The sequence below is a fragment of the Stegostoma tigrinum genome, chromosome 14 (assembly GCF_030684315.1).
Source record: "Stegostoma tigrinum isolate sSteTig4 chromosome 14, sSteTig4.hap1, whole genome shotgun sequence".
Classification (NCBI taxonomy): Eukaryota; Metazoa; Chordata; class Chondrichthyes; order Orectolobiformes; family Stegostomatidae; genus Stegostoma; species Stegostoma tigrinum.
The window spans coordinates 1934836-2006924 of record NC_081367.1 but is presented as its reverse complement, the minus strand read 5'-3'; positions in this window follow the sequence as shown (position 1 = coordinate 2006924).

The window sequence follows — 72089 nt, the reverse complement described above, 5'->3', positions numbered from 1 at the left end:
GTGTCATGGTAGGTGTTTTTTTTTAGAAAATATTGTTATTTTAGGCTTGTTGGTTATGGAAGCAACTGTTTAAAAGGTAACCTAACCAAGGAAGTTGGAGAATCATAATCACAAGAACTGGACATCCTAAAACAGATCAATGACCCATATGGGAAATACTGGTCAGTTAATCTCAATGTAGACATTCTACATTAAACGAGATATTGGGGCTGGTATTAGTGTATCACCTGACAAGTTAACATGGATTGAAATAGATCAAGTTTAATACTTCATCAAACTTCAAGGCCACGAATGGACAAATGTCAAATTCAAAGGGCAGACTGTGGCAAAATTAAAATATAAAGACACCAAAATATCAGAATCACTTAATATTTTAAGGGATCAAGAATGTTCACTTCTCAGCAAGAAAGTTACCTTGAGATTAATATTGATTGATAAGGTACAGGAAGAAAGCAATGCAAAATTTCAAGCAAGAATTTCCTAAAAGGGCTGTGTAAACTGGAAAAGACCGCCACATTGCATTGCAGCCAAGTGCAACACTAATTTGTTGCAAAAAGAAGCATACACACTCACTAATGGATATGGTGAAGGCAGACTGTGAAAGGATCTTGCAGAACAGAATAATTTCAGTGATCGCAGTACTCTTAAATGGTAGTCTGCATGGTCCCAGTTTGCAGACCAATGGGAATACTGAAATTAGTGTTGACGTGATTCAACATAACAAGGCTTTACAATGGTAAATCCATCAAAATGCCATCAGATGAGGAAAACGTAGCAGAAATGATGAAGGGTGCGCTGTTCATAAGTTAGATGCAAACAGTCAATTCTTGGGAAGTAAAGCATTATACCAGGAATCAAGGGTGCTTTCTATTTTTGTAACATCTTTTAGTCAATTCTACCAGATAGCATGGTAAGGATGGAATAATGTGGCGTAGTTTAGATTGTATTTGGATGGAAATAGACTGTCTGGTGTGAGTCCTGCTATAAGTCAAGCTCATTTGATTAAAGTGGCTGAGAATGAATTACTGTAAGAGATTTGGGAGGTGAATGTGTGCCAATGCATCTTTTTCTCTTGTTCTTCCAGATTGTGGATGTCACAGGTTTTGGGAGGTGTGCGGGAAATAAGAATTTTGCTCTTAGCTGCCAATCAAGACATCAAGGATGCTCTCTTCATGAGTTTCCATTGACTGTTTCTGCAGTTCCTAATCTGTACTTCCAGAAGGAAAAGCTCTGTCACAGTATTACACAGCTGAGCAGTTCGCGTCCATACTATTATATTGTAATGGCTTTTAATAAGATCCAGGATATGAGGACAAAGATTTCCAGACCTAAACTTCAGAACTGGACTGAAAGGCAATGTTCACCTTCCTGTCACTAAAAATTTACAGCCCTGTTTGGTATTTTTGGTAATATATCAAAATAAATGGATGAAAATTCATTTTAAGAAGTTCAAACGATGTAGAAGTGGTGCTGTGAAAATTTCTTGCTCTGCATCACCTTACAAACTTTGCACACCCTGCGGAGCTTGTCAACCATGCTAATGCCATCTAGTGGCAGATGTTCAGTTCAAATGTAAGATAACAAAGTGTGAAGCTGGATGAACACAGCAGGCCAAGCAGCATCTCAGGAGCACAAAAGCTGATGTTTTGGGCCTAGACCCTTCATCAGAGAGGGGGATGGGGTGAGGGTTCTGGAATAAATAGGGAGAGAGGGGGAGGCGGACCGAAGATGGAGAGAAAAGAAGATAGGTGGAGAGGAGAGTATAGGTGGGGAGGTAGGGAGCGGATAGGTCATCTCCACCTATCTTCTTTTCTCTCCATCTTCGGTCTGCCTCCCCCTCTCTCCCTATTAAGATAGGTGGAGAGGAGAGTATAGGTGGGGAGGTAGGGAATGGATAGGTCATCTCCACCTATCTGGGCTCCATTTTCTCCCCTTTGGTCCAGGAACTCTCTACCTATGTCTGTGATACCACCCACGCCCTCCACCTCCTCCAGGACTTCCAATTCCCTGGCCCCCAACACCTCATTTTCACCATGGACGTCCAGTCCCTATAAACCTGTATTCCACATGCAGATGACCTCAAGGCTGCCTGCTTCTTCCTGTCCCGCAGGCCCAACCAGTCCACCGACACCCTCATCCGCCTAGCCGAACTCGTCCTCACCCTCAACAACTTCTCTTTTTATTCCTCCCACTTCCTACAGACAAAGGGGGTAGCCATGGGTACCCGCATGGGCCCCAGCTATGCCTGCCTCTTTGTAGGTTACGTGGAACAGTCCCTCTTCCGCACCTACACAGGCCCCAAACCCCACCTCTTCCTCCGTTACATTGATGACTGTATCGGCGCCGCCTCTTGCTCCCCAGAGGAGCTCGCACAGTTCATCCACTTCACCAACACCTTCCACCCCAGCCTCAAGTTCACCTGGGCCATCTCCAACAAATCCCTCACCTTCCTGGACCTCTCAGTCTCCATCTCAGACAACCAGCTTGTAACTCATGTTCATATCCTGCCCACCGACTCCCACAGCTACCTAGAATACACCTCCTCCAATCCACCCTCCTGCAAAAATTCCATTCCCTATTCCCAATTCTTCTGCCTCCACCGCATCTGCTCCCACAATGAGGCATTCCACTCCCGCAATTCCCAGATATCCACGTTCTTCAAGGACCGCAACTATCCCCCCAAAGTGGTCGAGAACATCCTTGACCGTGTCTCCCGCATTTCCCGCAACACATCCCACACACCCCGCCCCCGCCACAACCGCCCAAAGAGGATCCCCCTCGTTCTCACACACCACCCCACCAACCTCCGGATACAACGCATCATCCTCCGACACTTCCGCCATCTACAATCCGACCCCACCACCCAAGACATTTTTCCATCACCACCCTTGTCTGCTTTCCGGAGAGACCACTTTCTCCGTGACTCCCTTGTTTGCTCCACACTGCCCTCCAACCCCACCACACCCAGCACCTTCCCCTGCAATCGCAGGAAGTGATACACTTGCCCCCACACCACCTCACTCACCCCCCAGGCCCCAAGAACACTTTCCATATTAAGCAGAGGTTCACCTGCACATCTGCCAATGTGGTATGCTGTATCCATTGTACCCGGTGTGGCTTCCTCTACATTGGGGAAACCAAGTGGAGGCTTGGGGACCGCTTTGCAGAACACCTCTGCTCGGTTCGCAATAAACAATTGCACCTCCCAGTCGCGAACTATTTCAACTCCCTCTCCCATTCTTTAGATGACATGTCCATCATGGGCCTCCTGCACTGCCACAATGATGCCACCCGAAGGTTGCAGGAACAGCAGCTCATATTCCGCTTGGGAACCCTGCAGCCCAATGGTATCAATGTGGACTTCACCAGCTTCAAAATCTCCCCTTCCCCCACCGCATCCCCAAACCACCCCAGTTCGTCCCCTCCCCCCACTGCATCACACAACCAGCCCATCTCAACCCCTCCACCCACTGCATCCCAAAACCAGCCCAGCCTGTCTCTGCCTCCCTAACCTATTTTTCCTCTCACCCATCCCTTCTTCCCACCTCAAGCCGCACCTCCATTTCCTACATACTAACCTCATCCCGCCTCCTTGACGTGTCCGTCTTCCCTGGACTGACCTATCCCTTCCCTACCTCCCCACTTATACTCTCCTCTCCACCTGTCTTCTTTTCTCTCCATCTTCGGTCCGCCTCCCCCTCTCTCCCTATTTGTTCCAGAGCCCTCTCCCCATCCCCCTCTCTGATGAAGGGTCTAGGCCTGAAACGTCAGCTTTTGTGCTCCTGAGATGCTGCTTGGCCTGCTGTGTTCATCCAGCTTCATACTTTATTATCTTGGATTCTCCAGCATCTGCAGTTCCCATTATCTCTGATTCAGTTCAAATGTCATTGTTAGGATTCAAGCTTGACATTTTCTACTCTTTATGCAATTGCGGAGTTAGAAGATCATAACCTTAACTTCCATTTCAGAGACTTGAGTATATTGGATTATTGAAGTTATTATATACTGTCAGGGTGATAGTGCAAAACTTCAGAAAGGAAGTAGGCATGGTGTTTGAATGGCACACAGAAAGCAGGTGAAGATTAATGCAGAGAAGTGTGAGGTGATATATCTTGGTGAGAGGGACATTTTAAACATTATGAAATAAAGGGTACAACTCTAAAAGGAGTGTGAGAGGTCAGGGAGCTGTGTACATATGTGCATGAATCATTGAAGGTAGCAGGACAGGCGGAGAGAGTAGTTCATAATGTACATAGTATCCCAGGCTTCAATGGTAGGGCCATAGAGAACAAAAGTGGGGAGGTTATGTTGAACTGTTACATGACACAAGTTTGACTTCAGCTGGATTATTGCATGCAGATCTGTGAGCTGCAAAAGCACTGGGGAAGAGTGCAGAAAAGATTGACGAGAACAGTTCCAATGATGAGGACCTTCAGTCATGAAGGTAAACTGGAGAAAATAGTGTTGCTTTCCTTGGAGAAGATAGAATTTGAGAGAAGATATGATTGAAGTATTAATAATTATGAGAGGTCAGACAGAATAAATAGGGAGAAGTGTGTCCACTAGTGAAAGGATAAAGAGCAAGAGGGTACAGATTTAATGTAATAGGCAACAGAGACATGACTAAAATACTTCTTCATGCATGGACTGGTTAGGGTCTGGAATGTACTGTCCAAGAGTGAGGGGGAGGCAGGATCACTCAAGTGGTTAGGGCCTAGAATGTAATGCCTGAGAATGTGGGGGAGGCAGGATCACTTGAGTCATTCAAATGGACATATTCTGCCTTTCTTTCTTGCATGCCTTCTTGTTTTTCAGAAACGGCTGTCACAGAAATGATGTCCAGCTGTTGAGTTTTAATAGTTTGGCGTCATTTGGAAATGTGCCACACCTAATTAGTATTCAAAAATTATTCACAGAATTTTGCCGACAGTGTAAAATGTAATTTTATGGATAATTGATTTTAAAGCTTCCCTTTGATATTATTTATCCAGAAACAGTATAAATCATTCTGATGACATAGAAACAGAAGCAATTTTTTTCAACTTGACAGCCAGCTAGCAAGATGGTGGGCTTTATCATCCAGCTGCCCCTTTGTTCAGATGCGCTGATCCTCATGGATTAATCAAGACATTGGGAGATTCTGAGATACAAAGCATATTAACATCATTCTTCTGCATATAAGGAGTGGTGGAAATCTAGAACTTGCTCATTCAAAATATTGTTGACATTCAGAGTGAAGTGAAGCAGTAAAATCCTATTTAATTGACATTTTCTGAACAAGTAAAGATGTCAAGAGATAAATAGGAAAGGTGGGAAATAAATCTGAGGCACAGATCAGCACTGACCTAATCAAATATGGATAAGAAAATGTGAGGCTGGATGAACACAGCAGGCCAAGCAGCATCTCAGGAGCACAAAAGCTGACGTTTCGGGCCTAGACCCTTCATCAGAAAGGGGGATGGGGTGAGGGTTCTGGAATAAATAGGGAAAGAGGGGGAGGCGGACCGAAGATGGAGAGAAAAGAAGATAGGTGGAGAGAGTATAGGTGGGGGCGTAGAGAGGGGATAGTCAGTCCAGGGAAGACGTACACGTCAAGGAGGTGGGATGAGGTTAGTACGTAGGAGATGGGGGTGCGGCTTGGGGTGGGAGGAAGGGATGGGTGGGAGGAAGAACAGGTTAGGGAGGCAGAGACAGGTTGGACTGGTTTTGGGATGGAGTGGGTGGAGGGGAAGAGCTGGGCTGTTTGTGTGGTGCAGTGGGGGGAGGGGACGAACTGGGGTGGTTTGGGGATGCGGTGGGGGAAGGGGAGATTTTGAAGCTGGTGAAGTCCACATTGATACCATTAGGCTGCAGGGTTCCCAAGCGGAATATGAGTTGCTGTTTCTGCAACCTTCGGGTGGCATCATTGTGGCACTGCAGGAGGCCCATGATGGACATGTCATCTAAAGAATGGGAGGGGGAGTGGAAATGGTTTGCGACTGGGAGGTGCAGTTGTTTATTGCGAACTGAGTGGAGGTGTTCTGCAAAGCGGTCCCCAAGCCTCCGCTTGGTTTCCCCAATGTAGAGGAAGCCACACCGGGTACAGTGGATGCAGTATACCACATTGGCAGATGTGCAGGTGAACCTCTGCTTAATGTGGAATGTCATCTTGGGGCCTGGGATAGGGGTGAGGGAGGAGGTGTGGGGGCAAGTGTAGCATTTCCTGTGGTTGCAGGGGAAGGTGCCGGGTGTGGTGGGGTTGGAGGGCAGTGTGGAGCGAACAAGGGAGTCACGGAGAGAGTGTTCTCTCCGGAAAGCAGACAGGGGTGGGGATGGAAAAATGTCTTGGGTGGTGGGGTCGGATTGTAAATGGCGAAAGTGTCGGAGGATGATGCGTTGTATCCGGAGGTTGGTGGGGTGGTGTGTGAGAACGAGGGGGATCCTTTTTGGGCGGTTGTGGCGGGGGCGGGGTGTGAGGAATGTGTTGCGGGAAATACGGGAGACGCGGTCAAGGGCGTTCTCGATCACTGTGGGGGGAAAGTTGCGGTCCTTGAAGAACTTGGACATCTGGAATGTGCGGGAGTGGAATGTCTTATCGTGGGAGCAGATGCGGCGGAGGCGGAGGAATTGGGAATAGGGAATGGAATTTTTGCAGGAGGGTAGGTGGGAGGAGGTGTATTCTAGGTAGCTGTGGGAGTCGGTGGGCTTGAAATGGACATCAATTACAAGCTGGTTGCCTGAGATGGAGACTGAGAGGTCCAGGAAGGTGAGGGATGTGCTGGAGATGGCCCAGGTGAACTGAAGGTTGGGGTGGAAGGTGTTGGTGAAGTGGATGAACTGTTCGAGCTCCTCTGGGGAGCGAGAGGCGGCGCCGATACAGTCATCAATGTACCGGAGGAAGAGGTGGGGTTTGGGGCCTGTGTAGGTGCTGAAGAGGGACTGTTCCACGTAACCTACAAAGAGGCAGGCATAGCTGGGGCCCAGGCGGGTGCCCATGGCCACCCACTTAGTCTGTAGAAAGTGGGAGGAGTCAAAAGAGAAGTTGTTGAGGGTGAGGCCGAGTTCAGTTAGGCGGATGAGAGTGTCGGTGGAGGGGGACTGGTCGGGCCTGTGGGACAGAAAGAAGCGGAGGGCCTTGAGGCCATCTGCATGCGGAATGTAGGTGTATAGGGACTGGACGTCCATGGTGAATATGAGGTGTTGGGGGCCAGGGAATTGGAAGTCCTGGAGGTGGAGCTGGAGGGCGTGGGTGGTGTCACAGACGTAGGTGGGGAGTTCCTGGACCAAAGGGGAGAAAATGGAGTCCAGATAGGTGGAGATGAGTTCGGTGGGGCAGGAGCAGGCTGAGACGATGGGTCGACCAGGGCAGGCAGGTTTGTGGATTTTGGGAAGGAGATAGAAACAGGCCGTGCGGGGTTGGGGAACAATGAGGTTGGAGTCTGTGGGTGGGAGGTCCCCTGAGGTGATGAGGTCATGAATGGTGTTGGAGATGATGGTTTGGTGCTCGGGTGTGGGGTCATGATCGAGGGGGCGGTAGGAGGTGGTGTCGGAGAGTTGGCGAGTGGCCTTGGCGATGTAGAGGTCAGTGCGCCATACTACCACTGCGCCACCCTTGTCTGCGGGTTTGATGGTGAGGTTGGGGTTGGAGCGGAGGGAGCGGAGGGCTGCCCGTTCTGCGGGGGAGAGGTTGGAGTGGGTGAGAGGGGTGGAGAGGTTGAGGCGGTTAATGTCTCGATGGCAGTTGGAGATGAAGAGGTCAAGGGAGGGTAGGAGGCCTGGGGGTGGTGTCCAGGAGGAGGACTTGTGTTGGAAGCGGGTGAAGGGGTCAGTGGAAGGAGGGTTAGGTTCCCGGTTGAAGAAGTAGGCATGGAGGCGAAGACGGCGGAAAAACTGCTCTATGTCCAACCGTGACTGGTATTCGTTGATGTGTGGTTGTAGGTTGTAGGTTGTAGTTTTTCCATCCCCACCCCTGTCTGCTTTCCGGAGAGACCACTCTCTCCGTGACTCCCTTGTTCGCTCCACACTGCCCTCCAACCCCACCACACCCGGCACCTTCCCCTGCAACCGCAGGAAATGCTACACTTGCCCCCACACCTCCTCCCTCACCCCTATCCCAGGCCCCAAGATGACATTCCACATTAAGCAGAGGTTCGCCTGCACATCTGCCAATGTGGTATACTGCATCCACTGTACCCGGTGTGGCCTCCTCTACATTGGGGAAACCAAGCAGAGGCTTGGGGACCGCTTTGCAGAACACCTCCGCTCGGTTTGCTACAAACAACTGCACCTCCCAGTCGCAAACCATTTCCACACCCCCTCCCATTCTTTAGATGACATGTCCATCATGGGCCTCCTGCAGTGCCACAATGATGCCACCCGAAGGTTGCAGGAACAGCAACTCATCTTCCGCCTGGGAACCCTGCAGCCTAATGGTATCAATGTGGACTTCACCAGTTTCAAAATCTCCCCTTCCCCTACTGCATCCCTAAACCACCCCAGTTCATCCCCTCCCCCCACTGCACCACACAACCAGCCCAGCTCTTCCCCCCCACCCACTGCATCCCAAAAGCAGTCCAACCTGTCTCTGCCTCCCTAATCTATTCTTCCTCTCACCCATCCCTTCCTCCCACCCCAAGCCGCACCCCCATCTACCTACTAACCTCATCCCACCTCCTTGACCTGTCCATCTTCCCTGGACTGACCTATCCCCTCCCTACCTCCCCACCTATACTCTCTCCACCTATCTTCTTTACTCTCCATCTTCGGTTCGCCTCCCCCTCTCTCCCTATTTATTCCAGTTCCCTCTCCCCATCCCCCTCTCTGATGAAGGGTCCAGGCCCGAAACGTCAGCTTTTGTGCTCCTGAGATGCTGCTTGGCCTGCTGTGTTCATCCAGCCTCACATTTTATTATCTTCCTCCGATCATCATCACTTTCCAGAGTCTTACTGCAGTGTAATCCCTTGTTTTGTTACTCTTCGGCTAACGAAATACACTGTTCTGGATTGAATTCTGTTTGTCATTGCTTTACCCAGCTGACCTGCCCATTGCTTCCTTCCTGCAGTTTACAACTACCGGCTTTACTGTTTAACACGGTACTCATTCTTATGTCATCCATTAATATCTTCATCATACTTGCTATATTTAAGTCCAAATTGTTAATGTACAACACAAACGACAAGGGCCTCGGCACCAAGACCTGCCAAACCTCACTGGAAATAGACCTCCAGACACAGAATTACCCCTTCACCATTACCCTCTCTCTCATGTACGTCAGCCAATTTTGGATTCAAAGTGCCACTTTTTCTTCGATCTTACGAACTCCAGCATTCTTGTTCAATCTGTCATGAGTGGCCTTACCAAACGTCCTGATAAAATCTATGTAGACCACATCAAACGCATTATCTTCATCAAAAAAAAACTCCTGGTTCCATCCTCCATCAATTTGATCAATTTTTTTTCAAATATTAAATTCCTTTAACACATCAATGCCGACTATCCCTGTTTAATCCATGTCTCTCCGAGTGCAGATATGTTGTGTCCACAGGATTCTTTCTAACAATGTCCCCGCCACCAAGGTTAGACTGACTGGCCTGTAATTTCCTGATCTATCCCTTCTTCCCCTTTTTAATAATAGAACAATGTCAGTAACCCTCAAGTCATCTGGCACCTCAGTTAATTAAATAGGACTCATATGCTTGATAATATTTGCTGCACAATCTCATACAAATCATACTACTATAAATGACTGTTAAGTTTGACCCATTTCCCTGCATTTGCATCATTTATTCATCTGTTGTGTTACAAATGTTCTTTTTAGATGTAGATAATGCATCTTGAAGTTTAATTTTTTTGCCATTTATGTTTCTGTTGCTTCCCATTGGACTGTGATTAACTTTCACCAAATCTTGACACTGTCCTAATGGACCTGACACTTCTCTTTAGGATGCTAAATTACTGACTGAGAATGTGATCCCTTCCCACTCACCTTCTTCATGCTTAAATCTGTATTATGGTGCAGTGGTAGTGTCACTGCCTCTGAGCTGGAAGACACAGATTCAGTTTTCACCTGCATTGGCAGCATGTCATAACATGTCTGAGCAGGCTGATTAAGGATGTCCACCTCCCACTTTCTCTATATTATATGATCAGGACATCCCTCCTAGCATCCTTTAAAGTGGAGAACATCCTAGTTGATGAGCTCTGTCTTTCACCAATACTGCTACCAATGATTCCATGAATCAATATCCTTGTACCATACCACTCACTGAGCAAAGCTTCTACTCTCTCATTTGTTTGACTCTAAGCCAATTTTCATTTTGTTCACGGTGTTATGATAATACAGTTTATTTATTCATGGGATATGGGCATCACTGGCTGGACCAGCTCTAATTGCTCTAGAGAAGGTAGGCGTGGCTCACCATCTTGAATTATTGCTGATTTAGGGGGATAGAGTCATCTACTAAATGATCTGATATAACAGTGACTTGCCCAGACGTTTCAGAAGGCAGTTAACAGTCAACCATATTGTAGGTCTGGAGTCACTGGTAGGCTGGGCACAAGGGGCCATAGCTTTAAATTGAGGGGTGAAAGATATAGGACAGATGTCAGAGGTAGTTTCTTTACTCAGAGAGTAGTAAGGGAATGGAACGCTTTGCCTGCAACGGTTGTAGATTCGCCAACTTTAAGTACATTTAAGTTGTCATTGGATAAGCATATGGACGTACATGGAATAGTGTAGGTTCAATGGGTTTCAGGTTGGTATGACAGGTCGGCACAACATCGAGGGCCGAAGGGCCTGTACTGTGCTGTAATGTCCTATGTTCTATGTTCTATGCATTTGCAGACACAAACCTTACCGAAGAGATCAAAAAAAGGTTATGGCTCTGCCAGTGTCACTTTTGGCTGAATGTAAACTCAAAAGTAAAGTACTTTGTGAGTTGAATGCCCATTAATTAAATACTGAGGGCTTGTTGAATTTTCTATTAGGTTTCATGCATAAAAGTTAAAATGTTTTAATGGACGCTTCCGAGGCACAGTCAGACTTTGATAGGTTTCAAGAATGGTCAATCTTGGAGGAATAAATCATGCACTTGAACTGAATTCAACAAAAGATTGACTTCTTCAATGTTCAACACTTAAATTTCCAAGCTGTGCGAAAGTCTTGCATATGGACAGGCACTAGATCTTAACTAATGTTGATTCTTGAAAAAATAATCCCATTTAGTGCAGGCGTGTGCAGCCTTTAAGAAATACTTTTAGGAAAGCAGTCATGTTCAATAGCTTGATAGCAAAATAATGGGATGTTTTCAGTGTCAGGCAGGATGGAGGGCACAACAATCCCAGCATATTGTTGTCATTCAGGTTACGGACAAAGTTGCCAGAACAAAGAAAGAGATACAGACAGGAAGAACTAAGACAAAAGCACTTATAGCTGACTTGGACATCACAGCAGATTACACAATTATAGCAACGCCAGTGGGTTGTTATATCTCATTGGGATAGTGTACTGAAAATCAAACTCACTTTCCCCAGAGACATTAAACATACGAAATTTTGGTAGAACCACCAAGTTGGCCAATTTTACTGAACTGCATCAATTCAAGTCAAAAGAATGTGTTATGACTTTGTTCTTCATTAACAAATAAAAAGCAATTTATTACAATCAAGATTATTTAACCAATGACAAGATAGAAACATGAGTTGCTAATTTATAACTTAAATTTTTCCCCATTTTAAAACTCCCATACACATGGAAGCAAGCACACAGATATGAAAAGACACAAGTATCATGAGATGGAAATAGAAAAAAAAATTCAGAAAAGCATAGTCCTGGCACCAGTCCAGATTGTAGATGTTGGTGAATTATTTTATTTCAGCTTTCTTCACATTCCATCTGATCCCTTGTTAATGATGCGTGGTTGAAGATACACTTATTCCCAGACTTTCTTTCACTGGTTGAGGATTAGCCCCTTCAGTGCCCCCGAGGGTGACTTTTCCTTGTAACAGCGGAATTTGCAGAGCTAGGAGAATGGTGTGTGAGAACAGTCACCTGGAAATTTTCCGTTTGTTTTTTGCACAGGAGGGATGGAGAGGGAGAAATTGAACTATTTTCCCTTTGCAGGCTAAAAGCTTCTCCTCCTCTATTGTTCACAAACAAAGCTGCAGCAACTTGCTCAGAGACCAGTCAAATGGCTGGTACCACTCTGAGCCCTCCAGACCCCACAACAACCAGCCCTGATTGAGAAACCAATATTCCTAACATCGTCTCTGATGAAGGGTCCAGGCCCGAAACATCAGCTTTTGTGCTCCTGAGATGCTGCTTGGCCTGCTGTGTTCATCCAGCCTCACATTTTATTATCTTGGAATTCTCCAGCATCTGCAGTTCCCATTATCTCTTCCTAACATCATCTGTTATTTTTATCAGGTTTTCAGCACCCAGAGTATTTTGTAACGGTATACTTTGTACAAGCTTCAGGAATAGCCCGAGAAGACATCCTGAGGCCATCCTTCATGCTGTCATTTCAAATGAAACCATGGCATGGACTGGGTAACTTTGGATCTCTCCTTGATGACTCTCCATAAAAGTTGAAGTTGAATCACCCACCATGGGTAATGTTTTCACCATATTCTTCAAAAAACTGTAAGCTTCTTCGTGAAATTCACATGAGGCACATTACTGAGAATTTTACAGAAATCCATATGGGTCAGTCATTTAGATCCTTCAAATAATTTGACATAAAGCCACACTTGTCCAACTCACTTTTCAAAGCTGCAAAATCTAACAAATGTGCATGTCCAAATAGAGTCTTACCCTAAGTGTTATGGCAGAATAATAATCATTTTATTGCTGATTACATTTTCAGTACAAGCTTGGCTGAATTACAATTGTCAGGCATAAAACTTAAGCCTTGTCAGCAAATCACAGAATTGTTACAGCATAGAAGGAGGCCAATCAACCACAACATCTGCACCCGCTCACCAAATGAGCACTTCACCACATATCATTCTCTCATCTTGTCCCTGTCACCTAGTACATTGTTCCTTTCCAAATTACCATCTAATTCCCATTTGAAAACCTTGATTGAAACTCTATCTACCACAGCCTCAGGTAGCACATTTCAGGCAGAGCCACCTGCTGTGTGAAGAAGTATTTCCTCATTTTACTTTTGTTATTTTCATTCATTACTTTAAATCTGTGCCTGTTCATTCTCGATACTTTCATGAGTTGGAAGGTTTTATCCATGATCATTTTATTCAGACTCTGCATGATCTTAAATATTTCAATCAGTTCTTCTCTCATTCTTCTCCTCTTCAAGAACAGTCTCAGTTTCTTAAATCTGTCTTGATAATTGAAATTCCTCATTGCTAGAACGATTATTTTTCACTCTTTCCATCTTTCCATTCTTCCTAAAGTGTTCCACCCAGAACTATGATAACAAAGTGTGAAGCTGGATGAACACAGCAGGCCAAGCAGCATCTCAGGAGCACAAAGGCTGACATTTCGGGCCTCGATCCTTCAGAGCTTGGCCTGCTGTGTTCATCCAGCTTCACACTTTGTTATCTTGGATTCTCCAGCATCTGCAGTTCCCATTATCTCTGACCACCCAGAACTATATTCATTCTCCAGCTGAGGCTAAACTAGCTTCTTCTATAAATTCAACATCACCTCGATGACATGGGCAGGAAGAGTGACGAGGTCCTGCAAAGATAGTTCAGAGAACTAGGCCATAAATTGAAAAGTACCATCTCCAGGGTTCTAATCTGGGGATTACTCCCCATGCCACATGGTAATGTAGCAAGGACGAGGAAGATAGTACAGTATAACAGGTGGCTACAGAGCTGGTGCATGGGGAAGGTTTCAGATTTTTGGATCATTCGGATTTCTTCCAAGGCAGGTGGAACTTGTACAAAATACGATGGTTGCACTTAAACTGGAGGGGCACCAACATCCTGTCAAGAAGGTTTGCTAGTACTAATCAGGTGGATTTAAGCCAATAAGGCAGTGGGTGGAAACAAAAGCAGCAGGTCAGAAAGTGAGCTGAGCACAGAGGTTAGTAGGATAAACAGGTACTGCCAGTCTAATGGCAATGGTGAGGGAAGGAATTATAAATGATGAAATTGTGAGCTGAAAATTAGAGTAAATAATAGCGCTGAGGCTCAGTGTTACCAAGGATTGATTAATATGGACAGAGATTGTGGAGGCATACTGCACAAGAAAATATTAAAAAGAGACAGAAAAATTAGTAGATAACAAAGTGTGGAGCTGGATGAACACAGCAGGCCAAGCAGCATCTCAGGAGCACAAAAGCTGACGTTCCGGGCCTAGACCCTTCATCAGAGAGGGGGATGGGGAGAGGGTTCTGGAATAAATAGGGAGAGAGGGGGAGGCGGACTGAAGATGGATAGAGGAGAAGGTAGGTGGAGAGGAGAGCATGGGTGGGGATGTAGGGAGGGGATAGGTCAGTCTGGGGAGGACGGACAGGCCAAGGGGGCGGGATGAGATTAGTAGGTAGGAAATGGAGATGCGGCTTGAGGTGGGAGGAGGGGATAGGTGAGAGGAAGAACAGGTTAGGGAGGCAGAGACAGGCTGGGCTGGTTTTGGGATGCAGTGGCGGGAGGCAGGGACGAGCTGGGCTGGTTTTGGGATGCAGTGGGGGAAGGGGAGATTTTGAAGCTGGTGAAATCCACATTGATACCATCGAGCTGCAGGGTTCCCAAGCGAAATATGAGTTGCTGTTCCTGCAACCTACGGGTGGCATCATTGTGGCACTGCAGGAGGCCCAGGATGTACGTGTTGTCTAAGGAATGGGAAGGAGAGTTGAAATGGTTCGCGACTGAGAGGTGCAGTTGTTTACTGCGAACCAAGCGTAGGTGTTCTGCAAAGCGGTCCCCAAGCCCCCGCTTAGTTTGACTAATGTAGAGGAAGCCGCACCGTGTACAGAGGATGCAGTATACCACATTGGCAGATGTGCAGGTGAACATCTGCCTGATGTGGAAAGTCATCTTGGGGCCTGGGATGGGGGTGAGGGAGGAGGTGTGGGGGCAGGTGTAGCACTTCCTGCGGTTGCAGGAGAAAGTGTGGTTATGCTGCATCTGCTGTACATGTTGTGGCTTCCTCTACATTGGGGAAACCAATCAGAGGCTTGGGGACCGCTTTGCAGAACACCTACCCTCAGTTTGCAGCAAACAACAGCACCTCCCAGTCGTGAACCATTTCATCTCCCCCTCCCATTCCTTAGACGACATGTCCATCCTGGGCCTCCTGCAGTGTCATAATGATGCCACCTGAAGGTTGCAGGAATGGCAACTCATATTCCGCTTGGGAACCCTGCATTCAATGGTATCAATGTGGGTTTCACCAGCTTCAAAATCTCCCCTCCCCCCACTGCTTCCCAGCACAGCTTGTCCCAGCCTACCTAACCTGTTCTTCCTTTCACCTATCCCCTCCTCCCACCCCAAGCCGCACCTCCATTTCCTACATATTAACCTCATCCCACCCCCTTGACCTGTCCGTCCTCCCTGGACTGACCTATCCCCTCCCTACCTCCCCACCCATGCTCTCCTCTCCACCTATCTTCTCCTCTATCCATCTTCAGTCCGCCTCCCCCCTCTCCCTATTTATTTCAGAATCCTCTCCCCATCCCTCCTTTTTGATGAAACGTCAACGTTTGTGCTCCTGAGATGCTGCTTGGCCTGCTGTGTTCATCCAGCTTCACACTTTGTTATCTTGGATTCTGCAGCATCTGCATTTCCCATTATCTCAGAGAAATTAGTAGAATTTATTTAAAAACCTTGCACCTAAATGCATACAGTATTTGGAATAAAGTTGAGGAGCTGGCAGCACAAATAGAGACAAATGGGTACGACCTGGTGTGTATTATTGAAGCGTGGCCACAGGAAGATCTGGACTGGGGAGTTAAATGTCCACGGGTACTCAATATTCCGAAAGGATAGAAAAGAATGTGCAGAGATGAACTTGCTTCATTAATTAAGGGTAACGTTAAGACTGTGTCACGAAATGATATTGGCTCTAGGGGCGAAAATGGTGAATCTGTCTGTGGAGAAATAAAAATTGAGAGAAGATATTTTGAGAGAGCTTGACTATATGATGAATTGAATTTCAAAAAAACCTGTTGCAACCTAGACTTAGCCAAAAACACGTGACATTCAGCCCTATGTTATTGACGTACTTTAGGACAACCTGAGATTGTGACCTCTGCTCATTTCAGTGCAAATTATTTAAATTTGCCAATGATTCCAAGCATTCCAAACACTGAGTGAGGGTGATACCAATCATTTCCTAAAGGATATGGGTAGACATGTGACAGATAAAACTTAATAAACTTAATAAAGAGAACTGTGAATGATTAATTTTAGCAGAAGGAATCAGGAGAGGCAATTGGACCTTGACAGCCCAGATCTAAGGAATGTGCAGGTTTGGAGGGATCTGTGGAGGGATGCGAAGAGAGCCTTGACAATGGTGGGACACATTAACAAAGCACATGGGATTTTGAGAATTGAGTACAAAGGCAGGGGTGTACATTTGTAAATCTCTGGTGAGGCCCCAGTTGTGTTTTGTTTCACAGTCATTATGTTCATATACATTTCGGAGACATGCTCATGGTTTCTTCATGGTATCATAGCATATAATCTGAAGGTATAAAAAAGTTTCATACTCACTTTAGATAAAGCATGATATAGGAAAAGATGAGACAGCAACACCTCTTGAGACATTAGACTCCGGATCCCCGATATGACAACTGAATGACACTTGGCAATCATTCTTTCAAGACAGCTTTATCAAAATATTCCAAAATTTATCAAACACATCAATCTTCGCTGACATTCAACTTTTCAGAAAAACCCTGAGCACAAATTCAAAACAGTGCTGCAAACCCTTAAAGATTGCAGATGAATCAAAAGCCTTAAACAGATTGGAGGAATTCATCAAAACAGGTAAACTCAGATAAACATCACCAATTTCTAATTGAATGATGGAACCAGCATTAAGAACTGAATAGCCAGCACCTAACCCTTTTCCCTTTTCTGAAATTAGTCACAGAGAATCTGCAATTCAAAGATTTTGTTAGCACATGCATATTTCTTCTGCAGATATAAAACTCATGTGGCTAGATTTTCCAAGGACTAGCAATCTTATGCAGCCCTTCATTTTTAAAAAAGAAAGAAGCTCATCATTTCTGACAGCAGATTCTGTTCAAGGCTCTCTCAGAAATGCAGAACAACACTTCCATTCTGACAGTTCTCTCATAGCATAGAACTGTCAGGGGAAGGTAAACATATTCCTCTTTCACAGCAGTCAATGGCTGGATTCTGAAAAGTAACTAGCCAGAATCACAGGTGGCCTGTTTGACAGCTGCTGTCAAACCATCAGTGACCAAGGTCAGAGTCCTGTTGTGGTGCTTGGAAGGTTGGGGGAGAGACCACCAGGTAAAGAGGGTGCTAGCTGAGGAGGGGGTCACATTCCAGCTAAATGGTTACTAGGATGTTATGTAAGGAGGGTACCAACTGGGCGTCAGATGGGGAGAAGGTAGGGTGCCAGGGATCGGCTAACAGGGTGCAACATAAGTAGGGTGCTATCTGAGTGGGGTGTCAACCATGGGATCAGAAGCTTCAATCAAGGCTAGAATGGGAAAAGGGGGGAGGGAGAGAGAAGGAGAGAGAGAGATGTATATCCTGGCTTCTTGTGCCAATCTGTGTGAGTGCTGATTTTAAATTTCACAGCAATTGCAAACATTGGCCAATGCAATTGGCATCACGTTCTGGGCGCATAATGGGTTTACCATCTGCAGCACCAGATTACACAGCAAGGTCTGATCCTCGACTGTTTTCCTTGTCAGACAGACTGGCATTGGATCTGGTTCACTGACTTTAAAATACGCACAGCGCTGCTTAATGTGAACTCCTGCTGGCAGCTTGTACCCAACACAGCCTTTCACAAACTTGCACAGAAACTGCAATAAAGATGTTAATACCTGACAAGTATTTGCTGTGTAAATGCAGGACTCACTCCAGCTGATGCTGTCAGTGAATGGCTTTTGCTCAGCTGTATTGACCAGTGCGTCAATACTCACTGTGCAGTTTACTCAATGCATCGTTTCCTTTTCTCCTGAGAAAACTGAGCTCACCTCAACTCCTATTTGTGAAAATATAGCAAAAGGAGAACAGTAAAGTGTTTTTCTCATCAGGGCAGAAAGAAAGAGAGACAGAAAGTTGTGGTTATAAAGTACCTTTCATATCTTTATAATGTTCCATGACCTCTATAGCCAATTAATTACTTTGAATTACTGTCATTTGATCATTCATGTTATGTTATCAAGAACTGCAAGCCAATTTGTGCACAATAAGAGTCCAAAAAGAACAGGGAAGTTAATGACTGGGTAATTTACTGTTTGAGAAATAAATATTGACCAGACCTCCAGGGGGAATTCTCTTCTTTTCCTTTCAATGGAACTGTCCAGTTCAATTACATCAGCTGTATTAAATGCCAGGCGATGATCTTCTCCCAATGAGAGAGAATCAAATCATCTCTCGTCAACCTTTATCACTGAATCCACCACTATCGGCGCCCTGGGACTTACCATTGACCAGAAACTCAACAAGACCATCGACAGAAAGTCAGAGTCCACAAGAGCAGGTCAAAGGTTAAGAATTTTTCTTTGTTCTTTCACTGGAGGTGGATATTGCTGGCAAAACTAGCATTGCTGTCCATTCCTGATGACCCTTATATTCAGTGCCATGCTCAGCCATTTTAGAGTTAACCACATTTACTGAGATTCTGGAGTCATATGTAGGCCAGGCCACTAAGGGCAACTGATTTCCTTCCCAAAAGGACCTTACCCAACCAGATGGAATTTTAGAACAACACGCTCAACAGTATTAAGTCTAGATTTCAATTCCAGATTTTATTAATGGAATCAAAATTCCACCAGCTGCCATGTTGAATCATGAACCCCTGTCCTCAAAGCCTGGGGCACTGGATTTCTAGTCAGGTGCCATTACCATGATGCTACTGTCTCATAGCCAAACAGTGAGTAATTCACCTTCTGGCTCATCAAAACCTGTCCACTATCTACAACGCGCTAGTCAGGAATATGGCAGAATACTCCCTACTTGCAAATCAAGCGCAGCTCTCACAACACAAAAGTCCCAGGGTGCTGATAGTGGTGGATTCAGTGATAAAGGTTGACACAACAACGCAGCTCTAACAGGACAAAGCAGTCCACTTGATCAGCATGCCATCTAGCACTTTCAATAGTCATTCCTTCTACCACAGACACACTGCTTCCATAGCAGTGTGTACTCTCTAAAAGATACAGTACAGCAGCTGACAAGGCTTTTCAAGAGGACCTCCCAAGCCTTCAGCCTCTACCTTCTCAGAGCACAAGGGCAGAACATGCATGGGAACACCAGCACAAGCACCAGCACCAGCACGATACCTTCAGTGTCGCTGGATCAAAATCCTGGAATTCCCTCCCTGACAGAATTGTAGGTGCCCTTAAGCCACATGAACAATAATGGCTCAATAAAGCAAATCATCACCACATTTCCAGGGCAATTAAGGATGGACTATAAATGTTGGCCCAGCCTGTAATATCCATATTGTATGAAAGGATAAAAATAGTCTGAGTTTAAAGTCTAATTGGAATGATAAAACCTCTGATGGGGCAGCATTCACACAGAGCTAAAATAAAACAGAAAATGCTGGAGAAACTCAGAAGATCTGGCAGCATTTGTGGAGAGAGAAGCAGTGTTAAAATTTCCTATCCAGTGTGACTCTTGTTTGGACCATTCCCTCTGTGGCATCCCAGTGCGCTCCTCCAACCCCACCAACAACCTCCTCACACCAAGGCATTTCACATGTGATCATAGAAGGTGTGACACCTGCTCATCCACCCTTTACCTCCTCTTTGTCCAAGGCTCCAAACAAACCTTTCAGGTGAAGCAGTACTTTTTTCAATCTATAGAGCTGGATGAACACAGCAGGCCAAGCAGCATCAGAGGAACAGGAAAGCTGACGATTCGGTTCGAGACCCTTCTTCAGAAATAATCTTCTGAAGGAATAAATTTCTTCAGAAATTTCTGAAGAAGGGTCTCGACCCGAAATACCATCTTTCCTGCTCCTCTGATGCTGCTTGGCCTGCTGTGTTCATCCAGCTCTACATTTTGTTATCTCAGATTCTCCAGCATCGGCAGTTCCTACTGTCTCTGTAACAACTTTGTTCAATCTAGTCTATTTGCTGCGCACAGCATGGCCTCCTCTACACTGGGGAGATGAAAAGCAGACTGGGGGACTGCTTTGTGTAACACTTCTGCTTTAAACATAAAAATAACATCTATTCACTTGCCATTTCAATGTACTTACTTGGTCTAGAGCCAACATTTCTGCCCTGGGTCAGCTATAGTGTTCTAGTGAAGCCCAGTGGAAGCCAGAAAAAAAATCATTAATTTTGCTGAGGCTCTGGGAATCACCATTAAAATCAACAATTTCAGAGTATGAATGCTAACTTCCATGACTGATCTGTTAATTCTGAACTCTACTTTTCTCCAAAAACTTTGATTCCCTTTATGGGAGCAGCATGGTGGCTCAGTGGTTAGCAATACTGCCTCAGATACCATGGACCCAGGTTTGATTCCAGTGATTGTTTGTGTGGAGTTTGCTCATTTTCCCTGCGTCTGCATGTGTCTCTTCCGGGTGCACCAGTTTCCTCCCACAGTCCAAAGATGTGCAAGTTAGGTGGTTTGGCTAGCTAAACTGTCAAGCTATGTAGATTAGCTATCACAAGTACGGGTTTCCAGTGAAATGCCCTTTAGAGTGTCAGTGCAGACTCAATGGGCCAAATGGTGTCTATCTACACTGCCGGGATTCTATGATTAAAACTGGTACTTTCATGGAGAGATTGAGAGAGGAGTGATGGATCGCTAAGAGGCCAAATAAGATCACCTACCCTGCTTATGTAGAAGCCCTCAGTACCATTAACACTCATTTGTCTTTTATTCTGGACACCCCTGGTATCTGTTCGACTTGCTGCTTCCCCTCCTTTGTAAATCATTATTTTCCAGCTCTATTTGGTTCTAAATAAATATCTTTCTGAAGTTGAAACATTAACTGTTTCTTTATCCACAGACGTTATTTCTCAAGCTCTTCCTGTTTTTATTTCAGATCTACAGTGGAGTTTAAACCCAAAATCTTCTGACTCAGAGATCTGAGTACTATTGTGAAATATTAGCTGGTCAGAAGAAAGTGGAATGCTAACTGATGGATAGTTCATAAACGAAAGGATTAAGCACACTTCAGATACTGACCTGTTGACTTGTTTCCAGGTCACTGACCTGCTGAGTGAAATTTTCCAGATTCAATAACATACAACGAGAAACACTCTAATTTTTCACTGTTCTAATAAATGTCTATATTGAAGTTGCTAAGTATAATGAAAGCGGTTAAATTGTGGTGCAACATTTTTGTTGTGTTATCCATGTCTAGTTTTCAATACAAAGGTTTCTTATTGCAGCAAAATTGGAATGTGTATAGCAGACACTTTCCGGGAGGTCGTGAGGGAAACATATGGAATATAATTTACTAACAGTTGCAAGAATATCCAAGAGTGATTCTTTAAGGATTCTGAAGGGAACTGCATAAATCCCTATGATTCTTCAACTGGGTGGCTGAATGTCTGAACAGCAGTTTTTCATCACGGTAATAACAGTTCCAAATGGCGCTAAACCTCCCACTTTGATCCACACGATGACATCAAGCACTGGGTTAGCAGGGATGAGGAGAAGGTACTGAGTGGATGCGGAGAGGGGCACCCACGCAATGGTAGCAGCTAAACCACAATCAGTGTTCCTTTATTTTGAACATGCTTATGATCATATCTGTTCAGATTTGACAAAGGATTCCGTTAATGGTTTTTAATGCCAGTGTCTACTAGACTGCATTGGCCACAAACGAAGTCTTTGCTCAGGGGCCTTTCAAGGGAAATCCTGCCTCTAGACCACGGGGTTTGCAAACTCAGCATATGGTTTTGCACAGATGATTAAAGTAAGGAAACAGCAAGTGACTGTGCGGAATTGTACATGTAGCACACATGTGACTTATGTAGCAGTCACATCTCTCATGCACCCTCAGAGTTTGCCTTTTCAATACATAGAGATTACTTCGATATTATATTCACATATGAGTTCAAATGTGAAAACTTGTCAAGACAAAGACTGGACAAAGAAATCTCAACAAAACATTGAGGAAAAAGAAGACAAGAGAGAGGAGGTGGTTAATCCTTTCAAGAAACACAAGTACAAGTATTGCATCAATCCATGATTCTGTGAGAATCAAAAAACTTTGCTTCAATGCCTGCAGTTTATCCAGTAGAAATAGTTTCTCTATCACAGTGACTTTGTAGACTGTGTTTTTCTATTGTTTTCTGCCTTTAAGGAGAGATGGCTTTGTTTTGTATATAGATGATTAGAGCGAAATTTCCCAAATGGGTAAAAACATTTGCCAATTGAAAGGCCTCATTACCACAAGTGGAGAATCCCTAAAGAAGTCTGAATCTATACGTCTTCAGAAAAAGAGAGCTCACTCAGCATAACTGATCCACGAAGAGGCCTCAGTAGAAAAATACTTCAGTAGACCACCACTTGGATATTCAGTTACAAAGACTGTTTCTTTTTACTGGGAAAGGAAATAGAATCAACGCTCCTACCCCATAAGTGGGCATAATGTAGCATTTCAGATAGTGGGTTGATTTTAGTTACTGGAGAGGCTGCAGAAACTGGGATTATCCTGCATAGAATAGAAACTGTCTGGGTAAGATATAATAGACATGAGGGGAGGTTTTGACAAAGTACATAAAGAAGAGCTGTTTCTACAGTTGAGAAGGTTGGTAACCAAGTTTGAAACAATTGACAAAAGAACTCGAGACATTATCTAATGCAGTGAGGGTTTATGATCTTGCATATACTGCCTAAAACAGCAGAGGTAGTAGTTTCAGCTGGGACATTCAAGTTGGAATTGGCTAAGTACTTGAAAAGAGATCATTTGCAGAGCTGTGGGGTGAGAGTAGGGGAGAATAATTAATTGGAATGACTTTTCAAGACTTGATGGGCTGATGGATCTCCTTCTGTGATTCCAGACTTATTCTATAAGGTTGGTATCTGGACAACTCGTGTCATTATTACATATTATGAAAGTGGAGCACAGTATTTTGAATCTGACTGCAATTTCAGTCCAATAACTGTGGGTTTTCCAGCGTTCCATTTTTCTCCAACTCAAATGCAGACATCTTCTGTGATGAAAGTCAGTTTTGGGTTTACAGGCCTTCCTGAAATAAAAAATCAGATAAAGCGGAGTGTATTGCGATTCATTCTAAGATGCAGTAAGGCTCTTTGCAAAACGAGAAGGGAAATTAACTCAAAACACCTGGAAGACCTCAATGTTGAAATTGGAAGATCATGTTCCTTCGTTGAACTGCTTAAATTTTTATTTCTGTTGAACAGCACCACCATTAGGTGGAATGTGAAAGAATTATGAAGTCTCATAAAAGACCTGATTTAAAAGAAAAAGAAAGGCTTGCATTTCTACAAAACTTTCAGGATGTACACAAACATTTTACAGCCAAGAAAGTATTATAGAACATAGAACATAGAAAAGTACAGCACAGTACAGGCCCTTCGGCCCACAATGTTGTGCCGTGGAATAATCCTAATCCAAAAATAAAATAACCTAACCTACATTCCCCTCAATTCACTGCAGTCCATGTGCATGTCCAGCAGTCGCTTAAATGTCACTAATGACTCCGCTTCCACGGCTACCACTGGCAAACTATTCCACGCGCTCACAACTCTCTGGGTGAAGAACCTCCCTCTGATGTCCCCTCTATACCTTCCTCCTAACACCTTAAAACTATGACCCTTCATGGCAGTCAATCCTACCCTGGGGAAAGGTCTCTGGCTATAGACTCTATCCATGCCTCTCACTACCTTGTACACCTCGATCAGGTCATCTTTTTTCCTCCTTCTCTCCAGAGAGAAAAGTCCGAGCTCAGTCAACCTCTCCTCGTAAGGCAAACCTTCCAGTCCAGGCAGCATCCTGGTAAACCTCTTTTGCACCCTCTCCAAAGCCTCCACATCTTTCCTATAATAGGGCAACCAGAACTGGACACAATATTCCAAGTGTGATCTCACCAGGGTTTTGTAGAGCTGGAGTATAACTTCGCAGCTCTTAAACTCTATCCCCCTGTTAAAGAAAGCCAAAACACCATATGCTTTCTTAACAGCCTTATCTACCTGGGTGGCAACTTTGAGGGAGCTATGCACTTGAACACCAAGATCCCGCTGTTCTTCCACACTGCCGAGAACCCTGCCTTTAATCCTATATTCAGCATTTAAGATCGACCTTCCAAAATGCGTCACTTCGCATTTATCCAGGTTGAACTCCATCTGCCATTTCTCAGCCCAGCTCTGCATTCTGTCAATGTCTCGCTGAAGCCTGCAATTGCCCTCGATACTATCAACGGCACCTCCAACCTTTATGTCATCAGCAAATATACTAATCTACCCTTCAACATCCTCATCCAAGTCATTTATAAAAACTACAAAGAGCAGAGGCCCAAGAACAGAGCCCTATGGGACACCACTCAGCACTGACCTCCAGGCAGAATACCTACCATCTACAACCACTCTCTGCCTCCTGTCAGCCAACCAATTCTGAATCCATACAGCCAAATCACCCTGTATCCCATACCACCTGACTTTATGAATGAACCTGCCATGGGGAACCTTATCAAACGCCTTGCTGAAGTCCATGTACACCACATCCACTGCTCGACCCTCGTCAACCTGGCTCGTGACTTCCTCAAAGAGCTCAATAAGATTCGTAAGGCATGACCTGCCCCTCACAAAGCCATGCTGGCTCCCTTTAATCACGCTATGCTTTTCCAAATAGTCATAAATCCTATCCCTCAGAATTCTTTCCAAAACCTTGCTGACTACAGATGTAAGACTGACTGGTCTGTAATTTCCAGGGATTTCCCTATTCCCTTTCTTGAAAACAGGAACAACATTTGCCTCCCTCCAATCTTCCGGTACAACTCCCGTGGAGAGTGAAGTATATTAGGTGAAGTATACTCACTATTGTAATGTAAGAAACACAGGAGCAAATTTGTGTACAGTAAGCTTTTGCAAAATGTAATGTGATAATAACCAGATAACTGTTGTTCAGGATGTAGCTTGTCCAAATCACACTGAGGCATCACTGCATCCTTCTCCCAACTCACCTTCCCACCCAGCTTTGGGTCATCTGCAATGTGGAAATATTATATTCAGTTCCCCAATCTAAATGATTCATATATATTGTGAGCAGCTGGAGTCTAAACACTGATTAATTTATTTTTACTTTCCTGTCTGCCAAACAGCTCTCTACCCATTTCAAAACACTAACTCCAATCGCGTACACATCAGTTTGACATGCTTAACTTTTAGGTGGCACCCTTCTTTGAAGGCCTTCAGAAACTCCAAGTAAACCATATCCACTGCTTCCCCATTATCAACTCTCCTAGTTACATCCACAAAAGGTCCCAGCGGATTTTTCAAGTGTGATTTCCCTTTCAGAAATCCACGCTGATTCTGCCCAATCCCGCCACTACTTCCCAAATACTCTGCTATTAAATCTTTTACAATGAACTCAAGTTTTTCTCCACTAACAATGTCAGGAAAACTGATGTATAATTCCCTGTTTTCTCTCCATTCCCCCTTGTTTGAATAGTGGGGTCACATTAGCTATATTCCAATCCATAGGAACTGTTCCAAAGTCTTTAGAATCTTGAAAGATGACCACCAGTGCATTCATTATTTCTAATGTTACTTCTTACAAACTCTGGGATATAGACTATCAGGCCCTGCAGACATTTGTCAATCTTTAATCTTATTAATTTCCCCAGTTCCATTTCCCTACTAATCTTGCTTTCAGATCCTCCTGCTCACTAGACCAACATTTTTAGGTTATTATTTGTGTACTGCTTTGCAAAGACACAACCAAAGTGTGCATTTAATTGGCCTGCCATCTCTTTCTTCCCTAATTTAATTTTTCCACGTTTAGGTTCAGGACCTTAGACTCAGAATCAACCATGTTATTCTCCATCTTAATGAAGAATTGTATCAAATATGATCACTCTTCCCCAAGGCATCACACACTGCTAGATTGCCATTGTTTCCTTTCTCATTACACAATACCCAGTTTGGGGTGGCCTGTTTTAACAAGCATTAACACAGTAAAGCAGTACAGCACACTGCCAAACCCGACATAACAACTGCTGTTCTAAACTCAGTGCTAGATAAATAACCCTATCTCTATGCATTGCAAAGGGCATCTAAACATTGCAGGGCTGCACAGGGAAACAGTTACAACCTTGTTCCAGGAGGAATGATCAATTTGCAGAAAAAATCATTGTTTGCAGTGCATTCATTTAACAGATAAGCTGAAGAAGTATGATGTCTATTGGGCTGTAATCATCACATTTTGTCTACAAAGAGTGGAACACCCACTCCATGCACACCTGCCCAATATGAGCAAACATTCATTTAAAACACAGACCAGCCTGGAATTATTTGAAAAGGACGAGGGGGAGCAGGAATTTCTTTTGAACTCCACACAAAGATAACCGGCAACACAATGGGTGTGTAGCACTCCACGCACCCCTCACTTCCAGTTAATCTGCTGTGATTTTTAATAGTGATTCCTATGTAACATGATCTGACGCTTGCAGTCACCAGCAAACACACTGACAATGGAGCCTGGCATCATGGGAGCTGCTCCCTTGATGCCAGGGACAAAGAATACTTTCAGAGATAATGGGAACTGCAGATGCTGGAGAATCCAAGATAATAAAGTGTGAAGCTGGATGAACACAGCAGGCCAAGCAGCATCTCAGGAGCACAAAAGCTGACGTTTCGGGCCTAGACCCTTCATCAGAGAGGGGGATGGGGTGACGGTTCTGGAATAAATACGGAGAGAGGGGGAGGCGGACCGAAGATGGAGAGAAAAGAAGATAGGTGGAGAGGAGAGTATAGGTGGGGAGGTAGGGAGGCGATAGGTCAGTCCAGGGAAGACGGACAGGTCAAGGAGGTGGGATGAGGTTAGTAGGTAGGAAATGGAGGTGCGGCTTGAGGTGGGAGGAAGGGATGGGTGAGAGGAAGAACAGGTTAGGGAGGCAGAGACAGGCTGGGCTCGTTTTGGGATGCAGTGGGTGGAGGGGAAGAGCTGGGCTGGTTGTGTGATGCAGTGGGGGGAGGGGACAAACCGGGCTGGTTTTGGGATGCGATTTCTCCCCTCCCCCACCGCATCCCAAAACCAGCCCAGCCTGCCTCTGCCTCCCTAACCTGTTCTTCCTCTCACCCATCCCTTCCTCCCACCTCAAGCCGCACCTCCATTTCCTACCTACTAACCTCATCCCACCTCCTTGACCTGTCCGTCTTCGCTGGACTGACCTATCCCCTCCCTACCTCCCAACCTATACTCTCCTCTCCAACTATCTTCTTTTCTCTCCATCTTCAATCCGCCTCCCCCTCTCTCTCTATTTATTCCAGAATCCTCACCCCAACCCCCTCTCTGATGAAGGGTCTAGGCCCGAAACGTCAGCTTTTGTGCTCCTGAGATGCTGCTTGGCCTGCTGTGTTCATCCAGCTTCACACTTTATTAACAAAGAATAGTTTACCTGCCAGCTCACCAGAGGTTGAGGTGGCAGACATATACTGCTGCAGAGAACTTAATCAAGAACCTGCTTAGGGTGACCGATAAAAGAACGCTGATTGGTAGACCACCAAAATTTTGGGTGCATGACTAGTTTGCCAGGTAATCCCTTGTCATGGTCCAGCAGCATGGAGGTATCTGACTTTCATTTGACACAGGACATAACATGATGCTTGCCCTCTCATCTACCTCCCTACGATACAGTAGAATCACAGGCATTGTCGCTGCTGCCCTCAGACTATTCACCATCTGTGCACAGGTCTCCTGCTCCTCTGCCCTCACAGCAAGAAAAAACAGTAAAACTTGGAAATGATGCAGACTGGTCTAATCTGTCTTGTCTACCTCAGACATTGCTCCAGTATGACCAGTACATCCATTTTCAATTATTGCCATTTATCTCATGACTTTATACTCTTGTTTGGAAATGCTGCTTTTCCAGGGATTGCGTTGAAATCTGGAATCGAATGAAACATCTTCCAGTGGAGCTATGTGAGATGAAGATAGCATCAATTCAATCTGTTCTGGTACAGTTCCCTATATCATAGGGAACATTGTATGGACTGTGCAGATCAGGGACCATGACACACCCCATACCCCCACCTCTCTTCCCCCACCACTACCAAGCCCAGGTAGATGCCATCGCACCATTAGAAGAAGTGCTGAATGGTTTCACACCCATTGTTAGATCTCAGCTGGCATGTTGTGAATAATTCTGGGTATCACTGTTCAAGAAAGGTATAATGATCTTTGCAAGAGTCCAGAGGAGGTTTACCAGGAGTTCTGTCAATTAAGAAGTGAGTTTGGTAAAGTTGTCCCTGGAATACAAATGCCAGTATAGAGGTTGTCAAGATAGTGTTAGATTTGATTAATTAAATTGAGGAAAATAATTGCTTGGAGGAATGAATCAATGAACTAGGGCCATTCATTCAAAATGATCAAATAATAAAATTACTGTGGTGCAGAAGAAGGCCATTCAGCCCATCGTGCCTACACAGGCCTATTATCATGTGTCAAACTCTTGCCTTTTCCCCATATAGCCGTATTTTTAAAAAATAATGTTTGAGGAACGTTGCTCAGAAGCTTCAGGATGAAAAATTTACAGGGTTATATAAAGTGGAGAGATCTGGAAGTAAACTCTCTTTTAAGGAACGAGCACAGGCATAGGAGTTCAAATAGCCTCTTTATATGCCCTGAGTCTCCATAATTTTATAAATAATGTCCATCTTGTACTGAAGCCAGGAATGTGGACCTCATTCTGAGATCATCAAAGACACGTGGTAGCCTCATGGTAATGTCACTGGACTAGTGATCCAGAGACGTGGACTAATTCTCTGGGGACATCTGTTCAAATCCATCATGGTAGCTGATGGAATTTAAACACAATTAGAGTACAAAAATTGCCAGTTTCAGTCATGGTGAAACTATCATAAAATATTGTTTAAAAGCCCATTTGGATCGTTAATGCCCTCTCGGGAAAGAAAGCTGCCATCTTTACCTGGTCTCGCCAATGTGTGACTTTTGATCCACAGCAATGTGGTGGACTCTGAAATCACTGAGCATACCAGGGCACTTAATGACCTATGAATACTGACCATGCCAGCGATGCCCACATCTGAGGAAAGAATTAAGGAAAAGTAAACTGGTTGTCATGTTTCCTATGTTACAGATGACTCCTCTTCAAAGATTCCAATGCATTACCATTCTCTTTTCTCAAGCACCATCATGTTGCTTATCATTTGATTTCTACTGTCTTGAACCCATCACTGTCCTTCTTCCTTGTGCTGCCCTAACCTTCTTTTCTGCTCTCTCTTTTTAACTGTTTAATTGTTTCCATCTCTGATGTCAAGCAAGCCTGATGGTAGGCATCAGGTCTGGATCAGACCTTTGGTCTGTTTCTGTCTCCAGAGATGTGGTCAGACCAGATTAAATATTTCCTGCATTTTCTCATTTTACCTCAATAGCATTTAACTGGTTTCTTATTTTAGGATATCCTGAAAGATAGACTTCCTTTTGAGCGACATACTTTTGACATGCACTGGGAACTCTCTTGGAGTGTTTGTTTTGTCTTCAGTGTGCCTTTTATGCAATATTGGAGGGAGCCTAAATCTAAAACAACCCGAAAGGACAGCATATGCTGGAAATCAGAGACAAAAACAGAAATTGCTGAAATATCTAACCAGGTTCTGGCAAAATATGTTGAGAGAAAATGAGAGCGAATGTTTTGGCTCCAGTCAGCCTTCTACAGAACTGATGGAAAACTCGTTGCAAAGTCTGACCACTTTTTCTGCTCCATTTATGACATATAATTGAGAGATATTGCCCTCAAAAAAAGCTGCTAAATGAGCTCAGGTTTCAATTCCTCACAGTACTTCTCCAGTGTTTCCCCTTGGTTAATGTTCACATAAATGAGGGTTGCGATTGATTTTGATTGTGCAAAATGAGCTAAAAATTGCTATCAACCTTAGAATCATTGAATCACAGAATCCCTACAGTGCAGAAATAGGCTATTTGGCCCACCAAGTACACATTGACTCTCCAAAGAGCGGCCCACCCAGACTCATCTTACCCGAGCTATTACTTTCAAATTATAGTCATTCCTCCATTTTTGCAAGGGTTCAGCTGCAGAGAGCCCCTGGAAATGACGAAATTCATGAGTGCGGAACTCATTTAAGAGTTAAAAATAGGTTAAAAATCATAGACGCGCAAGTTTTGCCCATGGATGCTGCATTTTGTAGATACTTATTATTTGACATGGATGGACGAATTCACGATTCAGGATTTGCAGATACCCAGCATTTACTGTACTTATAACAGGATTTCACACAATGGTAGCCTCACCAAGTTGTTGTTAGTATCTGCACCTCCTTTCTACTATCCCCAAATATGCTTCTCTTTCACCGTCTGATTTAATTCAGTTGGTCTGGATGTGTGTTCTATTTGACTGAGTTTATTAGTTTTTCTCTATCTTCCTGGAGATTGTAATTTTTTTTTGTAACCCACTGTCCCACTCAAAAATCAGTTAGCTTAAGCTTCCTTGAGACATTAAATTGATTTAGGCCTGGTGGTTTACACTTAATAAATCACTTGAGTTATAAATACTATAATTTATAAGCAGCATGACAATGATAGGGTCGGTAGTAGATAGTGGTGTGTTCAGCAGCGACAACTGGCTCCCAGCACGTGGATTTCAAATACTTAGTCAGTGATGCATAGGATTTAGATTTCTGAATATTTGAGCCTGAATACTAAGGCTGAAATTTACTATAGGGCTTGATACATACCAACCCTGAGAATGATTTATGCTAAATCAACTGGTAAGTAAGAATGTAAGCCTCCCACTCGACAAGGTGCATTTATGTCGCCCTTTTAATATAGCAAAACACCTCTAGGGTGGGAACGGTGCATACAGAAGTAAATAGGGGCTCAACAGGAGTTAGCTGCAGATGTGCTGTTTCTTACTAAGGACAGTTGGGTACAAAAGAGGAGTTCAGTGACCAAAAATGTTGTTGCTCAGCCATTTTCAAGTCAATAATTACAAATGTCAATCACATTTATCTAATTGGGTTTTAGAGACAGACAAAGGGCTGAATCCTATATTATTTAGATCCAAATACATTTATTTATTATCACATGTATTACAAGTACAGTGAAGTTTTTTTTAGTGTTGCCACTGTCCATAGCCATCTTGAACCACAGAAAATAAAGGAACATGCAGAATATACAGCCAGAAAGCAAAACAATAGAGTTCACCTTCACATTTCTTTCTTGTTACAGCTCACAACAATCATTGCCTCCACCACCTCTAGTGATTAAGAGCCCATTTTGAAGGGTTTCCTGGAAGAATTTACTCCACAAGGCCAAGCATGTTTACTTCCAATAATATACCAAACTCACCTCATTAACAAATGACCCTGCCCCTTACCTTGGAATGGGCTGGCATTACAGATGCTCACACCCCGCCTTTAAAACACTGTTGCACACCTGATCAAGAGTTGCCCTGCACTGTTTATCCCCATTTCCCCAACATAGCAGACAAGGGAAAATTGCTGACCCACTTTGTGAACGGGAACCTGAAAGGACAGAGAAAATAGGAACTGCAGATGCTGGAGAATCTGAGATAACAAGGTGTGGAGCTGGATGAACACAGCAGGCCAGGCAGCATCTTTGGAGCAGAAAAGCTGATGTTTTGGGCCTAGATCCAGGCCAGAAACATCAGCTTTCCTGCTCCTAAGATGCTGATTGATCTGTTGCATTCATCCAGCTCCACACCTTGTTAGCTCTGTTAACCTGAAAGGACATACAGGAGCACAGGAGGTGGGTCCCCTTCCCTCAGAGAAGCAAGAAAATGCCATGCCATCAGACCCTGCCAGCCTGGCCAGAATTCACCATCAGCATCTGTGTGGGCTCCACAGTCCAGAGGAATACTAAACATCATTCAAAAATTATCATTGGCTTTCTCTGCACTGCCAGGGTAAGTTCCACACTATTCATGCTGGCATCCCACACTCAATCTATCTTTGCTTGTGCACACATCTCCCAACAGGGCTCATACTCCACCACTTCCATCAGGCTCAATTACAGCCTTTCTCTCATTCCAGGAGAACACAGCCAATAATAGGCAGAAAAGGCCTGTATGGGTGAAGAGGTGCCCAACTTTGGGCTCCTCATCTCTACCAGTGCCAAATCTTGCCTCTTGCAGGAGAAGACTGGGAGGATTCCTGCGGAGAGCCATAACATTCCTGTCTATCAATTGAGTAAACACCACGCTTTATTCATTGCAATACACACAATAAATGAGGGTGCCCCACTGTCACAGTCACTGGTTGCACACCCCTTTTTAACCATGGGCTACATTGCCTTCTATCTCTTGTGTCTTGCAGATTTCAGTGGGATATCTATTATCTTGGAGGTCAGGCAGGCTGTAAGAATGGGCCTCCAGCATGCCTGAGGTCGAGAATTCAGAGGCTACGGAGGAAACCATCAGATATAGGAGCAGAATTAAGCCATTCAACCCATCAAGTTTTCTCCACATTTAATCATGGTTATTATGTTTCTCAAGCCCATTCTTCTGCCTTCTGCTCCTAAGCAATCAAAAACCTACCCACCTTTGTCTTAATTACACTCAATAATTTGGCTACCGCAGCCCTCTGTGTCAATGAGTTCCACAGATTCCCCACCCTCTGGCTGAAGAAATTTCCAAAATCATCTCAGTTCTAAAGGGTCATTCCTTTACTCAAAGGTTTTGCCTTCGGGCCCTAGTTTGCCTGTTAGTGGAAATATTTTCTCTGTGTCTACTCAATCCAGCCTCTCAGTAATCTGCAAGTTTTAATCAGATCACCCTTCATCTTAAACTCCATCAAGTACAGACCCAGAATCCTTACCCCATCCTTATATGACAAGCTTTTTATTCTGAGATCATCCTTGTGAATCTCCTCTGGATTCCTTTCATTACCAACACATCTTTCCTTAGATACAGGACCCAAAACTGCTTCCAACATTGCAAATCCAGTCCGAGCAGAACCTTACACAGCCATCCCTGATCTTGTATTCTAGAACACTAGTAATGAATGCTAACATTGCAGTTGCCTTCCTAACTGCCAAGTGAAACTGTATGTTAACCTTGTGAGAATTCTGAACTAGGACTCAAGTTCCTTTATCCTTCCGATTTTGGAAGTCCTTTCCCACGTAGAACATGGTCTACACCTTATCTTCCGACTAGAGTGTACAACCTCACACTTCCCCACATTGTGTTCCATCTGTCACTTCTTTACCCATTCCACTAGCCTGCCCAAGTCCTACCGCAGCCTTCCACTTCCTCAATACTACCTGTCCCTCCACGAATCTTTGTGTCTTCCACTAATTTAGCAACAAAGCTCAGTTACTTCATCCTGATGCTTAATGAATCATATGAATCGGGGACCTAGCACAGATCCTCGCTGAACTCCTCTCGTCACCACCTGGCATCATGTAAATGGTCTCTTTAATCCCCACTCTCTGACTTCACCAGGGTTGGAATGTAAAAGCAGCAATGTGCTTCTGAGGCTTTATAAAGCTCTAGTTAGGCCCCATTTAGAATACTGTGTCCAATTTTGGGCCCCACACCTCAGGAAGGACATACCCTGGAGCGTGTCCAGCGGAGATTCACACGGATGATCCCTGGAATGGTAGGTTTAACGTATGATGAATGGCCTTAGCCTGATCCTGGGATTGTACTCATTAGAGTTTAGAAGGTTGGGGGGAGATCTAATAGAAACTTACAAGATAATGTATGGCTCAGAAGGGGTGAACGCTAGGAAGTTGTTTCTGTTAGGCAGGGAGACTAGGACCCGTGGGCACAGCATTAAAATTAGAGGGGGATAAATTTAAAGCTGAAATGAAACAATATTTCTTCAGCTAGAGAGTGGTGGACTTGTGAAATTCATTGCCACAGAGTGCAGTGGAGGCTGGGGCGTTGGATGTCTTGTAGGCAGAGATCGACAAATTCTTGATCTCACAAGGAATTAAGGGCTATGGGGAGAGTGCAGGGAAGTGGAGTTGAAATGCCCATCAGCCATGATTTAAATGGCGGAGTGGACTTGATGGGCCGAATGGCCATACTTCCACTCCTATGTCTTATGGTCTTATGGTCAGCCAATCCTCTATCCATGCCATAATACCATGGGCTCTTATCTTATTTAGCAGCCCCCTGAACAGCACCTGGTGAAAAGCAGTCTGGAAATCCAAACAGTCACATGCAATGGCTCTCCTTTGTATAGCTTGCTTGTTACCTCCTCAAAAAAGTTCTGGAAATCCAAATATATCACAACTACTAGCTCTTCTTTGTCAAACGTACTCATTACCTCCTCAAAATATTCTAACAGATTTATCAGGAACAACCTCCCCTCGATGAAGCCATATTGACTCAGCCCTATTTTACCATGTACTTCCAAGTACTCTGCAATTTCATCCTTAATAATGGACTCCATAACATTACCAATGACTGAGACCAGACTAACCCGCCTATAATTATCCGTCTGCTGCCTCCCTCCCCTCTTAAACAGGGGTGTTACACTAATCAATTTCTTGCCCTTTGGAGCCCTCCCTGACCCTACTGATTCCTGAAAGACATCCACCATGCTTCTACAATCTCGTCAGCGATCTCTTTCAGAACTCTGGGGTGTAGCCCATCTGGTCCAGCTGATTTACTCACCTTCAGAAACATTGGCATGGTTGCCTCCTATACACCTCATCCACCCCCCAACTCAGTTGCTGACATCTTGATGGGTATTTCATTTGGTTAAATATGGGAATGCCAGCTAACGAACAAATTACAATCAGAAACCCTCTCATCCCCAGGCAGGCAAAGACTGTGTGGTGTCAGCTATCAGGTACATTGTCCACATGCAAATGGAGGTACAGGAGCAGCTGACAGGTGTACAGGACAGAATGGCTCTCACTGCCCAAAGGCTGCAGGAGTGCAGCTATGTAATTTGATCCCATTTGCTGAAACCCTCCAAACCCATGACCACAGCTCCCTCCAGGTCAGCTGTGCAGCCTGAGACTGCACTGAGACATAGTTGGGGGAAAATAAAATCTCTCGAGGGTACGTTCATGACATGGGGGGCAGTTCACTGCAAATAAAGTTTGAACCATTGTAAAACAAGTTCAGAATGCCAATAACTCTGTGTGTATGTGCCTTTGTGTAGCAAGGGACTGTGTGGTCCGAGTCTTCCTGGGAGATCAGGCATCAGGCTGCATGTTAGTTGTTCCATGAGCCAACCGACTTGAGAAGCTGCTGCATTCTGTGGCCAGAGTGAATATTGAATATAGAAAGATTTCCAGCAACTAGGCACCATTGCTCCAGGTGCACAGATATTGATCCGGCATGACTAGTCTCAGTGACCAAAGATATCAATTTTACATGGTCAAAAATGTCTGGGTAGGGCAGCTGTAGAGCACGCAGTGGAGCCATGTATAAGGGTCACCAGGGATCGTGTCCGCTTTACCAATGGGTCATTGTGTAGAGCTGAAGAGCCTCGCTACACTAGGTTTTGCAACCCTTTTCCTCAATGTTCTATACCGCCCATTCTGACTGTGGTTGGACACATTTTCTTTCCCATTGACTGGTCATAATTTCCTGGAGAATGGAAGGTTACAGTGAGTGCCCCCAAGACAGTAATTTCCAGGCTCCACCTACTCATGTTGTTGAGACTCTGAATCCCCTTCCTGATAGCCCTTACACTGAATCCCACAAGTTTCACACCTCCCCAGTTTGCCATCAGCCTATGAACATGAGCCCGCACTTACCCTCCTCTGCCCACTAGTTACTGGCATTTAAAATTATAATGTCAGCTTTAATCATTTGCTTTTTCACCTGCCCCAAGAAGTCAGGGTGATTCTTACACTTTGATGGACTTCCCATTTATAACGCCCCACCACTCTGGCCCTATTCATGCTTTACCATATCCCCCCTTTATATACACAGTTCATTCCCTTGACAATTGTCATTCCCTGCCTCCCACTTGTTGTTGTTCCTGTTGAGAAAGTCTTCACCTAACTTCTCATTGGATTCTCCCACATTTATCATTATAGCCCTCACCATTCAAGTGCCTATAAGATTCCCAAGAGCAGTTTAAACAATAGAAGTCGGCCATTCAGCTTTAATTGTCTAGCATTTAGCCTTGCCATGATCAGATAGTTCCAATCATGTTACACACACTGTTCCATGTCAGCAGTGTGTACCATCTACAAGATGTGACAGCGTTGGGATTAGAAATTCACCAAACATCCTTAGACAGCACTTTCCAAGCCCTTGACCATGACCATTGAGGAGGGCAAAGACAGCAGATACATGGGAATACCACCAAATGCAAATTTCCCTCCAAGCCACTCATCACCCTGAATTGGAAACATATTGCTGCTCTTTCAGTGCTTTGGGGGAAAAATCCTGAAATTTTTTCCTTAATGCCATGGGTGGCATGGTGGCCCAGTGGTTAGCACTACAGCCTCACAGCACCAGGAACTCGGGTTCGATTCCAGCCTCGGGCGACTGTATGTGTGGAGTTTGCATGTTCTCCCTGTGTCTGTGTGGGTTTCCTTCCACAGTCCAAAGATGTGCAGGCTAGGTGGATTGGCCATGCTAAATTGCCCATAGTGTCCAGGGGTGTGTGGGTTATAGGGGATGAGCCTGGGTGGGATGCTCCAAGGGGCATAGTGGACTTGTTGGGCTGAAGAGCCTGTTTTCACACTGCAGGGAATCTGATCTAAAAAATTGTGGGTCACCCTATAGCACACAGACTGCAGTGGATCAAGGAGGCAACTCACCACAAAGTTCTCAAGGGCAGTTAGGGATGGCCAATAAATACTGGCTCAGTGAACAACGCCCATAATATCTGAAACTAAGAAAAAATGAAAAGGAAACTCCCAATCCTCTTTCCTCTTCCTGTCCATCCAATACATTTGTGAAAGTTAACACTAACCACTCATTTCTAGTTAATCATGTTCTGGGCCCTCATTTTTAACCCCTCAGCTAGTGGTATTACCCATCTACCCCCATCCTTTGCTTTCCTAATTGTAAGAGCTGTGGATAGAAAGTTACAAATGGACAGTGCAATTTTCATGGGGCTGTGGGTGATGTAATGAAGATACGACGGGATACAGTTGAACCAGCGTGATTGGGAGTTCTGCAGTATGGATCTGGTGCTGGACCATGAAGGAAACCAGGTTAAAGACAGTGCTGAAAAGATGGTGGTCAGATTTATTCAACTCATTGTGATGTCAGTGCTGCAGCACAATACCACTGTGTGACTCAGGAGAGAGTACTGCAAGGAATTCATTCTTGACAGAACTTATAGCAGAAATCTAAAGGAGAAAAGGGCCTGGGAAGTGGGGGCTAAATGCCTGAAAGCTCCCAAACTGATTATGATTAGCCTGGAATCTGATCCTCTACAGAATGTTTAGAGCAAAGTTAGCATCTCACTGGATTCTGTGGAGAATGTAAACTGTCAGTGTAACAGTTTACATAACCAATTTAACTGCTGTTCGGGTAAGGTTCATTGTAGCTTGTTTTTAATAAGCATGAAGTTTGTATCTGTAATCTAGTGCCTGCTGCTAATTGCTTTCATACAGCCAGGACGGCGAGATCCTTATGGAAGGAGATAAAATTGAAAGGTCTAGTTAAACACAGGTTTTTATATGCATCATTAGGAATGAGATTCATGTGCATTCTACGTAGCATCCTGGGTGGGGTAAAAGTCTACTTATGTACAGTTAATTGTACAGATTTACAAAATCTCTTGCAGGACAGTAGGGAAGTTTGTGAAAGATCTTTCTTTCTTCACAATGTGAAGAAAGGTGTGCATCTTTGGATTTCAAGGAATGTGTTAGGATGGCCCAGTAAATATAGCAGTGAAACGAGTTCTCTCACTTGTGTTGAATCAGCTCAGTGGTTTCCCGAAACTGAAAGCAGCAAGTTATGAAGAGGAGCCATACTGGACCTGAAAAATGAATTGTTACCCTCTCCACAGATGTTGCCAGATCTGATGAGTTTCTCCATCTCTTTCTGTTTTTACTTCTGATTTCCAGCATCTGCAATGTTTTATTTTGACTTGCTGTTATTATTAACAGGAATGGAAGATTCTTAATGGTATGTTCTTCCAGGGGCAAGGAAAAGTCAAGATTGCTTTAATTCTCAGTGAAATATCAAATTAAATGCTTTGTCGGGTGTGGGGATAAAAAGCCAAAAAAAAAGCTTCTACATATTTTTGTCTGTAATTATAAGTGATTTAAGTCAGTGCAGCACAGTATTACATACTTAAATTACTAACTAAAATCTATCCAGCTGGGCATGTGGGAGCACACTACACAAAGGATATAATATGGTGTACAAAAAGCACCTTCCACATCCCTTGCAGTAACCCTGGCAACAATTGTCAGCCGGAAATAACCATCTGAAGAGGGTCAAAATCTCAAGCACTGCAACATCGTTATTGAAGGCAGTTCTAAAGCTTATCAACTATTGGCTGATAATAAAATGTGAGGCTGGATGAACACAGCAGGCCAAGCAGCATCTCAGGAGCACAAAAGCTGACGTTTCGGGCCTAGACCCTTCTGATGAAGGGTCTAGGCCCGAAACGTCAGCTTTTGTGCTCCTGAGATGCTGCTTGGCCTGCTGTGTTCATCCAGCCTCACATTTTATTATCTTGGAATCTCCAGCATCTGCAGTTCCCATTATCTCTGAAACTATTGGCTGATTGTCGGCTCCCAACTAATTTCTATTCTCAGCATGTGGCTCATTGAGCTTTGTGATTGTTGCTACTTTGAGCAGTAATGCTCCCTCACTCTCACAACCAAAGTGTGGCCTGCACTGAACATGCTGCATGCAGAGTAGACTGTCTCAACAGTAGGGAAGTTGTACACTACAGAAATGAACTCTCAGTCCAGCTGTTCAAAAATAGCGCTGAATGTTTGTAGGTTGATGACTAGTCCTAGAGAGTGGCCTCAGAGTCTGTCCAAAGCTGCCATGCTCCTCAGAGAATAAATTAAACACGTAGATGAGATCAAAGAAAGGCATACATTTTCAGTGCACTTTTTACAACCTCAGGGCATTCTAAAGTGTTTTACAAGTCAATGGAATATTGGTGAGCTGCAGCCATTATGACAATGTAAAAGCACAGCAGCCCATTTGCACTCAGCAAGACATGCAGTGATGATACAAATGACCAGATGCTCTGTTTTTTCTGTGATATTGGTTCAGGATTGACAAGTGGCCTGAAACACACTAGCTTTTTCTAAAAAAAAATTGTGTCACCTGTTATACCCACGCGGTTTCACATCTCTTCTGAAAAATGACATCTCCCTCAGTGCTGCAGACTCAATCTTGAATTTGTGCTCAGACCACCAGAACAGGAATCAAATCTTCAGATATTGAAGAAAATTTGTCACCCACTGAGCTGCACTGTGTCAAAACTCTCTGAACCCAGGGCATGACTCTTGAGCCAAATCAGGGAGTGGAGCACACATCATTATACCCTCTGGATCTCCTCGAGATATCCCATAGCTTTTGGCAAAAGCAATCATGCTACTCAACCTTACTTCCACAGTGTATCCATTCAGCACAATATCCAGCTGTACAACAGTCATTTGAAGATGTGCATTCTGGCCTTGAATGGATATTGAGAATAAATCCTGTTGTAGGAAATTATTCATAGACTCAGAGTGTTGTACATCACTGAAACTGACCCTTCAGTCCAACTCATCCGTGCCGACCAGATATCTTAAATTAATCTAGTCCCATTTGTCAGCATTTAGCGCATATCCCTCTAAACCCTTTCCATTCATATACCCACCCAGATACCTTATAAATATTGCAATTGTACCAGCCCCCACCACTTTTTCTACAGCTCATTCCTTACACAGACTACCCTCTGCATAAAAAAGCTGTGCCTTAGGGCCCTGTTGTATCTTTCTCTTTCCACATTAGACGTATGCCCTCTAGTTCAAGTCTATTATTAAGGAAAGGGCAACTGTAAAATCTTTCTACAGAGCAGAGTGAGCTAGTAGTGATTTGTAGGTCATCCTGATGAAACTAATTGAATTTTTTGATGAGGTGACTGATGCAGTGGTGGGAGAATTTCTATCTGTGTTAGTTATATGGGCTTCCAGAAGGCAGTTGATGGTGTCTCGTAAGAGACTGTTAGCTGGCACTGGAATTCAGGAAACTGAAAGTAAATGACCGTCAAATGGTTAGTAATGCTGCTTCACAGTGCCGGGGACCCAGTTCCAATTCCAGCCTTGGGTGACTGTCTGAATGCAGCTTGTACATTCTTCCCCTGTCTGCATGGGTTTCCTTAGGTTTCTCTTACAGTCCAGAGATGTGCAGGTTAGATGAACTGGCCCTGCTAAATTGCCCATAGTGTCCACTAACATACAGATTACATGGGTCAATCATGGTAAAAGCCCCATGCAGAGTAATGGGGATGGGATGGGGTAGGATGGTAAGTGCAGAGTTGATGGGCAGAATAGTCTCTTTCTAAAATATAGGGACTCTAGGATTTGATTTATTATTGTCACAGACTAAAATACAGTGAAAGGCATTTTTTCTTGCTATCCAGACAAATCATACCTTACATAAGTACTTCAGGGTAATAGAAAAAACTACAGAATATAACATTACAGCTACTCAGAAGGTGCAGAGAAAGATCAACTTTAATATATGGCAGGTCTGTCTGTAAGTCTAATAACAATGGGAAGACGCTGTTCTTAAATCTGTTGGTACATGCTTTCAAACTTCTGTATCTTCTGCCTGGTGGAATAGGGTGGAAGAGCATATAACCGGACTGGGAGGGGTCTTTGATTATGTTGGCTGCTTTCCAGAGATAATGGGAAGTATAGACGGACTCAATGGAAAGAAGGTTGAGCTCGGCTATGTTCACAACTCTCAGTAATTTTTTGTAGGCTTGGACAGAGCAGTTGCTGCACAATTCTTTTGATACACTTAGATAGGATACTTTCTATGGTGTATCTATTAAAATTGGTAAAAGTCATTGTGAACATGCCAAATTTCCTTAGTGTTCTGAGGTAGTATGGTTGACCTGGTAAGGAAATGGCTCAGTCAGCAGGGGCAATGGACAGTAATTTAATTGGTAGGACCTGACAAGTGGTGTCTCCTGTGACAAGGTCACAACAATTCAGAATATTTACTTAAGAATTACGGTAGGAGCATAGAAAATATTATATTGGGTCTCAAAATAGATGAGGGGACAAGGTGAATTCACCACAAAATATCACCAAACACCCAAGAAAATATAATCATGGGAGTTGGGGGGAGGGCAACCAATGGGAGGAGGTTGCTCTTGTTAATAGAATGGACAGACTCTCGTAGGTAAATGGCATATAATCACAGCCTGCGTTGGAGGAACAATGGGCAATTATAAATACAAATGGTTCCAGTGAGGGAGTCACCAGAGGAACTGGAGGATGGGCCTTTTGCTGGGGATTACGGCCAGGGATCAAAGTCCAGAGGCTAGAAAGTGGCGATGTGCTATCTGCTGGGTTCCAAGTTGGGAAAGATGTCTGCCCTGGGATGGATAGGAAGGGGTGACAACAAGATAAATGGGCAGCAAGAGGGGTGAAGGAGACTCCAGAAGGACCAAATGGAGAGGAAGGCTGCAGAGGCGTGGAAGGAAGGCAAGTAGCAAGCAGGTGCTGTGAGGAGGAGAAAGAGTTTGCAAAAGCAAAGAGGAGGAGGAGTCTGCAATGTGACTGGAAGTTAGGACATCCCTGTAAGAACTTTGGGGGGAGAGGGAGGGAGGCTGTAACGTGGAAGAGGGAATCTGCCAAAGAGAGAAACAAGTTTTAAAACTGTCGTTAAAGGAATACTTGGAAAATTAGAAACCAGAAGAACTTGAAATCACTGAGTAGTTTGTTGATTTGCTAACTGACATGGAATTTGTCATTTAAGGCTTCATAAATTCAAGAGTTACTATGTAAGGATTATATCACCATTATATCAACACATCTCATTATACATGCTGTTAAAATAAACAATACTGCGTGTGAATTGTTACATTTGAATCTTGGGTTGAGATCAAAGATGCATTGATAAAGGTTGTAACTGCCTGGTAAATATGTTCCAGCTTTGTGTAAATGACATCATGAGTGTGCTCAAAGCATGTTTAGGGTGATGCCTTTCTATGGACATACGTGCGTGTTGGTTACATGGTTAAAAAAAAACTTGTCAATGAAGTAAGTGCACAGAGGCTGGTATCACATCACCTAGTTACTCTTTATTTACTTGTGGCCCAGCCAGCTTGGAGTCGGTCCTCAACTGAGGAGATTCTAATCTCCCGGTTATATCGGTCGGCCAAGGCTTTCCTGATTGGCCCAGGTTAACAGCCCCAAACACTGCCCTCGTAGTCAATGAGGTCAACGTAGTTCCAATCATTACAGTTAGCCTTTGACTATTATCTGCGCAAATTTAAATACTTGGGTACATAGGGCGATAATGTTTTCCTTGTGGACCATGGCTTTAACTTTAATGAAGGCTTGGCAATTGCTGAGGATGCTGACAATTTCTTCTAACCCTGTTTCATGTGAGCTCAAACCCCAATGCATTAGTACAAGTGCAGACGTTATTGGTACTATGTGACCGCATTGCTGAATAAATAGTAACAATGACAAAGGAACCCTTCAATGTCAAAAAGTAACACACAAAAATAAAATATAGCCTTGGGAAGTTCTGAAGAGTCCACTGGAAGCTAAAATACTCTGTGTCCTGTCTCATATCCAAGTGTGTTGATGACATAAAGCTAGTCAGCATTGTAAGCACGGTCAATGGAACCATAACCATAGCCTTGTAATAAGATACTGATCAGGTAAGTAAATAGACAAAACTAAAGTAAATGTAGCACTTTGTGAGCATATACAAAGTCACCCACTATGGGCTTAAGAGGATGGAATAAGGTACTTTATAAATGGTGACAAGCAAGAAACAATGGCGGTCCAAGGAAACTTGTTGGTTCTAATAGATCATTGAAGTGTGATGAACATGTACTTGAAATAATTAAAAATGATTAATGGAACACTGTACTTTATATCTAGAGTACAAAATGCAAGGGATTCAGGCTTCAGCTACACAAAACCTTGGTGTGTGCAACTCTAGGCACCACATTTTAAGAAGGCTATACTGGCTTTGGAGGGAGCAAACTGTAACATGTACGAGATTGAGAGTCCAAGGGTTAAACTAAACTGAAAGGTCACAGAAACTAAAATTGTATTCTATGGAATTTAGAAACTTAAGGTGAGATGAAGAGGCAATGGAAAGAGAGAAACTATTTCTGATGGTTGGTGAATCCAGGACAAGGAGGAATAGTTATTATTATTGCAACAAATGGATCAAATCTAAGCTCTGCAGTCTGCCACATCCAGTTGTGAATGGTGGTGGACAATTAAACAATTCACTGGAGGAGGAGTCTCCACAAATATCTCCATCCTCAATATGGAAGAACCTGGCACATCAGTGCAAAAGATAAGGCTGAAGCATTCGCAGCAATCTTCAGCCAAAAGTGCCAAGTGGATGATCCATCTCGGCCTCCTCCAGAGGTCCACACTATTACAGATACAATTTCAGCCAATTTGATTCACTCCACATGATATCAAGAGATAGGTGGAGACACTGGATACTGCCAAGCTACGGGCCCTGACAACACTCCAGCAATAGTTGGATTGGGTGGCATGGTGGCTCAGTGATTAGCACTGCTGCCTCACTGCACCAGGGACCCAGGTTTGATTCCAGCCTCCGGCAAATGTCTGTGTGGAGTGTGCACATGCTCCCTGTGTCTGCTTGGGCTTCTTCTGGGGGCTCCAGTTTCCTCCCACAGTCCAACGGTGTGCAGATTAGGTGGATTGGCCATGCTAAATTGCCTGTAATGTTTGGGGAGTGTAGATTAGGTGTGTCTTAGGGAGGTGGATCTGAGTGGGATGCTCAGAGGTTTGGTGTGGACTTGTTGGGCCGAGGGGCCTGTTTCCACACTGTAGGGATTCTACGAGTACTGAAGACTTGGGCTCCAGAACTTGCCACACCCCTAGACAACCTGTTCCAGTACAGTTATAACATGGAAAATTTGGAATATCGAAAATTGCCGAGGTATGTCCTATACACAAAAAGCAGGACAAATCCAACACAGTCAATTACCGTCCCATCAGTATACTCTTGATCATCAGTAAAGCGATGGAAGGTGTCACCAACAGTGCTTTCAAGCAGCTCCTGCCCAGTGATGCCCAGTTTGGCATCGTCAAGGCCACTCAGCTCCTGATGTCATCACAGCCTTGGTTCAAACATAGACAAAAGAACTAACTTCAAGAGATGAGGTGAGAGTGACAGCCTTTGATATCTAGGCTGCATTTGACTGAGTGTGGCATCAAGGAGCCCTAGAAAACTGGAAACAATGGGTATCAGGGGGCAAACCTCCAGTGGTTGGAGTCATACCTGACACATCGGAAGGTGGTTGTGGTTGTTGGAGGTCAGTCATCTCAGCTCCAGGATATTTCTGCAGGAGTTCCTCAGGGTAGTATCCTAAGACCCACCACCTTCAGCTGCTTTATCAATGACGTTCCCTCTATCATAAAGTCAGAAATGGGGATGTTTGCCGATGATTGCACAACGTTCAGCACTATTCGTGACTTGTCAGACAATGAAGCAGTCCATGTTCACATGCAACAAGATCTGGACAATATCCAGGCTTCAGCTGACAAGTGGCAAGTGACATTCATGCCATACAAATGCCAGGCTGTGACCATCACCAATTAGAGACAATCTAACCACCATCCCTTGACATTCTATAGTGTTACTATCACTGAATTCCCCATTATCAACATCCTGGGGGCTACCATTGACCAGAAACTCAATTGGACTTACCAGGTTAACACAGTGACTACAAGAGTAGGCTAAAAGCGGGGAATACTGCAGCGAGTAAATCACCTCCTGGCTCTGCAAGGCCTGACCACCATTTACAAGGCACAAGAGAGGAGTTTGATGAAACACTCCCTACTTGCCTGGATGAGTGCAGCCCCAACAACACTTAAGAAGCTTGACGCCATCCAGGATAAAGCAGCCCACTTGATTGGCACTATATCCACAAACATTCATTCCCTCCATCACCGACGCTCAGGAGCAGCAGTGTATACTATCTACAAGATGCACTGCAGAAATTCACCAAAGATCCTCCATCAGCACCTTCCAAACACGCGACCACTTACATCTAGAAGGATAAGGGCAGCAGACATAGGGGAACATAGGCTGGCCAACAGAAGACAGCGAGTGGTAGTAGAAGGAAAATATTCTGCCTGGAAGTCAGTGGTGAGTAGAGTTCCACAGGGCTCTGTCCTTGGGCCTCTACTGTTTGTAATTTTTATTAATGACTTGGACGAGGGAATTGAAGGATGGGTCAGCAAGTTTGCAGACGACACAAAGGTCGGAGGTGTCGTTGACAGTGTAGAGGGCTGTTGTAGGCTGCAGCGGGACATTGACAGGATGCAGAGATGGGCTGAGAGGTGGCAGATGGAGTTCAACCTGGATAAATGCGAGGTGATGCATTTTGGAAGGTCGAATTTGAAAGCTGAGTACAGGATTAAGGATAGGATTCTTGGCAGCGTGGAGGAGCAGAGGGATCTTGGTGTGCAGATACATAGATCCCTTAAAATGGCCACCCAAGTGGACAGGGTTGTTAAGAAAGCATATGGTGTTTTGGCATTCATTAACAAGGGGATTGAGTTTAAGAGTCGTGAGGTCTTGTTGCAGCTCTATAAAACTTTGGTTAGACCGCACTTGGAATACTGCGTCCAGTTCTGGGCGCCCTATTATAGGAAAGATGTAGATGCTTTGGAGAGGGTTCAGAGGAGGTTTACCAGGATGCTGCCTGGACTGGAGGGCTTATCTTATGAAGAGAGGTTGACTGAGCTCGGTCTCTCTTCATTGGAGAAAAGGAGGAGGAGAGGGGACCTAATTGAGGTATACAAGATAATGAGAGGCATAGATAGAGTTGATAGCCAGAGACTATTTCCCAGGGCAGAAATGGCTAGCACGAGGGGTCATAGTTTTAAGCTGGTTGGTGGAAAGTATCGAGGGGATGTCAGAGGCAGGTTCTTTACGCAGAGAGTTGTGAGAGCATGGAATGCGTTGCCAGCAGCAGTTGTGGAAGCAAGGTCATTGGGGTCATTTAAGAGACTGCTGGACATGTATATGGTCACAGAAATTTGAGGGTGCATACATGAGGATCAATGGTCGGCACAACATTGTGGGCTGAAGGGCCTGTTCTGTGCTGTACTGTTCTATGTTCTATGTTCTATGTTCTATGTTAACACCACCCCCTCCAAGCCACTCACCATCCTGACTTGGAAATATATTTCTGTTCCACTACTGTCACTGGGTCAAAATCCTGGAACTCCCTCCCTAATAGCATTGTGGGTGAACCCGCAGCAGGAAGACTGCAGCAGTTCAAGAAGGTAATTCACCACCATCTTCTCAAGGGCAACTAGGGACGGGCAAGATATGCTGGCCAGCCAGAGATGCCCACATCCCACAAATGAATAGAAAAAAAATTATAACCAAATTATAACCAAAGCTCATTTACCTATCTTTAATTCAAATTGGGGTTGACTGTAGGAAGGAAGTCAAAGACCTTCTCCATTCTTTCTTCATTGTTACCATCTTCTCTCCAATACCTTATACTCATTCTATCCCTGCTACTGTACCTCCCTCCCACCAAGGCTCATGCTCTACCACTGTCACTATCGTCTGCATCATTTTCCCTCACTCACTGTCGCTGATCCAAGTGCCCGACACCATTAACCCTGCATGCCCTCTGCACTGCCTACTCACTCACTCTGGATTCATCCTCAATTGCAGCAATGGTAACGGCAGTGCCACCCAATTTCATCTCCCTAAATACCGACCTCTCCTTCATTCCAAAAGGCAAACACCCCACAGTAGGGCAGAAAGACTCCAGGTAGGGAGTAAGCTGCCTGACATTCAGCCTCTCCAGCTTGAGGACTGCATCCTAACTTTGACCACCCAGTCTGGGTGACTCATTGTGATCAAGTCCCTGCACTGGTATCAAAGGTTGTTCTTGACCCACTGTATCTAGATCCCCCTGAGCAATGGCTACATCCCTTGACTGCAGACCATGATGATTTTTTAAGTTCCAGCAGATCCCTCTTAATTAATGCAATATGCTTTTTTTTATCTTTTCCTGCGAAAACAGACAACACATGTTGTCCCGCATTATCCTTTTTCAGATTTTTACTGTTCATGTAACCTCACTGTAATTGTTTTTTGCCTCCTTATATCCTCCTTGCAGCCTTATTTTCCTACCTAACTCTCTTTCATCAGCAAATTCAGAAAACATACATTTTGTCCTCTCTTCTAAATCTGAATTAAGAAATTTATTATGTTTCATGGTCTGACGATAATAATTGTTTTGTGAGTTGGCATGGCAGCCGTAATGATATGATGAGTGAGGTATATAGATCGCAAGTTGACATGAAGAGTTTAAGGAGCCATGGCTTTGGCTATGAGGCATCAAGTTGCATAAACTGGTACAGATGGGGCATGGGGATAATGTGTGGTGGGTGAGGAGTATGAGGAGTGAGGTCAGGATGGTGTTTTATGTGCCATTGCTTTCTTTTTCATTTCTTTGTTGAAGCGCACTCCACCAAGCAACAAAGCAACACCATTGAAACCTTACCCAAAAATAAAGCTGGCATTTATTGCTTAATTCTAACTGCCCCGGAGAAGGTAGTGGTGAACACTTCTGGACCTGCTGCAAAACCATGGGGGACACCCATATTACTTTAGAGAAGGAGTTCCAGGATTTTCACATAAGCGTGAATGTACCAATAAACGTAGCTGTAGGCCATTCAGCCCCTCAATCCTGCTATGTTGTTTTATGACATCATTGTTGATTTGATTGTAGTTTCAACTCTGTTTTCCGTCTACTCCCAATGCACTTTGATTACCTTTTTAATCAAAAGTCAACTTTAATTATATTAAATAACTTTTGTCTTCACTGCCCCCTGGAAACTGAGTAACCCAGTGCCTATTACCTTACACAATAGAACAAACAAATCCAGGAACTTCTAACTCAGTAATAATGTGTCCATTGAAATTCACCCTCAACAAGAAACTATGACAAAAAACAAAAGAACTAAGAAAATTACAGGCCTTTTGGCCCTCCAAGCCTGGGACGATCCAGATCCTCTATCTAAACCTGTCGCCTATTTTCCAAGGATCTGTATCCCTCTGCTCCCTGCCCATTCATGTAGCTGTCTAGATACATCTTAAATGATGCTATCGTGCCCGCCTCTATGTTCTTTCAAACCTTAACCAAATGATGAACTCGTGTTCATTTAATGTTACTCCAAAAACAAACCACCATGCCAAACATTCTTTTGAGAAGGTGACTACTGTCAGTGAGGCACGTAACTAATGATGAGTCATTGTCTTTCAAGGCGTAAGAAAGATGGTGATACAATTGAAAACCGATAGTGCGTGTAAACCCTATAAAAATGTTAGAATAGATTGTTAGTTAATATGAAACTGAGAAGACTTTATGGAAGCTAAAAACTAACATGCAAATAAAATTTTTAATATTGTACTATTGAAAATTTTCTTGTATAAAGTAATACTTTTCTAAATTGGATCTTTACAGCTGGGTGTATGTTTTTCAGTAATGAACACTTCTTGAGTATGAAACTAGCTTTGTTGTTAAATATTTATTATTATACAGTGGTTCAGTGGTTAGCAATGCTGCCTCCCAGTGCCAGGGACCCAGATTTGATTCTGTGTGGAGTTTACACATTCTCCCTGTATCGGCATGGGTTTCCTCTGGGTACTCCCAAAGTACAATGATGAGCAGGTTAGGCCATGGGATTAGATTAGATTCTCTACAGTGTGGAAACATGCCCTTCTGCCCAACAAGTCCACACTGCCCCTTGAAGCATCCCACCCAGACACATCCCCCTCTGAACACTATGCACAATTTAGCATGGCCAATCTACCTAGCCTGGACATCTTTTTGGACTGTGGGAGGAAACCGGAGGAAACCCATGCATACAAGGGGAGAATGTGCAAGCTCCACACAGAAAGTTGCACAAGGGTGCAATCGAACCCGGGTCCCTGGCGCTGTGAGGCTGCAGTGCTAACCACTGAGACTCCATGCTACCATAATGCAGGGATATGCAAGGTTACAGAGATACGGTCGTGAGTGAGACTGGGCGGGATGCGCTTTCGAGGCTCAGTATAGACTTGATGGGCCGAATAGCCTGCTGACACACTGTAAAGATTCTTTGATTCTATGATAAATGATAAATGTTTGTTTTAATACAGCAAAGCACCCCGAAGACCTAAGGAATATCTATTTGTACAGGAAGATAATAAATGTGATTTGTCAGTCTTCTCAAGGGTTAAGATATCTACACAAAACAGTGACAGATCCAGCATTGCTTTATACCATTGGAGAACTTGGTGATTTGTTTCCAGTGAGAGAATCCTTTTGACAAAATATTGCACTGACAAAGCATGTGTATCATCCAATTCATCGAAATGTCAGCTGTTTTCCACTGGCTATAGTATTTATCTCTCGCTGGGCAAGCTATTAGTCACAGTTACTGGCATTTAGTACACATGAGCTTGAATCTGAGCTGCGGAAATGTTTTACAAGTCTCCTCAATGTGATAACTTGGAAGGAATTTAAACCTACCTTGAGGAAAAAGAAAATCAAGCTGATATCTCCAGCATTAATTTACAAATTTCACTGCCACAAATTCTACCCAATTAATTTAGTTTCAAATTGGGGTCTGTAAATAAACCTTGCATTTCATACAAGTTAAGAGTAATCTCCCGAACTCCATTGAATGTCAACCAATGTTCGTAAGAGCAATTCAAAACAAGTGAGAAAAGAACAACAAAACATCTAGGTTATATAGCTGGTACAATTTTCACAGTTTTTACAGTAAAAAGGCCTATAAAATGAGAGAAGGAAAAATTGAACATGCGCCCACATCTCAATATGAATTTATTTTTTAAACACTGATTAAGTTTTGAATTTATCTCACATACAGACAACGACAGGCATACTCATACACAGGCAGCGACAGGTGCACGCACACGCGCGCGCACACACACACTTAACACATACAAATGCAGAATCAGCCAAACCAGCCCATGTCAATGTTCCCTAACCTTGTCCCTTCAATGCTTATCTGTTTTGCCCTGAAATGCATCTGGACTATTCACGTCAACCATTCCCTGTGGAAATGAAGTCCGTTTTCTCAACACTCTCTGGGTAAAGAAGGTTCTTTTGAATTCCCCCAGTCTATTTCTTGGTGACAATTTTCAATTGCATTTTTATAGTTACGCTCTTCCTCCACAAAAAAATAATCAATCTCTCCGTATTCATGCATTTTGCAAGAGAAAAGAGACATAGACCATCAATTCGTTCCCAATATAGATATCTATACAATATTGGGTATGAGTTCTGTAAATCTTCTCTGCAACCCCTGCAGTGCTTCTCTTGCCTTTTCATAATAAGATGATCGGGCTGCATTAAGTCATCTAACTGTTGTCTAATCAAGATGTAACCTGGAGTCACAGAGATGTAGAACCCAGAAAAAAGGCTCTCCAGCCCATCACATGAGTTAAAAATAACCATTTATTCCAACATAACAAGGTGTAGAGCTGGATGAACACAGCAGGCCACACAGCATCAGAGGAGCAGGAAAGCTAACGTTTCAGACCTGGACCCTTCTTCAGAAATGGGGGAGGGGAAGGCGATTCTGAAATAAATAGGGAACCGGGGAGGTGGATCGAAGATGGATTGAAGGGTAGATAGGCAGAGAGGAGACAGATCGGTTGAAGAGGCAGGGATGGAGCCAGTAAAGGTGAGTGTAGGTGGGGAATTAAGGTGGGGGCTGACCTATCCCCACCCTAACTCCCCACCTACACTCACATTTACTAGCACCACCCCACCTCTTTCACCTGTCTATCTCCTCTTCACTTATCTTCTGCTCTATCCATCTTCTATCTGCCTCCCCCTCTCTCCCTATTTATTTCAGAATCCCCTTCCCCTCCCTCATTTCTGAAGAAGGGTCTAGACCCAAAACGTCAGCCTTCCTGCTCCTCTGATGCTGCTCGGCCTGTTGTGTTCATCCAGCTCCACACCGTGTTATCTCAAATTCTGCAGTTTCAGCAGTTCCCACTATTTCAAAATAACATCCTGGAAATCCTTCACACTCTGCGAGGGCAGCCATAGTTCAAAACCTCATCAGAGGGACTGCACATCGGATTCTGTAGCATTCTGTTAGTGCTGCCCCTCATTCCCAGTTTACATTTTCTGCTCTTTCTCTGGTGTCTAAATGCCTTCTGCTTGTGGATCTGACAGGTGTGGGTTGGCTCCGCGCAGTGTTCGCCAGTCTGGTGGTAAAAGTTGTTTCATGAGAACAAATGGATCCATGAATTTATCATCTCCCAGAATGTCTAATACTTGGGGGTATACATTTAAGGTGAGATGGGGAAAGCTCATGGGGGATGTGAGGGGCAAGGTTTCTCCACACAGAGTGGGAAGTGTGGAGAACAAGCTGTCAAGCGTGGAGACAGGCATGAAAGGGCCATTTGAGGGTTTCTAGATAAGCAAGAAATTGAAGGATATGGATCAAGGGTGGGAAGAATGGAGAAGTTTAATTTGGCATCATGTTCAGCACAAATTCGTCAGTCAAAGGGCCTGTTCCTCAGTTGTATTGTTCTATATTTTATGTTCTAAGATATCTCTGCAAAAGAAACATGCAACAGCCAGTTGAACCCTCAAACCTATTCCAACATTTAATAAGAATACAACTGATTTGATCTTGGTATCTGTCTAACTCAGCTTCGAATATGAATAGACATATTATTTTATTCAAAAAAGGTGGGTTTTGCTCAAAGGGTAAGTATTTATTGGCCATCTCCAGTTGTCCCTGAGAAGGTGGTGGTGATCTGCCTTCTTGTCTGCTGCAGATCATGAGGTATAAGGACACCAACAGTGCTATGAGGGTGGGTGTTCTAGGACTGCTTAATGACTCAGTCTCCTCTGCTCTCTGGGGAAGCAATTTCCAAAGAGTCACAAGCCTTGGAAAGAAGAAATTTCTACTCATCCCTAGCCCCTATTGTTAAGTTATGCACCCCTAGTTCTAGACTCCTTCAGAAATCCTCTTAGAATTTACCCTGTCAAAACCCTGTCAAAACCTTATGTGAAATAAAGTCTCATTCTTCTAAATTCCAATGGGGACAGGCCCAACCTGCTCTACCTTGCTTCATCAGACAACAAAGTTAGGTGGATTGGCCATGCCACATTGCCCTGCAGTGTCCAGGGACATGTAGGCTAGGTGCATTAGCTGAGGTAAATGTGGGGTTACGGGGAGAGAGTAAGATACAAGATCTGGGTGGGATGTGCGCTGGAGGTTCAGTTTAGACTCATTGGGCTGAATAGCCTCTTTCCATGTTATACGAGTTCTATGATTTTAAATGCTTCATCCCAGGAATCAAAATGGTGAACCTTCTCGGAACTGCGGCCGATGCAACTGTATTGTGCCTTAGGTGCTATAACCTAAACTTTGTGCAGTATTCTAGGTGTGGAGTTGCCAATGCTGTGTGTTTGGAAATCCCTAATAGGACATCCTCACTTCTACAACTCCCTTCTCATTGCAGTACGAACAAACATTTGATTTCCCCACTATTATTTGTAGCAGCTCTGAGGATAACTTTGTGTACTTTATGTACTCGGACATCCAGTGCTCCGTACGTCAGCATTCTGCAGTCTCTTTTTATTTAGATGACCTTTGGCCTTCTAATTCACCACACCAAAGTGGATCACCTAATTTCACCACATAATATTCCACCTGCCAAAGTTTGGTCTGTTCACTTAACCTATTGCTTTAGAAACAATTTGTCTTCTCCTCACAACTTGCTTTTCTACTTAACTCTGTGTCATCAGCAAATATGACAGCAATCCTCTTGAGCTCATGATCCATGTTATTAATACGGGTACTCAATAATTGAGGTCTCAGTATTAATTCCAACGGCATTGATTAATGTTTGCAGCTCTGAAAATGATCCATTTAGTCAGAGTCAATACAAAGGAGGCTATCAAGACATTAAGCCCGTACCCTGTGTAACAATCCTCTCAGGCTCACCCCCTTGTTCACTCAAATAAAATTGAACTCCTGTGGATGCTGGAAATCTGAAACAAACACAGAAAAAGCTGGAGAAACTCAACAGGTCTGGCAGCGTTTGTGAAGGAAGAAATTAAACCTTCACGCCTCCTCCACTTGTGTTGAAAGTGTAAAAAGTAATTTTGCAATCCTTCTCAGTTCTGAAACAGAATTGTAATGGGCTTGAAACATTAACTCTGTCCTTCATTTATTTCATTCTATTGTTCTACAATTCTTAAGATGAGGGTGGCATAGTGGAACAATAGTTAGCACTGCTGTCTTATAGCACCAGGAACCCAGGTGACTGTCTGTGTAGAGTTTGCACATTTTCCTTGCGTCTATGCGGGTTTCCTCCATATGTTCTGGTTTTCTCGCACATCCAAAGATTTGTCGACTAGGTGGATTGGCCATGCTAAATTGCCCATAATGTCCATAGATTAGATTAGATTCCCTACAGTGTGGAAACAAGCCCTTCGGTCCAATAAGTCCACACCAGCCCTTGGAGCATCCCACCCAGACCCAACCCCATCCTCCTATAACCCACATACCCCTGAACACTACGGGCAATTTAGCATGGCTGACCCACCTAGTCAGCACATCTTTGGACTGTGGGAGGAAACCGGAGCACCCGGAGGAAACCCATGCAGACACAGGGAGAATGTGCACACTCCACACGGACAGTCACCCCAGGCTGGAATCGAACCCAGGTCCCTGGTGCTGTGAGACTGCAGTGCTAACCACTGAGCCACCGTGCCACCCTTATGTGCAGGCTAGGTGGATTATCCTGGATAGGGATATAGTTTGAGTCTGGGTAGGATGATCTTTGGAGGGTCAATACAGACATGATGGGCTAAATAGGCACTTTTCACACAGTGGAGATTCTAAGGATGTGTGACTTACTGTTCCCTCACAACCAGCAGTGGGAGTCACACCACCAAATATTGAACAACTTGATTCAAGGTTACCTCCCGGGCCAGTGCTGTGTCAGGAAGCCCCAGCACTGTAGGAAGAAGGTCAATGACCTTCACCACTCCAGCGTGCCGCTACTTTCTGTCTGATACTTCATTCTTACTCTAACTCTGATTCAGCTCCTACCAAGGTTCATGCTCTACCGCTATCTCTGTGGCCTGTAACATTTTCCATCACTCTCTCTTACTCACCCAGGGTCCCACATTACTAACCCTGCATACTCCCTGCACTGCCCACTCACTTACTCAGGGTGCCTCCCCACCTGCACCAAAAGTAATAACTGTGCCACTTACTTACATCTTCCTTATTACCTACCTTACACTCATTCCAGAAAAATAGCAGAACACGATAGAATTGAAAGACTCAACATGGGTTGTAGGCTGCCCAGCATTCACCTGCCCACTCCCTTAGAAAGTGAAGACCTTGAGTCTGACCACCTGAAGCATCTGACTAACTGCTTTCAAGCCCCTGGACTGGTAAAGGATGCTGCCTTTGATTAGCTATGCTAGGACCACCCCCCTACCTGTAACAAAGCCTATCCACTTTGACATGACTGGAAGCCACTGACAACTATGACAAGCCTCCTCCTTTGTGTCTGTCCTAAATGGCAAGGAAACGCAGAAGGAATTTGAACGTGAATCTCTTTCTGAGGAGACAAAACACAAAAGGCAAGGCAAAACAATGTGAAGCATCAGGCTAGGCTCAGTGTGAAAGAACTTTATGGCAGTGTGTGAAGAGCTCAGAGATACAGCCTGGTGCAGTCCATGGCTGGATGTATATCTTTGAGCACACAGTACCCTTGCTGCAGCATTACAATAAGAGTTACCAGGACAGCCTGATGGACAGCATTGAAGTGCAGAATAGTCTTTCAACTGGACTTGAGGACCTTTAGACAGTGGCACATTTCAAATGTCAATGCCCATGGATTTGTGGCCCCCTGATCCTATGGAGCATGTCCTGAGATTTTGGAACCGTTTACAACATGGAGATCCTACAAAGAAGCAGCAAGTTGACTTTGAAATGTACTTGCTCCATATTACAAATTAAGTTTTCTCAAGGCCCAGCTTGCTTTGTCAGCTTGAGAAGACTGAAAGCTAAATATTAATGATGTGAATTGGGCCACGAATAAGGCATTTAGTAGCTTCCCATCACTGTCAATTGAAAACTTGCTGTTTTGAAAATTTTGCAACTTCACTTGTCCAAGATCATCTTTGATGTGGGCATGGGAAACCAAGGAACTTCAAACATGGAAATTACAGTGATCTTGACCCAAATTTTCAATTTCTTTGTGGCCACATAGGAGTTACCAGAGCACATCTAATGTGGTTCCAACTTTATAACAAGAGTAGTAGAGATAAACCAGTGAACTATAGACCAGTAAGTCTAATGTCAGTGGTAGGAAAACTATTGGAGAAAATAGTGAAGGAGAAAATTAATGTCCATTTAGAGAGGGATAAACAGTACTGTTCTTTCTTCTTTGGAAGTCAATGTCTAACTAATCTGAGGGAATTTTTTGAGGACGTGAACAGGTATTTGTATGTGGGTGGTGCAGTTGATATAGTTAATATAGATTTCAAAGCTTTTGACAAAGTCCCACCTGGAAGATTGACAAAGAAGGTAAAGGATCATAGGACCCAGGGTAACTTGACACATTGGTTCCAAGATTGGCTCAGTGACAGGAGACAGATGATGGTGGTGGAAGGCAGTTTGTGTGACTGGAGCCAGTGACCAGCAGCATACCACAGCGGTCAGTGCTGTGCCTGTAATTGCGTGTGATATTCATAAAGGATGGAGTGAGAATGTGGGGACGGAAATTTGTGACTGGCATAAAGAATGACCAGATGGTGGATAGTGAGGAGGAAGGTGGTAAGGTACAGGAGACTATAAATGGATTGGTCAGATGGGTAGACCAGTTGCAGATTGAGTTTAACTCTGATAAATGTGAGAAGATTCATTTTGATGCAAGGAACAAGACAAAGGAATACTCAATGAAAGATGGGACACCAGGAAGCTCAGAGGGATAGAGGGATCTTTGGTGCATTTCCACAGATCCCTGAAGGTGTCAGGACAGGCTAATAGGGCAGTTAAGAAGGCATACAGAAACCTTGGCTATATCAGTTGTGGTTTAGATTAGAAGAGCAGGGAGGTCATGTTGGAATTGAACAGAACTTTGGTTAGGTCATAGCTAACCAGTTCTGGTTATCACACAATAGGAAGGGTGTAATTGCAACTGCATGGGATGCAAAAGATGTTGCTTGCAATGGAGCATTTAAACTATGGAGAGAGGTTGGGCAAGTTTGGATTTTTTTTAAGAGTAGGTAAAAATGCGAGGGCTCCTAAAAGTGATGTATAAGATTATGAGGGACATGGGCAGGATAAATATAAAGCAGCTGTACCCCCTAGTTAAAGAGTCGATAAGAAGGAATATAATTCTAAAAACAGGAGGTTTAGAGGGGATTAGAGGAAACTTTTTTCAGAATCTGGAATGCACTGCTTGGGAGGGTAGTTGAGGCAGAAAACCTCACAAACTTTAAAAGTAACTTGAACAAGCAGTTGTAATGTTATCACATTCGTTGCTATGGACCTAGATCAGAAAAGTATATCTAGTATAGATAGTGCGTATTTTGGGTAGTACTGACTCAATGGGCCAAAGTGCATCTTCTGTACTGTATGATTCTACGATTCCATGAATCTCTTGCAGGGCAGTAATACCAGTGTTGAAGTGCTTTGAGTTCATAATCAATAAAAGATAGGTCTTTATTCTGAACGATTGTTTTATGCATTATGCACAAGTGTTCGTACATTCCAGGTTCCAAGATTGAGATGACTTTGGTTTTCAGGTCATGGGTAGATAATCCCACTGGATATTGTTTACCAGACAGGTTGGTAACAGAACAAACTATCTTTAGGGCACCTTTTCTAGCCTCTTCCATGTACGGAGTCAGCAGAGTGAATCCTGAAGAGTGCTGCTCAGTTTTGAAGAAAGTTGCTGAAATACTCTCTTGTTCCTTTTCCAAGAAAAAAATGATGGAGGCAAACTCCACCATATACATACCACTCCAAAGTTTGGGGCTTCACACAATCCTGTCACCTTGACCTTTTATTGTTCGACGCAGTGTTGTGCATGGGAGCAGGTGATGTTGAATTCTGCTCGGGTTGACACCTTCTGCGGGACATCTTTTAACGTGGGAGTGTGGTTGTATATCACCAGACACACACTCCTAATAAAGGTAGATCCAGTTTCCAGAAGCTATGGAACCTTGATGACTGGGCGTCTCGCTTTTGCTGCAGCCTTCATCTGCCATCATAGCCATTGATGTCACACAAGCATCTTCTGCCTGGACCTCCGTTGAGGACTTTTTATGGATTGCGTCTTGTTTGGTTGCTGTCCACTGACTTTACCATGATGTTTGGCCCTGCCAGGAGATGATAATTTCTGATGGCACTGTTCTTGGGGTCAATGGAACTTTCAAGCCTCTCCACCACAGCAATGTGGCGATCCACAGAAAGGAGTATTTTGGTCTATGACTCTGTCAAAAATCACGCAGTCCTCATTATTGAATGCTGTGGGAAATATATCACTTTCAGCACCCAACAGCTAAATTACCAAATTCCTAACAAACACCATCTACAAGTCTGCAGATGACACCACCATAGTAGAATGGATATCTAACAACAAGTCAAAATGCAGAAGGGAGATAGAGGGCTTGGTGACGCGGTGAATTGAGAACAACCTCTCTCTTAACATTGACAAAACTAATGAACTGATTATTGACTTCAGAAAGAAAGGAGGAGAACACAGTCCCATCTAAATCAATGAAACTGAGGTTGAGAGAGTGGAAAACATTAAGTTCCTCAGAATGACAATAACTGACAACCCGTCCTTGATTTCCCATGTAGATGCAGTGGTCAAGAAGACACAACAATGTCTCTTCTTCTTCAGGCTGCTCAGAGAATTTAGAATGTCCATAAGGTCCACAAACAACTTCTATCGATGCACCATCGAAAGTATACTGTCCAGCTGCTTAACGTTCTGGTTTGACAACTGCTTCGCCCAGGATGGTAAGAAACCACAGAAGGTGGTGTGCACAGCTCAGACCATCAAAGATGTTAATCTTCCATCCATGGGCTCTATTGACACAGCTCCCTGCTACGGAAAGGCGGCCACATCATCAAAGTCCCATCGCACCGCAGTAATAATCTCCTACAACCTCTTCTGTCAGGCAGAAGATACAGAAGCCTGAACACACGCACCAGAAGGTTCAGGAAAGCTTCTTCACAGATGTTACCAGACTGATGAATGGACTTTCTAGCCTCAAATAATGCTAATCACGCTAATATTGATTGCCCCGGCGCATGCCCTGTGCAATGTAACCTGCGTACCTCTGTCTAAGTCTTTTTGATCTGTACATCCTTGCTTACTATAATCTGCCTGTACTGCTTGCAAACAAAGTTTTTCATTGTACTTTAGTGCATGTGACAATAAATGAATCAATCTATCAGTCTGTCCTTGTACCCTCTCTGGGGCTACTATGTCTCAACACCATGGACACCAGCACTTACCACTGCATTCTGGAGCTGTTAGATATCAAATAATGGGTGGACATGGGAAGTGGACTCCTTGTTCTCAAGACTATCCTGATGGTTTATCAGTAGGAGACTTTAGACTCCGCCTTAACTTGTCAAGGAGGCCTCAGAAAAACCATGGAGTTTTAGTGAAATTTTGACTTCTATCGGCTCCAATCCCCATCATGAGCATAATGATTTTAAAACAAAACGCCCAAAAAACTTTGGATTCTGGAAATCAGAAACAAAACCAGATATTACTGTAAAAACTCAGCAGGCCTGGACGTACTCGTGGAGAAAAAGCAGAGTTAAAGTTTCTACTCCAGTGACCCTTCTTCAGAACATAAAGAACACAGTAGTAACAGGGCAGGAATTCGGAGTAACAATAAAAAACTGACTCCCTGTCAATGATAAATCAATCATTTCCAATGGGTCTTCTCAAAGACAGAGTTCTGGCCAGAAACATACATCAGCCCTATCTACATACAGGGGGTCCCCGATTTACAAAGTCCAAATTGCAAATGCTTGCATGAATCTGACCCCATGTAGTTCAGAAGCAGGTCAGGGAAGATTCACAGGGATGATCCCTGATGTGGAGAAATTGTCTTATGAGCAAACGCTAAAAGGATAGGGAGGGCCCTTGCCTGGTCTGGCCTACACGTGACTCCAGACTCACGTGGAAGTTTTGAAGAATGAGAAGTGACCACGTTAAAATATGAGGGATTCTTAAGGGGCTTGACAGGACAAATTTTGAGAGGGTGTTTCCTTTCATGGGATAGTCCAAGGCCAAAGGGCATAGTCTCAGAATAAAGACGCATCAATTTAAGACTGAGATGAGTGGAATTTCTTCTCACAGATGACTGTGAGCCTTTGGAATTCCCTGCCACAGACAGCCGGGTGAACAGAGTCCTTGTGCATATTTAAGGCTGAGAGATATAGATTTGTGATTATTCCCAGGAATCAAGTGCAGTAAAGTGGGTGCGAGGAATGTCAGATCAGCCATGGTCAAACAGCCTAATCCTGTTCCTATTTCTTATGGTATTATAGTCTTAGCGGGATGCAATTTGAAAAATTCAACGTACAACATTTCCTCTGCTTAAGTATGGCTACTTTGTATTGTCCTACATTTCGTTCTGAAATGCATTCAACAGCCCATCTGGGACACTTTCATTTCTATTGTCGTGGATAATCTGGCAGCACCAGATTCAGATCTTTCTAAGATCCAGGGCTTAGTTGTAAGATATAGGTCAACAGGAGGGCTCCTGTCAATCATCCTGCCGTCTGAGTTATCTCCATTGCATTATGTCCATTCATGATAGCTTCTGGAGCATTTCTCATGATTTTTCAGTCTTCCGGCCACTCAATCTTCAACCAAGAGGTACTCTAGGGGAGGCGATGGTTAGTGGTATTATCGCTGGACTGTTAATCCAGAGAACCAGATATCATTATGGGGACCCAGGTTCGAATCCCACTATGGCAGCTGGTGGAGTTTGAATTCACTAAATATCTGGAATTAAGAACCTAATGATGACTGTGAATTGTTTGTCCGAAAACCCACCTGGCTCACTAATGCTCTTCACGGATGGAAATTGCCATCCTTACATGGTCTGGCCTACATGTGACTCCAGGCCCACAGCAATGTGGTTGACTCTTAACTGCCCTCTGGGCAATTAGTTATGAGCAATAAATGTTGCCGTGACACTCTCATCCTGTGAATGAATAAAGGAAAAAAAAGCACTAGGCTACCGGCCCTGGACAATTCCCTGTCTTTATCCTCTCAGAAACTCATTCTTACCAACCAAGCTCCCCCACAGCCAAAACCATGGGTTGGCAATGGACATCACTAAGAAAAGCATCAATGAGCTCACATTAAGCTCATATTTCGCTCCTCCATTTTCACCCTCCTGCTACCTCTGTCCCAATTCCCTCAGAGATTGGTTTGCTTTCAGCAAAAATACAGCACTCCTGACCAATGTTTCATTATTAACACCCTCTCTGGGTGTCTATGCTGTCACTGCTCCACAACCATTACCACTCCCTTTGCCTTTTGTACTGTGACAATTGTTGTCTTTAATTACGCTAATTGTGTAACCTTCCCTTGACCCGCCCTTCTGTCCTGCTTGCTCATCCTCACCTTCTCCAGCAGCATAAACTCAATAATTTTCAACACCCTTCAGTTGCAAAGAAGAGTCGTATTGTTTAAAACATCAGCTTTACCTATAATTTCAAAAATGCAACCTTGATTTAAACAGAGCAAGTGCCTTAATGAATTATAATGCCAATGCTCGGATGAACGAGATCATCAACTCACTAGCTAATTCTTCTAAGGGTTAGCTGAAAATGATGGCATTCCATATAAATTATTGAACAGGTCATGAAGATGCCTTTGATCCAGCCTCTGAGGATTAATAACAATGGACATAGGTCTGAGCTTACTGTCGTCATGATTAAGCAGCATTTCTTCCTGTTCCAATTAATTACCCTGGTTTCTCCATAAACTGGCAATAATAACAATAATCTTCAAGCATGAATTTCATGTCACAACACATGGAATCAGTATCACAATAAATAACCTGTAGCCTGGAGCGATCTCAAAGCAATATTTAACTCAAAGCTCTGATTGCAGTCATAAAGTGCTCAAGCTTTATTCTTATAGTTTATGGCTAACTTGTAATGCTGCACAGATATCCATGACTATGAATATAAACCGGCTCACCACAATTAAATTTCTGCTTCAAGTTCTCTCCTCCATCACGGCATATCAATTAACTTCATTAAAATAATCTGAAATAACTTTTGGCCATATTTTTCATATCTATTTCATGTGGACTATTTGAAATAACTTGACAGTTATCTACAAATTTTTAGATATCCTATTACAGTGCATAAAAGGGAGAATGTAAGGGGAATCTGATATCTTGCAGAGTGAAAACCTTCAATGCATTCCTCACAGGACTTGCCACTGTACTTTACCTTAATTTGCATTTCTATTGCCATGAATGACCAGTGAACAAGCACCTATTGTAAATTTCTTAAACAAAAAATATTTGACATTTACTATTTTTTAGGCATGTTATAAGCCACTCCTCAAGCCAGCCACTATATTTTTACTGAAGTGCCAAATTCATTTAGTTTCATTACTATATTTTTAAAAATTCATTCATATGATGTGAACATCATTTGATTTGATTTGATTTACTATAGTTGCATGTACTGAAGCACAGTGAAAAGCTTTGTTTTGTGAGCAATACAGGCAGATCATAGCAAACAAGGACACATAGATTACAGGGTGCTTAGACAGAATGAGGCATACATGTTTGCAGTTGCACTGGAGCTGCACAATGCAAGATCAACATTACTTGAAGCTAAAAATGCGCATTCAGTTGTCTAACATCACCAAAGAAGCTGTTCTTGAACTTGTTGGTGCGTGTGTTCAAGCTTCTGTATCTTCTGCCTGACAGAAGAGGTAGGAAGAGAGCATTACTGGGGTGGGATGGGTTTTCAATGATGTTAGCAACATTTCCACGGCAACCACGTATAAAGGGAGTCCATAGATGGATGTTTGGCTTCAGTGACGGTCTGGACTGTGCACGCAACTTTCTGTCGTTTCTTATGGACCTGGGAAGAGCAGTTGCCATACCAGATAGAATCATGAGGCCATTGCCTCCCCTTTCCCTGTTCCCTTTTCCTTTTACAAATTGCACCATCGTTTTCTGAATATCCTGCTACTTTTCCCCTCAATAATGACAAGATTATTGTGAAATGATGCTGATAGGCTAATTGGCCTATGATTTCCCGCTTTCTGTTTGTCTCCTGCCTTGATAGGGTTATCTCATTAACTGTTTCCCGGTCTGCTGGATCCCTCCTGGAATCCACTGAGTTCTGAAATATTTCAACTGATGTCTCTTTCATCTCTGCAGCCACTCCCTTTAACGCAGTTGAATGGAGGCCATTAAATCCCAGCAACTTGGATGCCTTTAGCCTCATTAGTTTGTTAAATATTTTGTCCTTCGTGGTTGCGACTCTTACAAGATCTTTCTTCATATTTGCACTTTGCTAATCGATTATCTTTAGGAAGTTTACAGTGTCCTCCATTGTGAAGACTGATGTAAATTAATAGTTTAAATTACCCTGCCATTTCCCTATCTGATGTTATCAACACCCCAGTTGCAAATATCACAGATCTTACATTTAGTTTAATGTTTTTCTTTTCATATACTTGTTGAGCTCCTGTTGCTATTCATTATATGTCTTGACAATTTACTTTCACCATCAGTTTTGTCCCATTTTATTATTCACTGCTGGTTCTTAAAATATTCCCAATCTACTAGCCTGCAAGTAGATATCAGAGCTTTATATACTTTAATTATTGATTAAATACTTTCTTTGACCACCTTTGTTAGCCATGGTGGTTTATTCTTCTTATCAAGTCTTTCTTTTTGTTCAGAATAAAGTTTTGCTGAGAGCTATGAAACATCTTTTTAAATGTTCATCCATTGACCTTTTCCTTAGCCTATTTTCTCAGGTCTCAATTAGACAACTGTTTCTTCATACTTCTGTAGTGTTCCTTATTTAAGTTGTGCACATTGGCTTGGGACCTGATTTTCTCTCTCTCAAACTGAATTTGAAATTCTATCATATTGTGATCTCTAACCCAAAGCTATCCCTAATAATGAGATCTCTTCTTAATCCTGTGACATTATACATCACTTGAATGAAAATAGATCAGTTCTACAATCTACTGCTCTAAGGAACAATCCTGGATGTTCTGTACAAATTTATCTTCCAAGTAATTCTTGCTCACTTGATTTGTCCAGTTCAATAATCAGATGAAAACTACCCATAATAATTACAGTGTCTTCCTTACACAGCTCTATAATTTCCTAATTTATCCTTTGTGCCATGAGGCAAATCTTCAAAGGCCTACAAACAACTCTCAGTTGTGACTTCTTCCCTTGCCAATCCTCATTTTCACCCAAACTGATTCCACATTATGACCTATTTCATCTAAACCTCAACTCACCATTGCAGAGATAACATCCTTTATGAACAAAGTTACCCTAGCTCTGACTCTATTTTCACCACATTTTAAGAAAAGAGTTCACAATACCCTGTGAGAAAATGATTCACCCCACCTCTGCCATAACTGGATGAAGCCTAATTTCTAACCAGTGAGCTCTTGTTCCAGATTCTTCTGTAAAAATGAAACATGCTTTCCATATCCATCCTGTCAAGACCTCTCAGGAGGCAGGTGTTTACTTAAAAAAAATTCCCTATTAAAACCACAGATCCTAATCAGTCATTAGGACATTCCGAATGTAGTTACAATGTCAGGAATGTTGATTAGAAAAATCTATACTGAATCATTGAGTCAGAGAGTTGTACAGCACGGAAACAGAATCTTCGGTTCAACATGTCCATACTGACCACTGAACTAGTCCCACATATTTGCATTTGGCCCATATCTCTCAAGAACTTTCCTATCCACACACATCCAAATACCTTTTAAATGTTACTATTGTACCTGCCTCCATCACTTCATTCATTCTATACACGCACCAGCCTGTGTGTGAATAAGTTGCCCCTCACGTTCCTTTTAAGCCTTTCCACTCACCTTAAACCTTTTCTCTCTAGTTTTGAACTCCCCTACCTTTGGAAAAAGACCTTGGCTATTCATCCAATCCATGCCTCTCATGACTTTATAAGCCTCTGTAAGATCACCTCTCAGCTTCTGATGCTCCAGGGAAAGAAGTCCCAACCTATTTAGCTTCTCCTTATAATGCAAACTCTAGAGTCCTGGCAACATCCTTGGAAATGTTTTCCGTCCTCTTCCTTTAGCAGGACAATCAGAATTGTATGCAATACTCTAAAGTGGCCTCAACAAGGTCTTGTACAGCTGCAACATGATGTCCCAACTTCTATACTCAATGACCTGACGAATGAAGGCAGGTGTGTTAAACATCTTCTTCACCGGTCTGTCTGCCTGTGACTCCACTTTCACAATGAACTATGAATCGGCAACCTTGGGTCTCTCTGTTCAACAAGGACCTACCAATAACTTTGTTAGCACTGCCCTGGTTTGCCGTATCAAAATGCAACACCTCAAATCCATCTAAATTATATTCCATCTGCCACTCCTCGGCCCATTGGATCATCTGATGAAGATCTTGTTGCACTCTTAGATAACATTCTTCACAGTCCACCAATTTTGGTGTCATCCGCAAACTTTCTAAACACACCCATATTCTCAGCCAAATCATTGATATAAATGACAATCTGTGAACCTAGAACTGCTAAAATCAAAAGACTTACGGATGCTGTAAATCAGGAGCAAAAACAGAATTTGCTAGTAAAGCTCGGCAGGTTGGCCGCATCTGTGAAGCGAAAATCAGACTTAATGTTTCTTTGGGAAGACTCTCCAGGCCTGAAACATTAACTCTGATTTTCTCTTCACCTTTGCTGCCAGACCTGCTGAGCTATCCCAGCAACTTCTGATTTTGGGCTGGGAACTGATCCTTGCCATACACTGCTGGTCACAAGAGAGACATCGATATGTTCTTAAGTTCTATCATGAAGAAGGCAGATTGACAAAAATCCAGAAGAAACGGTAGGTTGAGAAGTGAGGGGTACCTGTCAGTTTTTGAGAAAGTGCTGGTGAACTTAAGAAAATTGAGAAGCAGGAGTAAAAATCAGCTAATCAGCCCCTCAAGATTGCTATACCATTCATTGTGATCATAGTTGATTCTCTGCCTGGCCTCTACTTTCCAAATCCTTGTTTCTTCTACTGAGGAGCACAATATACGAGGAAGGAGTGCGACTTACAATTTCAGCCAGCTTAAGACGTAGGAGAGAAGTTCGGGGCAGCACGGTGGCTCAGTGGTTAGAACTGCAGCCTCACAGCTCCAAGGACCCGGGTTCGATTCCAGCCTCAGGTGACTGCCTGTGTGGAGCTTGCACACATTCCCCGTGTCTGCGTGGGTTTCCTCCGGGTGCTCTGGTTTCCTCCCACAGTCCAAAGATGTGCAGGCTAGGTGGATTGGCCATGTTAAATTGCCCATAGTTCAGGGATGTGTGGGTTATAGGGGAATGTGTGTGGGTCTGGGTGGGATGTTTCAAGGGGCAGTGTGGACTTGTTGTACTGAAGGGCCCGTTTCCACACTGTAGGGAATCCAATCTAATGGTGAGTGAAAAATGGTCTAGTGGCACCAGATAAAGCACTTCAGTGATGCCCTCAAGACCTCACTAGTAAAGTGTGGTAATGCCACAGACACCTGAGAATCACTGGCCCAAGACCATCCAAAGTGGAGGAGGGGCACCTGGGAAAGCGTCCAGCACCTTGAGACTTGCTGTCAGGAAAATGTGGAAGCCTAGCAAAAACAAAAAAAGGAGCATACTGCCACACTAGTGTCCCAACCACTCATCCCCATGATCTGCTCCAAGTATAACAGAGTCCGTGGACGCTCCATTTATCTGTACAGCCACCTGTGGACTCACCCTGAGAGTGGCAGAGAGTCATCCATGTCTGAGAGGGGCTGCTAATGAATGAATGTTAAATGAGTTGGAGCACGACAACATGAGACAGCAGAGCAAGTTGAGGTAGACACAGGCATTTATCATCATAGATCATCATAGATTCACTGCAGCCCTTTAGCCCAACAAGCCCACACTTAAGAGCATCTCACCCAGACCCTATAACCCACCTTAACCTGCACATGAGATAATAGGAACTGCAGATGCTGGAGAATCCGAGATAACAAGGTGTAGAGCTGGATGAACACAGACGACCGAGCAGCATCAGAGGAACAGGAAAGCTGATGTTTTGGGCCTAGACCCTTCATCAGAGAGGGTCTAGGCCCAGAACGTCAGCTTTCCTGTTCTTAAGATGTTGCTTGGCCTTCTGTGTTCAGCCAGCTCTACACCTGGTTAACTTGCCCATCCTTGGGCACTTTGGGGTAATTCAGCATGTCCAATCCACCCTAACCTGCATATCCCTGGACATTACAGGACAATTTAGCATGGCCAATTTACCCAACCTGCACCTGGCCAGGACTGCAAGCTATTCCTATTTACAATTAAGCTTCACTGTGAATGAAACCAATGATTCGCAAACACTTCAGGAAAAAATGGAACCGAGGCAACCCTTCAACTCCTGTTTTAAGCCGCCTATATAAGCAATGGCCGTGCTCTTCAAAGATTGTGAAAGCTAACAGCAGTGTTTGATTTGGGGCTGATACTTTCCAGATGAATCCTGTGCTATGTGTGAAAGGAATTTGCCAATAGTCTCTCCAATTGTGGAGGTGCCACATCTTGCAGCAGGTGGATTGAAAATTTGCAGTCTACTCATACTCCCCCAGGGCATGTTTGAAATGGTTAGGCTTATGGAACTATCTATTCACAGGACACGGGCTTGACTTGCAAGCCCTATATTTGTTGGCAGTCCCTCATTCCCCTTGAAAAAGTGATGGATGTGACTAAGTGTTTTGCTGAACCATTTGAGAGCGTCGTCAACAGCCAATCACACTGTTTTGGGCCTGGACATTGTAAACCTGATCAGATGGCAGGTTTACCTCTCTCAAGGACATTAATGAATCAGGCGGTTCTTACAATAATCTGGTGACTTTACGGACATTATTGCTGCTACTAGCAGTTTCGTCCATATTGGCATCGTCAACTGAATTATTGATTGAAACTAACTAAGAGGCTTGGATAGATTGGACGTGGAGAAGATGTTTCCACTAGTAGGAGAGACTAAGGCTCAAAGTTACAATCTGAGAGTGAAGGGATGGCACTTTAGAACTGGGATGAGGAGGAATATCTTCAGCCAGAGGCTAGTTAATTTGAGAAATTCATTGCCATAAAGGGCTATGGAGGCCAAGTCTTTGAGTGCTTTAAATCACAGATAGATAGCTTCTTGGTTGGTAAGAAGATCAATGGTTACAAGGAGAAAGTGGGAGAATGTGGTTCAGAAATGATTGCATGGTGGAGCAGACTCGATGGATTGAATTGCCTAATTCTGCTCCGATACCTTATGGTCCAACTGCCACATTAGGAGGCAAGTCTCTGGATCATCAGTCTAGTAACAAAACTTCTATTTTAATACTGCCACAGTCCCAGCAGGTCCCAGGAGTCCTCATGGTGTAAAGGAAGATGACTCCTGCATTCCAGGCCAGGAACTTTCCTGGGTTAACAGGGTAATGTCACTATCTCATGCACAGATTGTCCAGGGAGACTACCATTCTGTGATTGGAAACAGACCCATGAAGATTCCTTAAGGACATGGAATCATAGAGTGGTTATAGCACAGATGAAGGTCAATCTGCCCACTGTGCCAGTATCAGCCGTCCGAAAGAAGAACTGATACAAATTCACTTCCCAACATTTCCAGTTGGGCATGCTTTTATTTTCTCCAGGTAATTTTCTAATTTCTTTTTGAATATTGTGATTGAATTACCCTGCAACATACTTTCAAGTCGAACACTCCAAATCTAACCACATTGCTGTTGCTCCTTGCATCTTTTTATGAATAATGTTACAACATTTAAGAAAATCTTTTGACCCCTTGAAGGCAAAGCTTTCTAGGAGTGGAACCTTCCCCTTTCTTTACTCCACACATTCTAAAGGCCAAGTGGAGAAGATAAGTTTGCTTCCTTAACTTTCCAAGCCTGGTTGTATAAAATTGCCTGCGGAACTGATGAGCTTTAGCTGGAAGGTGATAGTCCCAGTTGTTAATTATTTGCAATCACGTCCTTCAGAATAGAACATCCAACCATTCCCAAGGTGGTGCCCTCCTGCTGCCCAATACCAGCATCACTAAAAGAAGTTGGATATCCTGAGAAATATTGTCCTTCAATTTACAATGGGCTGCAAAAGAATCAGACTCATAATTCATTCCATTCTCAGCCTTCCACACAGATTTCCTGATGTTTAAACAGTACCCGATCTAGTGTGGTGGCCTCTGGTGAAGGATTTGGGAGCAAAGCAAGCAACAGCAAATGCTTACAGAGACATGCAGTCTGAAACAAGATGTATTAACCTGGAAATATAAATTAGATCTAAATCAAGTCTAAAAAAATGAAATAAAGGAAAAGAGATAGGCATAAAAAGTGAAAGAAATGTAATTTCTGAGATAGTAGGAACTGTAGATGCTGGAGAATCTGAGATACCAAGGTGTAGAGCTGGATGAACACAGCAGGCTTGGCCTGCTGTGCTTATCCAGCTCTAAGAAATGTAATTCCTATTTGTTTTACACTTCTAACACTAATGAAAGAATCAGATACCATATGTGTAAAATTATGTTTTCAGTGCCAGGGAGATTTTTTTGGTTGCAATTAAGACTCAAGATCTTTCTTTCTCCTCAATACACCAACTATTATTATGACTGGGGAGCGAACGGGCAAGTTCCCAACTTCCTGCTATTGATTGGCTCTATCAGTGAGGGCTGTTAGAATCTGATTTGTGGATGTGCAAAGTAAATGAGACTTCAACTCCTGTGTTTCCAAGTTTACTTATGTGTGTGTGTGTGAACTTATTGCCATAGAATCCCGAGGCAAGTTATTCCATTCAACTCCCAACTTGTGCCTTGTAGATGGTAAATAGATGTTTTAGGATTCAGGACAGTTATTTAGAGTTGTAGAGTTATACAGCAGTGAAACAGACTCTTCAGGCCACAGTGTAGAAACAAAGCATTCAGCCCAACAAGTCCACACTGGCCCTTGAAGACTGTCCCACCCAGCCCAATACTCTATCCCTGTAACCCTATATTTCCCATGGCGATGCCACCTAACCTGCACATCTTTAGACTGTGGAAGGAAACCAAAGCACCCAGCAGAAATGCATGCAGACACAGGCAGAACGTGCAAACTCCACGTAGACAGTTGCCAAGGGTAGAATCGAACCCAGGTCCTTGGTGCTGGGAGGCAGCAGTGCTAACCATTGAGACACCATGCTGCCCTGTTTAATATATTCAAATATAATTTGGGGCAGCACGGTGGCTCAGTGGTTAGCACTGCAGCCTCACAGCGCCAGGGACCCGTGTTCGATTCCAGCCTCGGGCGACTGTCCGTGCGGTGTTCGCACATTCTCCCCGTGTCTGCGTGGGTTTCCTCCGGGTGCTCCGGTTTCCTCCCACAGTCCAAAGATGTGCAAGCTAGGTGGATTGGCCATGCTAAATTGTCCATAGTGTTCAGGGTGTGGGGGTTATGGGGGGATGGGTCTGGGTGGGATGCTTCGAAGGGCGGTGTGGACTTGTTGGGCCGAAGGGCCTGTTTCCACACTGTAGGGAATCTAATCTAATAATTGAGTGCTGATAGCTTCACCATTCTACATGATGCAAAATTCAGACTGTTGTACAGTAGATAGGCAGAGGTAAGGGTCTGAGTCATTAGAATCCTACATACACTTCACATGAGAAAGCTAGACCCATTTAAATTGAAGATTTATGGATATTAAAAAAAATCTTGGCACAATGACAGTCTGTTTTGTTTTGTTCCCAGATTTCTGAAGCAATTGAAGAGTTGCACCTCCTAAGGTATGACCTATTGTCATAGTAACATCATGTTCCGTTTGCATGTTAAGCTAAGCCTGTCCAAAAAGGCCACTTTTCAATCTTCACAGATCTCCGACAGTCTCTGAAAAGCATCCTCTCTCCTGATAGATGACTCTTTTTATGCTGTTGGCATCTCTCATACCTACTCTGTGCCTCACTACCATTATTTTCATTGTGCCAGAGAGGATGCAGTCAGAGAATTTGTTGGGCACTTCTTCCCATCATTTTCATGGGATGTGGATATTGCTGGTTAGATCAGCATTTGTTGTCTATTCTAACTGCTACAACTGAAAGGCTGATGGTTATTTCACTGGAAAGTCGACATCTCGGGAGTTACCATTGACCAGAAACTGAACAGGACCTTGCTAGAGATATATATATACTGTGGCTGCAATATCAAGTGAGAAGCTAGAAATTCTGTAGCCGAGAGTTGAGTTTGTAGAAGTTTATCATATCATGACGGTCATGGATAGGGTGATTAGCCAAGGTCTTTTTCCCAGGGTAGGGAAGTCCAAAACTAGATGGTGATGCTTTAAGTTGAGAGGGGAAAGATTTAAAAAGAACCCATGGGGGCAATCTTTTCATGCAGATGGTGGTGTGTGCATAGAATGAACTGCCAGAGGAGGTGATAGAGGTGGTACAGTTATAACATTCAAAAGGCACCTGGATGGGTACATGAATAGGAGGTGTTTAGAGCGATAGGGGCAAATGTGACTAGATCAATTTAGCATATCTAGTTGACAAGAATGACTTGGCCTGAAGAGTCTGTTTCACCGCTGTACAACTGTACAACTCTTTTTGACTCTAATTCACTCTCCTGACTCCCAAAAAATCTATTTATTATCTACAAGGCACAAATTGGGAGTTGAATGGAATAACTTGCCTAGTCTCAAGGAGCTTGATTCCATTCTGGACAAAACAGCCTTTCATACCCTTGAGCACCTACATGCAGTAGATACACTGTGCATCATCTACAAGAAACACTGCAGAAGTTCACTAAGACTCCTTATACACCATCTTCCAAATCTCTGTCTGTAATAACAACAAGGACAAGAGCAGCAGATACATGGGAATGCCACCCCTGCAAATTCTTCTCCAAGCCACTCACCACCTTAACTTGGAAATATATCACTGTTCCTTCAGTGTCATTGGTTAAAATCCTGGAATTCCCTCTCTAACAGTGTTGTGGGCTATCTAAGCAAATGGACTGATGGTAGTATGCCACTACCTTCACAAAGGGTAACTAGGGAAGGACAATAAGTTTTGGCCCAGCCATTGTTATCCATACTTGTGAATTTTTTTTTCAAAAATGAGCTAAGCATCAAACACTATGCTGAGGCTTAGGAGCCCAGATTGGATAAAGTCTGGCCAGAGGGTGGATTTACTTCCCTAAACGTCATTAGTGAGCTGAATAGGTTTTTATAACAAACAATGTTAGCTGAGACTAGTTTTCGGATTACTTTCTTATTAGACTTGTACAAAAGGAGAGTTATACCTTAGAAACATGAGGAGGTCATTTTGCTTCTGGACTCTGCTCTGGCTGTCAGT